Consider the following 72089-nt stretch of genomic DNA (forward strand, 5'->3'; position numbering starts at 1 on the left):
GATTTTAATTTGCGTGAAGAAGCTTTTAAAGAAAGAGTTGAGAAGTTGAAATTTAAGGTGAGTTTTGATAGAAATAGATTCTTCAAAGTGTCCCCCAAATAGGAAGCTTCACAGTTAATGTTTAAAACCTCTTGTAAATAACAATTGGCATTGAAAGAAAGCAAAATATTACTTTGTAATCCAAAGTATATTGTCAGCCAAGTTCAAGGAAGCTTGGTGATTGCTCAATCTTAAATTACTCAATCTTAAACCAGAGAGATGAAATGGTGCATTCGTGAGCACTGGCCTTGAACTGTTAACTCTCCCAGCACTGTTAACTGGAGTTTCTTCATTGTTGGGCTCTTATCCATCCTTCATATTAGTAATTCCAAATTAATAACTGCATATTAATAAACTCCAAAGGTGACATTACACATATCTGATGTCTTGAACAAATATCCTAGAGCAAAGTGGCAGAAACAAGATGAGAAACAGAGCTGGAGGAAATTTTGTTTTATATTGAGTCAATTAAACTCCCTCTCTCCCTGTTTCTCTTTCTCTCTCTCTCTCTCTCTCCACATGCACACACCAGCAGAAGCATTTCTTTCAGATTCAAAGAAGTGGAAATGTGTGCATTCCATTCTATTGTCCTCTCAACTCTAAAGGTAAATAAATCAATTTTAAGGAGTTGAATGCTATATAAAATATGTACTATACCTGCTGTGTTTACATGTTATAAAAACTACTATACCAAAGGCTATCTAATATCATTTCCTTTGGTAACACCCCAAATTTCATTTAATTTAAATATACACTGTACTTTAGTTTATTCATCAGTAAAATGGTAAGGATGCTGATCCCCACCTCATAGGGTTTTTGGTGAAGATTAAATAAGTCAAAACAGCCAGGCGCAGTGGCTCACGCCTGTAATGCCAGCACTTTGGGAGGCCAAGGTGGGCGGATTGCCTGAGGTCAGGAGTTCGAGACCAGCCTGACCAACATGGAGAAACCTCATCTCTACTAAAAATACAAAATTAGCCGTGTGTGGTGGCACATGCCTGTAATCCCAGCTACTTGGGAGGCTGAGGCAGGAAAATCGCTTGAAGCCGGGAGGTGGCGGTTGCGGTGAGCCGAGATTGTGCCATTGCACTCCAGCCTGGGTAACAAGAGTGAAACTTTGTCTCAAAAAAAAAAGAAAAATTAAGTCAAAACATGTAAAGCATCTAGAAGAATGCATGGCATACAGTAAACACTCAACACATGGTAGCTATTATTATATTTATTCTTTCATTAGTGAAAATTTTCCTATGACTGCAGACCCTTTGGATATAGTACTTATGGTGGCATCACACACATTATTTCTAATGTGTATGTTGAGGAAAGTCTTGAAACCTTAATTAATGCACAGTTGTCAGAAAAAGCTTGGAAAGTGGAAAAATGAACGAATATACAATTTTGTATATTTGTGTTACAATTCTGTCCTTAGAAAGGACTCTCTCATGGTTAGTGTCAATGCTGAACTTGTTTGATACATAAACCCAAGTACTGGAGGCAAAATAATGGTCCCATAGATGTCCATGCCCTAATCCTTGAAATTTGTGAATATGCTCCTTAACATGGCTAACATCCTAAACATTTCACAGATGTGATTCAGGGTAGAGACCTTGAGATAGGAGATTATCTTGGATTATCAGCCAGGGCCCAAATTAATCACAAGCCTTTAAAAGCAAAGAAGTTTTCTTGCTGAGGTCAGAGAGATATGATGACAGAAGAAGGGTCAGGGAGATGTGAGGGGAGGACTTGACTAGCTAGTTGGCTTTGAAGATAGAGGAAGTAATCCAAGAACACATATAGCCTCTTGAAGCCAGAAAAGACAAGGAAACAAATTCTGTCCTGGAGCCTCCAGAAAGGAGTACAGCCCACCTGATGCCTTGATTTTAGCCCAGTGAGGCCTGTTGCAAATTTCTGACCTACAGAACTGTAAAATAATACATTTGTTACAGCAGGAATAGAGAATGAATACACCACAGTAGCAATCTTTTGCAAGGACATAAAACTTAAGTCCACTTATTACATGTTTTGTACTAAAAAAATTAAAATGAAACATGCCAAGAAGGAATAAACGGCACCCCATACTACACATTCATCTGAACCGCAGATGAATTAGATGCACAATATTCTAATTTTTATTCTATAAACAATTTGAGATGGCTTAGTCCAGGTCTGAGGCTAAAGAAAACTTTTGAGCTATGGGCAAGAAAATCAAATCACTGCTATCACTCAAGGGCAATGCCAAATCTGTTTCAACTGGGACTTTCACACATAGATGCACACATGCGCTGGGTGGTTTTCTTATTCCTGGTGAAAATGGATCTTTGGAAACTCTTGGCAAGAAATAGTTTAGCCCAAATTTCCAAAATTAAAAATATAGCCTAGGCTGGGCGTGGTGGCTCACAATTGTAATCTCAGTACTTTGGGAGACTGAAGCAGGATGGATCTCCTGAGGTCTGTAGTTCGAGACCAGCCTGACCAACATGGTGAAACCCCATCTCTACTAAAAATACAAAATTAGCTGGGAATGGTGGCATATGCCTGTAATCCCAACTACTAGGGAGGCTGAGGCAGGAGAATCACTTGAACCTGGGAGGTGGAGTTTGCAGTGAGCCAAGATCATGCCATTGCCCTCCAGCCTGGGCAACGAGAGTGAAACTCTGTCTCAAAAAAAAATATATATATATGTATACACACAGACACACACACACACACACACACACACACACACACGGCCTATGGCCTATACTACATTTCTAAAATTGTAGAGTTAAAGAAGTTTCAGACCTTTTTTTTTTTTTTGAGACGGAGTCTTGCTCTTGTCGCCCAGCTGGAGTGCAATGACAGGATCTCGGCTCACTGCAACCTATGTCTCCCAGGTTCAAGCCATTCTCCTGCCTCAGCCTCCTGAGTAGCTGGGATTACAGGTGCCCACCACCACGCCCGGTTAATTTTTGTATTTTTGGTAGAGACGGGGTTTTGCCATGTTGGCCAGGCTGGTCTTGAACTCCTGACCTCGTGATCTGCCTGCCTCGGCCTCCCAAAGTGCTGGGATTACAGGTGTGAGCCACTGTGCCTGGCCATTTTTTTCTGACTTAAAACTTAAATAACATTTTGCAGTTCACTTTTATTAATTAATAATGAGAGTATGAATTAAGAGCTACTAATCCATGTTTCCATGCTGCAGTGCAAGATAGTACTGAAAACATAATATGCCAACCTTAAAATATCAAAACTCTCTACAGAGCTCAGGGGTAGTTAGCCCACATATAAATCCATTTCGAAAGTTTCTATCCATTTTCTGAAGTACTTAAATTTTAGAATGGAGGTGGGTAAATAGCCTTTATTCTAGCTTATTTCAACTACATTGTGGTCGCTATGATACCGATTTTTTGAGACTTACTGAAACTTTATTACCCAGAACATTGTCCATTTTTGTAAGTGTTCCCTCTGTGTTTACTGGGGAATTGGATTATTTGTTAAGTAAAGGTTAGTACATGTGTCAAGTTTTCTACATTCTTACTTAATGTTTGATCTATTACTGAGAGTGGTATGTCAAAAAATCTCTGAATGTGATTGTATATTTGTCTATTTTTCCGTGTAATTCTGTCATGTATATGTGTACATACACACACACATATAGATTAGATAATTGCAGACTTAGAGTTGCTATATATTCCAGGTTAGTTTAAATGTTTAACATTACATATTAATACATTTCTCCTTTATAATGCGTTTTCTCCTTGAAAGTCCATTTAATCAGACAGCAATATAGCAAACTAGCTTTATTTTCATTGTATTTACCTAGTATTTCTTTTTCTATTATTTGATATTCAACCTTTCTGTGCCTTTATATTTTTGATGTGTCTTTCCTAAATGTGGTAGAGTCAGATTTTTTTTCATCCTAAATGAAAATCAACTTTTTCATTGGTGCTTTTAACCTACTGACTTTTGATATATTTGACCTTATTTTCAACAATTCATTTCATGCTTTTTAAAATATGTGCTTTTCCTATGATGTTTTTCCCTCCTTTTCTTCTTTCTTTTGGAGTTCAAGTGATGTATTTGTCAGGATAGACGCTGAACTGCTGTAACAAGGAGACTTTAAAATAAGTATCTTAACTAGGAGAAATGTTTATTCTCTCCCATGTGACAATTCAGAATAGGCTGGGGCTTGGGCACTGTGCCTTCAACAGTGGTGGGCGGCTCTGCTGCATGAGGTCATGCAGGGACCCAGGTTGGTGGATTGGCTCTGCCATCTTGTTTAGCTTTCATTCTTGGATCTCATGTGATCACTCCAGTTGCCATTTTCTAGCCAATGGGAAAGAAAATTTAGAGGAAAACAAGTAGCTTTCTTGTAAAATGGTTATCTGGTTGCATTCATCACTTCTACTTGCATCCCATTAGCAAAAACTTTGTTATAGGAGCATACCTATCTGTAGCAGAAGCTGGGAAAGATGGTCTCTGGCTAGTAAGCCATGTGCTCCACTAAAATTCATGGTATTCCATTATTAAAAGGAGGAAAGGGAGAAAGCATCTTGCCAATAACACTCATTAGCTCTTGTTACTCTGTTCCTGTTCCACATGAATGTTGGTCCAGTAATATAGTTCTATCTTGCTTTTTAAAAAACACCCTATGATGAAATCATAGTTGTTGTCATTGTTGTCCAATTGATCACTGCTTAGATTTACCCACATTGTTGCTAATTTTTTGTATATCATTTTTTCTTGCCTCTTTGTCCCATCCTTTGGGTTCAATTTCACTATTCTTGAAGAATGTTGCATTAGCTATCCATCTATTACTGCCTAACGAATTACTCCAAAACTTGATGAATTGAAACAGCATTTATTATCTCAATTTCTGGAGGTTAGAATCTGGCATAGCTTCTCTGGATCCACTGTTTCAGGGTTTTTCTCATAGGCCACAATCAAGATGTCACCTGGGGATGTGGTCATCTCAAGGCTCAAGTAAGAAAGGATCAGTTTCCTAGCTCACTCCAGTGACTGTTGACAGGATTCGGTTCTTAGACCATTGAAGGGAGGCCTCAGTTCCATTCTGGCTGTTGAGGCCACCCTCAGTTATACCTTTGTTTAGTGAGAGTCTGATGGCAATAAGCTCCATCAATTTTTATTGTTTTAAAAATATAGCCATGTACTGCCTGATGACGTTTTGGTCAACAATGGTCCCATAAGGCTACCATTTTTAGCTCCTCTAATGGAGCTGAAAAATTTCAATCACCTAATGATGTAGCTGTCATCACTGTAGTGCAACACATTACTCTGTAGTACATTACTGTAGTACAACAGCATCGTGCTGTTGTAAATAAACCTACTTCACTGACTTTTTGTCACTATTTTAGAGTAATTATGAAAAAGTCGTTTACTGTAAAACAACCTCAGTCAGGTCCTTCAGAAGGGATTCCAGAAGAAGATATTGTTATCATAGGAGATGACAGCTCCATGCATGTTATTGCACTTGAAGACCTTCCAGTGGGACAAGATGTGGAGGTGGCAAACAGTGATATTGATGATCTTCTCCCTGTACAGGCCTAGGCTCATGTGTGTGTGTCTTAGTTTTTTGTTTGTTTGTTTTTTTTTTTCTGAGACAGACTCTTGCTCTGTCGCCCAGGCTGGAGTGAAGTGGTGCAATCTTGGCTCACTGCAAGCTCCACCTCCTGGGTTCACGCCATTCTCCTGCCTCAGCCTCCTGAGTAGCTGGGACTACAGGTGCCTGCCACCACGCCTGGCTAATTTTTTTAAATTTTTATTTTAGTAAAGACGGGGTTTCACCGTGTTAGCCAGGAAGGCCTTGATCTCCTTAACTCGTGATGTGCCCGCCTCAGCTCCCCGAAGTGCTGGGATTATAGGCATGAGCCACGACACCCGGACCTGTGTCTTAGTTTATAACAAAGCAGTTTAAAAGTAAACCAAAAAAAGTTTTAAAAATAGAAAAAAGCTTATAGAATAAGAATATAGAGAAATAAAATATTTTTATACTACTGTACAATATGTCTGTGTTTTAACCTGAGTGTTATTACAAACAAGTCAAAAAGCTAGAAAAATGAAAAAAGTATAAAGTAAAAATGTCACAGTAAGCTAAGGTTAATTTGTTATCGAAGAAAGAAAAATATTTTTTTATAAATTTGTGTAGCCTAAGTGTACAGTGTTTATAAAGTCTGCCGTAGTGTACCATAATGTGCCAGGCCTTCACATTCACTCGCAACTGACTCACCCAGAACAACTTCTAGCCATGCAGGCTCTATTCATATTAAGTGACCTGGAAGGTGTACCATATTTAACTTTTTATACTGTATTTTTACTGTACCTTTTCTATATTTAGATATGTTTAAATACACAAATGCTAACTATTGTGTTATAATTACCTACAGTATTCAGTATAGTAACATGCTGAACAGGTTTGTAGCCTAGAATCTATATGCTATTCCATATAGCCTCGTGTTCAATAAGCTATATGATCTAGGTTTGTGTAAATACACTCTATGTTTGCACAAGACCAAATAGACTAATGACACATTTCACAGAATGTATTCTCCTCATTAAGTGGCTCAAGACTGTATTTTTATTTCAGCTTTATTCTAGTTCTTTCTTTCTGGGACTCCAAATAGAAGTAGACCATTTGATTTTGTCCCACAAGTCAATGATGCTAGTTTTTTCTTTTTTCAGTCTTTTTGCTCTTTGTCTATCATTTTGAAAGTTTCTACTGCTGTGTTTTCAAGTTTAGTGACCTTTCTTTTCTGTGGTGTTATTGGCTTTCATACATTTTTGTACATTTAGAAATTTAAAAACAATTCCAAGTAACTCACTATCAAAGAATAAACAGAGTGGAAGTTTGAAAATATTTAAACTGAAGTCATAAAGATACTGAAATGTAAAGGAAATACATTTCAAACTCATTTGATGTAGCCAAACACACTATTTAACGGGAATTTAAATTCTTAGAAACATTTAAATATATATTTTTTAAAAGAAAATTAAAAATTGATGAGCTAAGTACCCAGCTCAATAAGTTAGAAAAAAAAGCTGGGTGTAGTGGCACATGCCCGTAGTCCCAGAACACTACAGCCTCAAACTCTTGGGCTTAAGTGATCCTCCCTGCTCAGTTTCCCAAGCAGCTGGGACTACAGGTGTGCACCACAACATTCTGCTAATTTAATTTATTTGTTTTTTTCAGAGAGACAGGGTTTCACTATGTTGCCCAGGCTAGTCTCGAACTCCTAGCCTCATGTGATCCTCCTGTCTCAGCCTCCCAAAGCTCTGGGATTTCAGACCTGAGCCACCATACCCAGACTCAGTTATATCCTTAATTCAAGTTTAGGAAACTCACCAATATCATTAGCTATATTTATAAATAGCCTTGGGGTGGAATGTTAATTTCTTGGGACAAAATCAACTTAGATCTAATCATATACTTAAAAAAAATTTCAGATAATGATATATTCTGACTTTACTCCTAAATTATATAGATCATGTAGAACCTTAAGCATCTACTATTGAATACAGACTTGAAAAAATATATACATAAACAATAATAAAATCATAGTGAGGGGTGAAGCCAGCTGGACTTCTGGGTCAGGTGGGGACTTGGAGAACTTTTCTGTCTAGCTAGAGGATTGTAAATGCACCCATCAGCACTGTGTAAAAACACACCAATCAGCGCTCTGTGTCTAGCTAAAGGATTGTAAATGCACCAATCAGCACTCTGTAAAAACGCACCAATTAGCATTCTGCGTCTAGCTAAAGGATTGTAAATGCACCAATCAGCACTCTGTAAAAGCACACCAATCAGCGCTTTGTGTCTAGCTAAAGGTTTGTTTGTTTGTTTTTTGAGATGGAGTCTCACTCTGTTGCCCAGGCTAGAGTGCAGTGGCGCAATCTCGGCCCACTGCAAGCTCCGCCTTCTGGGTTCATGGCATTCCCCTGCCTCAGCCTCCCGAGTAGGTGGGACTACAGGTGATTGCCACCATGCAAGGCTAGTTTTTTTTGTATTTGAGTGGAGACGGGGTGTCACCATGTTAGCCTGGATGGTCTCACTCTCCTGACCTCGTGATCCACCTGCCTTGGCCTCCCAAAATGCTGGGATTACAAGCGTAAGCCACTGTGCCCAGGTAGTAGCTAAAGGTTTATAAACACACCCATCAGTACTCTGTAAAAACGGACCAATCAGCACTCTGTAAAATGGACAAATCAGTGCTCTGTAAAATGGACCAATCAGCAGGACATGGGCAGGGCCAAATAAGAAATAAAAGCTGGCCACCCGAGTCAGCAGTGGCAACCCGCTCGGGTCTCCTTCCATGTTGCGGAAGCTTTGTTCTTTCACTCTTCACAATAAATCTTGCTGCTGCTCACTCTTTGGGTCTGCACTACCTTTATGAGCTGTAACACTCACTGCGGAGGTCTGCAGCTTCACTCCTGAAGTCAGTAGGACCACGAACCCAGTGGGAGGAACAAACAACTCCGGACGCGCCACCTTTAAGAGCTGTAACACTCACTGCGAAGATCTGTGGCTTCACTCCTGAAATCAGTGAGACCATGAACCCACTGGAAGGAAGAAACTCCAGACACATCTGAACATCTGAAGGAACAAACTCCGGACACACCATCTTTAAGAACTGTAACACTCACTGCGAGGGTCTGCAGCTTTATTCTTGAAGTCAGCAAGACCAAGAACCCACCGGAGGGAACCAATTACAGACACAGTAGCATAGTTACACACTTAATAAATATTTATTGACTAAAGGCATATCCAAAGAGTTGCTGTGATAATTAAATGAGATAAATTATTTTTTAACTTTCATTTTAAATTCAGGGTTACATATGCAGCCTTGTTACATAGGTAAACTTGTGTCATGGGAATTTGTTGTAAATGAGAAAAAAATCATAAAGTTCCTAACATAGTTAATAACAAAGGTATTAAATGGCTGCTCTGTGCAGGGCACTATGCCAGCTGCTGGGGATATGAAGATGACTAAGACAGCATCCCTACTCTTTGAGAGCTTTGGTTTACAGGAGCTACACAAATTACTTGTGATGGAGCAGAAAGTACCATGAAGCTCAGAGTAGATACTCAACAAATATTGAATTTTTATGGCATTGTCTTCTTCACAAAGTACTTTCATGAACATTATCACATTCAACACAGTGGTTACAATACGTTTCATGGGAATAAGCAAAGGTTTTAGGTGTTCAGCAGAGGATAAGATGACCTGTTGGGATACATAGGCATGGCTTCCTGGGAAAGATGGCATTTGAGAAGGATGCTATGGTTCGAATGTTTGTGTCCCCTCCAAAATTCATGTTGAAACTTAATCCCCGATGCAACACTATTAAGAGATAGGGCCTTTAGGAGGTGATTAGGCCACGAAGGCTATACCCTGATAGATGAAATTAATACCTTTGTGAAAGGAAATTAAATCTTGGGTTCCCAAACTCATTAAACCAAAGGGAAAAGTCAAGCTGGGAACTGTGTCACTCAAACCTGCCTCCCCCTTTTGGTTCCTAAATAAGATGGCTACAAGATGAAAAGATACACACCAACCTACACACCTCCCCCATATTTTGTCCACAAGGAAATTCCTAGTGAGCTGCAAGATCTTTAAGGTGTTTCTGTTAAAATTTCACCATGGCAATGTAAATCGATAGCTTACATTTACAAGTGCAGTCACCCCCCTGCCAGTCAGACACAATGCACATTTTCTTTTTTTTTTTTGAGATGGATTCTTGTGCTGTTGCCCAGGCTGGAGTGCAGTGGTGCATTCTTGGCCCACCGCAACCTCCGTCTCCTGGGTTCCAGCGATTCTCCTGCCTCAGCCTCCTGAGTAGCTGGGACTACAGTCACATGCCACCATGCTCACTAATTTTTGTATTTTTTAGTAGTGATGGAGTTTCACCATATTGGTCAGGCTGGTCTTGAACTCCTGACTTCGTGATCCACCTGCCTTGGCCTCCCAAACTGCTGGGATTACAGGCATGAGCCACTGTGCCTGGCCCACAATGCACATCTGATTGTTCCCCTGCCCCATTTCGTCTATGTTATGTTGTGTAAAATGCAGATTGCCTGCATTTTTCCTCTGCCACATTTGTCTATGTCATCTTATGTAAAGAAATGCCGATTCACTGAGCCAAAGGCATGAATGACCATTTTTTCCTACTCCCCTCTTAAATGAGAATTGTGTACTTCTCAATATTCCACACTTTCCCCTTTAAATTAGGAGCCCTCAACATCATCTTCAGAGAAAGGCATAGACCTCTCTTCCAGGCATGCATCCTTAAATTTGGCAAATAAACCTCTTAAAATGATTGAGATTTGTCTCATCATTTTTCTTGATTGACATCTGGTAACCATGAAGGGACCCTGAGTGAAGGTAGCCCGGCCTGCAGCAGCTCTTCTATCTGTGCTTGGTACCAGCTTGGGCATATTATAGCCCAAACCGATAGGATGATTTGCTGAAGTCCAGGACCTCTCTCCTCCAGGGATCCCTGATCTTCCAATGTTTTTCAATTGGGGGTCTGATGTTTATTCGCTGTTTAAAAAAACTCCTTTTTTGTGAGGACTTTCCATTCACTTCCATCAAGGAAGGCGAGCCTGTCTGCTTCTGCATTGGCGGAGAGCAGTCTTCAGCTTGGGCCCCATCATTAGGTAAGAAACTGGTTTGGAATTCTGTCTTGCAAATTATTTTTAAACAAATAAAGTTAGCACTAACAACTAGCTATTGTTAATTTTTGCTTACACTTGGAGCATTCAGAAATCATGTAATTTGTGTGATCATTGCTAGTTTTGCTTAACTGTTTTGTTGTTTGTTTCTGTCTTGTTGGTTTTTGTGTGTGTGTGTTTTGGTCCTTTCCCTTATCGGATTTGACCAACTCCATACCCTCTAGCTCATGAGTGTGGAATCTTCCACTCTAAAGAAATAAAAGCACCTTGCTTCCTTCAGCCCTTTGGGGCATTCTCCGGCAACTGAGAATCACGTGAGGGTGTCTGGGAGGAATGCTCCCTAAGATGTGCAGCAGCTCTAAGTAGGTTTCCCCCTCAGAAGAACATATTTAGGGTCTAATCTCAGCAAACAGGTGCATATAAGGAGCTGACCCCTCCTGCACCTTAAGCCCCTGACATGCTGTGCCAGGTAGCTGTGACACAGGTGGACTGAACCGGTTCTGGGGGTAATGACCCTGAAAAACTAGGTCTGCAAGCAGCACACTTTGGGTCCGACACATGTCCTGAGTTGGCCAAATCTGAAGAGGAAATCTAAATTATTGGGAATGAGTCCTCTAAGTTAGCTAAAACCCCAGCAGCTGTGGAACATAGTTCCACCTTTAGAAACTCTGGCCAGGTATATGCAAAATACTTGTGGTGAATTGTCGTGTAAATATTTAACCAAGTGGACCACTATAACTAAAGCAGATTCTAAGTTACAGTGGCCTAAATGGGGATCTTTTGAGATGCACATATTCGTGTACCTGTGAACCAGGATGGAAAATGCAGGCACAAAAACTAAACAACCAGAATGGGAGAGCTACTTTCAGTGGTACCTGGAGAGTAAAAGGGGAGAAGATTGCCTCATCTCCCTACAGAAGGCCAACAATCAACTTAGAAAAGATAATCAAGAACTCTCTAATTTTTTCTCTCTCTTAAAGAAACCCTGGGAATCCCTTACTTCCCCCTTGGCACCTCTCCCACCTCCACCAACACCCCAACTCTACCCTGATCTCTCTGAACTTCCCCAACCAGAACTGTACCCTCCTTATCCTGCATGTTCCAATCTACCATCTTCTCCTCCTTGTCTACCACTGGCTCAAACAAAGACAGTAGAGAGTCTAACTTCAAAGACCCTTCCTCCTGCTGATTCTCTGGTAGCCCCAGTGGCAGCCACTCATTGGAAGATGTGGAGTAGAGGGACCTTGCAGGGACATCTCTCATGATCACCCTATTTCGGGAACCCTGGTGATTGTCTACCAACCTAGTCAAAAACTGAATTATGAGGCATAAAGAATTTCCTGGCTGGGCATGGTGGCTCACACCTGTAATTCCAGCACTTTGGGAGGTTGAGGTGGGTGGATCACGAGGTCAGGAGATCGAGACCATCCTGGCTAACACAGCAAAACCCTGTCTCTACTAAAAATACAAAAAATTAGCCGTGTGTGGCACGCACCTGTTATCCCAACTACTCAGGAGGCTGAGGCAGGAGAATCACTTGAACCCGGGAGGTGGAGGTTGCAGTGAACTGAGATTGTGCCACTGCACTCCAGCCTGGGTGACAGAGCGAGACTCTGTCTGAAAGAAAAAAAAAAAAAGAATTTCCTGACCCCCATAAAGATCCAAGTGGGGTTGCATGAGAATTTGAGCTAATTATTAGAACTTATGACCCAGGTCATTCAGACCTTTATCAGCTAGTCCACATGTTGGTCTCAGAAGCTAAAGCTAAGGAATGGCTGGAAAAATCACAGTGGTCAGACCCTATAGCAGATTTGACCCCTTAAGGCCCAACAGAGCCACAACAACGAGCCCCCCAAAATCCAGAAGACAGGCACAAAGATGCACGGAAATGAGCCACTGCTCTGTTAAATATCATTCCTTCAGTGTTCCAAAGGGTTATGGATTGGAATAAAATCCAACAATGCTGCCAGAACCCAGTTGAATCAGTTTTAGATTATTTTACACATTTTGATAAAATGTTGAGACAATATTGTGGGATGTCAGCCGATTGTTTTGAAAACAATAGAAATGGTACATTATTAAGCAAATTTCTTTCTTTTTTTTTTTTTTGAAGAACTGAATTGGTCTATTAAATATAAAATTAACTCTTGAATTCTTTCTGGTTTATTTACATGGAATTGACAAATTGAGCACTCGGGGTTCAAATATCTTCATTACAAATTGTACATCTAAGAACTGAATCATCTATGCTATCATAATATCAGATCAGTTTTTTTTTTTAATTTTTTTTTTAATTTTTTTTATTTTTTATTGATCATTCTTGGGTGTTTCTTGCAGAGGGGGATTTGGCAGGGTCACAGGACAATAGTGGAGGGAAGGTCAGCAGATAAACAAGTGAACAAAGTTCTCTGGTTTTCCTAGGCAGAGGACCCTGCGGCCTTCTGCAGTGTTTGTGTCCCTGGGTACTTGAGATTAGGGAGTGGTGATGACTCTTAACAAGCATGCTGCCTTCAAGCATCTGTTTAACAAAGCACATCTTGCACCGCCCTTAATCCATTCAACCCTGAGTGGATACAGCACATGTTTCAGAGAGCACAGGGTTGGGGGTAAGGTCACAGATCAACAGGATCCCAAGGCAGAAGAATTTTTCTTAGTACAGAACAAAATGAAAAGTCTCCCATGTCTACCTCTTTCTACACAGACATGGCAACCATCCGATTTCTCAATCTTTTCCCCACCTTTCCCCCCTTTCTATTCCACAAAACCGCCATTGTCTTCATGGCCCGTTCTCAATGAGCTGTTGGGTACACCTCCCAGATGGGGTGGTGGCCGGGCAGAGGGGCTCCTCACTTCCCAGTAGGGGCGGCCGGGCAGAGGCGCCCCTCACCTCCCGGACGGGGTGGCTGGCCGGGCGGTGGGCTGACCCCCCCACCTCCCTCCCGGACGGGGTGGTGGCCGGGCAGAGGGGCTCCTCACCTCCCAGTAGGGGCGGCCGGGCAGAGGCACCCCTCACCTCCCGGATGGGGTGGCTGGCCAGGCAGGGGGCTGACCCCCCCACCTCCCTCCCGGACGGGGCGGCTGGTCGGGTGGGGGGCTGACCCCCCCCACCTCCCTCCCAGACAGGGCGGCTGGCAGGGCGGGGGGCTGACCCTCCCCACCTCCCTCCCGGACGGAGCGGCTGGCCGGGCAGTGGGGCTCCTCACTTCCTAGTCGGGGCGGCCGGGCAGAGGCGCCCCTCACCTCCTGGATGGGGCGGCTGGCCAGGCGGGGGGCTGAGCCCCCCACCTCCCTCCCAGATGGGGCGGCTGGCCGGGCGGGGGGCTGAGCCCCCCACCTCCCTCCCGGACGAGGTGGCTGCCGGGCAGAGACGCTCCTCACTTCCCAGATGGGGTGGCTGCTGGGCAGAGGGGCTCCTCACTTCTCAGAAGGGGTGGCTGCCGGGCGGAGGGGCTCCTCACTTCTCAGACAGGGCGGTTGCCAGGCAGAGGGTCTCCTCACTTCTCAGACGGGGCGGCCGGGCAGAGACGCTCCTCACATCCTGGATGGGGCGGCAGGGCAGAGGTGCTCCCCACATCTCAGACGATGGGTGGCCGGGCAGAGACGCTCCTCACTTCCCAGATGTGATGGTGGCCGGGAAGAGGCGCTCCTCACTTCCTAGATGGTATGGCGGCCGGGCAGAGACGCTCTTCACTTTCCAGACTGGGCAGCCAGGCAGAGGGGCTCCTCACATCCCAGACGATGGGCGGTCAGGCAGAGACACTCCTCACTTCCCAGACGGGGTGGCGGCCAGGCAGAGGCTGCAATCTCGGCACTTTGGGAGGCCAAGGCAGGCGGCTGGGAGGTGGTTGTAGCAAGCCGAGATCACGCCACTGCACTCCAGCCTGGTCGCCATTGAGCACTGAGTTAACGAGACTCCGTCTGCATTCCCGGCACCTCGGGAGGCCGAGGCTGGCAGATCTCTCGCGGTTAGGAGCTGGAGACCAGCCTGGCCGACACAGCGAAACCCCGTCTCCACCAAAAAAATACGAAAACCAGTCAGGCGTGGCGGCGCGTGCCTGCAATCGCAGGCACTCGGCAGGCTGAGGCAGGAGAATCAGGCAGGGAGGTTGCAGTGAGCTGAGATGGCAGCAGTACCATCCAGCTTCGGCTCGGCATCAGAGGGAGACCGTGGAAAGAGAGGGAGAGGGAGATCGTAGGGAGAGGGAGAGGGAGAGGGAGAGGGAGAGGGAGAGGGAGAGGGAGAGGGAGCAAATTTCTTTCTTTCTTTCTTTTTGGTTTTTTTTTTGAGATGGAGTCTCAGTTTGTTGCCCAAGCTGGAGTGCAGTGGCGCTATCTTGGCTCACTGCAACCTCCGGCTTCTGGGTTCAAGAAATTCTCCTGTCTCTGCCTCCCAAGTAGCTGGAATTACAGGCATGCGCCATCATGCCTGGCTAATTTTTGTATATTTTTTAAGTAGAGACGGGGTTTCACGATGTTGGCCAGGCTGGTCTTGAACTCCTGACCTCAGGTGATCCACCGGCCTCGGCCTCCCAAAGTGCTAGGATTACAGGCATGAACCACCACGCCCGGCCAAGTGCAAATTTCTTAAATGAACTACATAATGATTTAGCCACCCTTGTAAAATGCCACATGACAAATTGGGCCACGGCCAGAACTAATGAACTAGTTAACTTAGCTGACCAATTATCCCGCACTATGCTAAAAAAGGAAAAACAAAAGATTGCCCGAGTTATGCATTCACAGCTAAAGCAATTAACTTCTCAAACCTCTCAGCCCTGGAAAGACTTTAAGATCCCTCAGTTTGAGGACTCTTCCCACCCAGTCTGTTACTACTGTTAAGAGACCAGGACACCTTAAAAGAGACTACCTTACACAGAAAGGAAAGAAAAGGCAGGTAAGTGCAATTCACGAAGACTAGGGGTGCTCCAAGGAAGTTCAGGGGTTTCACCTCTCCAAATAGTCTACCCTGACAAAGAAGTTGGGAGAGATTAATATAATAATAAACCATGAGCTTACAATGGCCTTAATTGATACACGAGCAACTATATCTCTTATAAATCCCACCTTATTTAGAAACCCCATTCCTTGGAGTAATAAAAGAATTAACATGGTGGGTGTGTCTAATAAAACTATCTCATGTTTTAAGTCCAAACCTATACCTTACCATTTTGTTAGGTTCAGCTCCCCTGCCACAGGCTCTAAGTGTGACATACTCAGTCTGTCTCGGGTGTTTCTAATATGCCCTGGGGCCCCTGTCAATCTTTTGGGCCAGGATCTCCTCAACATCCATAATGCCCATATGGCATTATGACATTATCTTTTTCATCAAAAAGTGAACTCTTTTAAGAATTGGAGCCAGGACACCAAAAATACCAAATTCAAAAACGTCCTGACAATGTACCACAATTTAGTACTAGTAATGTTAAAACGTCACCTTGTGACCAGGAAAGTGAAATGCAGACAGAGAAGGAAATATTAGGGGAGAAGAGAGGACATTGGAATAAAGAGCAGGAAACAGTAAAACTCCTTTTGGCTTCCACAGTCTTCCTGTTAACCCCAGAAGCAGAACACTTACTCCAGGATGTCCCCTGCCACTTATGGTCTCAGTCACATACAGATATAGAGAAAATATTCTCAGCCACTCCTATAAAGGTAGAGATAAACCCAAAGAAACCCCTACCCAACCTTAAACAATATCCTCTATGACAACAAACCATAGATTAAATTGCCCCTATCATATGATTATCTGAAAAAGGGGGCTCATTATTCCCTCCACAAGCCCCTGCAACAGCTCTGTGTTTCCTGTAAACAAAACAAAACAAAACAAAACAAAAAACAAGTGGGAGAGGATGGAGATTTGTACAGGACTTGAGGGTAATAAAAATTATCATAATACCCAGAGACCCAGTAGTCTCCAACCCACACACCTATCGGGGGAACCCACCCCCGATAATTCATGTAGGTTCTTTTCTATTTTCCCTAAGTGTCAGCTGGTCTGAGAAATAAAGGGAAAGAGTACAAAAGAGAGAAATTTTAAAGCAGTGTGTCCGGGGGAGACATCACATGTCAGCAGGTTCCGTGATGTCCCCTGAGCCGTAAAACCAGCAAGTTTTTATTTGTGATTTTCAAAAGGGGAGAGGGTGTAAGAATAGGGTGTGGGTCACAGAGATTACATGCTTCACAAGGTAATAAAATATCACAAGGCAAACGGAGGCAGGGCGAGATCACAGGACCGGAGTGAAATTAAAATTGCTAATGAAGTTTCAGGCACACATTGTCATTGATAACATCTTATCAGGAAACAGGGTTTGAGAGCAGACAACCGGTCTGATCCAAATTTATTTGGCGGGAATTTCCTTGTCCTAACAAGCCTGGGAGCACTACGGGAGACTGGGGCTTATTTCATCCCTTATCTACAACTGTAAAAGACAGCTGTCCCCAAAGCGGCCATTTTAGAGGCCTCCCCTTAGGGACACATTCTCTTTCTCAGGGATGTTCCTTGCTGAGAAAAAGAATTCAGTGATATTTCTCCTATTTGCTTTTGAAAGAAGACAAATATGGCTCTGTTCTGCCCGGCCCACAGGCAGCCAGACTTTAAGGTTATCTCCCTTGTTCCCTGAACATTGCTGTTATCCTGTTCTTAAGGTGCCCAGATTTGACATTGTTCAAACACACATGCTCTACAAACAATTTGTGCAGTTAAGGCAATCATCACAGGGTCCTGAGGCGACATACATCCTCCTCAGCTTACAAAGATGACAGGATTAAGAGATTAAAGACAGACATAGGAAATAATAAGAGTATTGATTGGGGAAGTGATAAATGTCCACGAAATCTTCACAGTTTATGTTCAGAGACTGCAGTAAAGACAGGCATAAGAAATTATAAAAGTATTAATTTGGGGAACTAATAAATGTCCATGAAATCTTCACAATTTATGTTCTTCTGCCATGGCTTCAGCTGGTCCCTCTGTTCAGGGTCCCTGACTTCCCGTGACACATACCCTTCTATCAGCTCTACCCACCACCAGTCAGTATTTCTCAGTTGTGGATCTCTGCAGTGCTTTCTTTAGTACTCCTGTATGTCTGGACAGCCAGTATTTGTTTGCCTTTACTTGGAAAAAATGGCAATATATGTGGACTATAATCCCCCAAGAGTATACAGAAAGTCCTGTTTACTGTTCCCAAATATTAAAGGTTGATTTAGAGGATTAATTTTTCCCCAGGGCTCAACACTCATCCAGTATGTGGATGACCTTCTCCTTTGCTCAGACATACTCTCTTCCTCTCTGGAAGATAGTCTATACTTAGTCAGCCACCAAGGGACACAAAGTGTCTAAAGACAAACTGCAGCTATGCTTACTGCAACTTAAGTATTTGGGGCATATTATCTCAGTCAAAGGACTGAATATTAACCCTGATAGAGTGAGAGGAATTTTAGCTTTCCCAATGCCCGCCACCAGGAAACAACTTAGAGGACTTTTGGCCCTGGCAGACTATTGTAGAAACTGGATACCAAATTTCTCCCTTACAGCTCAACCTCTGTATGCGTACCTAAAAATTGAACAACCTGATCCCATCATGTGGACTCCAGAGGGAAAATCAGTTGTACAACAAATAAAGGAAATTCTAATGCCCCAGTCTTAGGGCACCCAAACTACAAATTGCCTTTCTCCCTTTTCATACATGAAATCAGAGGTACTGCATCTAGGGTACTGATCCAGAAACTTGGTGATCAGCAGAGACCTAGAGGCTATCATAGCCAACAGCTGGACCCTGTGGCTCAAGGGCTGCCTCCTTGTGTGAGAGCAATAGCAACCACGGCCCTTCTGTACAAGTCTGTTGAAGAAACAAATATGGGTTCCCCCTTTAACATTTTTGTGCTGCATTCTCTTGAAACCCTTCTAAACTCTCATCATACTCAACATCTCTCTGTCAACTCGTTAGCCTCTTATGAAATTCTTCTTTTATCATCTCTCAATATTACCATTTCCCATTGTAATAATCTTAACCTGGCCACTCTTGCTGGGCCCTTCCAACAAAACCTGTCATGACTGTGTTCTGGTAACTGACCTATTTCTCACACCCAGGACAGCCCTACAAGAGATGCCACTGGATAATGCTGAGATAGAATGGTATACAGATGGGTCTTATTTGAGAGGAAAGAATGGAAATTTTAGACCAGGATGTGCTGTGGTTTCCTTACTAGAGGTAATTGAAGCCAGTCGTCTTCCCCAAGCCAGATTAGCTCAAGTGGCCAAATTGATTGTCCTGATCTGAACTTGTCAATTAGCAAAAGACAAGGCTGCAAACATTTTTACTGACAGTGCTAGGCTTCTGGGGTTGCATATGACTTTGTGAGGCTATGGAAAGAGAGAGGATATTTTAACTTCCTCAGGGCAACTCATAAAAAATGGACAACAAGTATCAGAGCTGTAAGAAGCTATTCTAAAACCAAAACGTTGGCAGTTATAAAAATCCCAGGTCACTGTCAGACACCACAGAAAGTCAGGGTAACCAATTGGCTGATATCACAGTTAAAAGGGCAGCATTTGATCCACCAGCCCCAATTTGGGAAATGGCCATAAAACCTGAAACACTTAAAAACATGTTGAAAGAAACCCAGAACATAGCTCCTACAAAAGAGAAATCTACTTGGAAACAGGCAGGGGGATTTTTGTCTCCCGAAACTGAAATATGGTGTGGACCTAATCATAAACCCATTATTCCAACAGGATGTCAGGTGTCCCTTATGGAATATGTTCACAACCTAACCCACTGGAATCCTGATAAAATTATATCCTGGTATAAACAATATTACTGGAAACCATCCTTCACAGTGGCACAAAAAGCTTACTCTTGATGTGCTATTTGTCCCAAATATAATCCAGGAAAACCCCTCCTTGGGGCCCAGGGTCATTTTCCCCTTCCGGCCAGACCTTTTGAGGTATGGCAGCATGATTTTATCCAGCTGCCATCATCTCAAGGTTATCAGTGTTTTAGTAATGGTCTGCATGTTTTCCCATTGGGTTGAAGCTTTTCCCTGCAGGCAAGCAACAGCCACGGCAGTTGGAAAAATCCTACTAGAAAAAATTACTCCACTGTGGGGAGTCCCCGGTGAACTTCACAGTGACAGGGGAACTCACTTTACTGGCCAGATTTTTCAAAATATTTGTACAATTTGGCCATATTTCAACATTTTCAGGGTGCCTACCATCCCCAGTCCTCAGGCCTGGTGGAGAGGACCAATGGAATAATTAAAACACAATTGGCTAAGTTCACAGAGGCATTTCACCTCCCCTGGCCCAAAGCACTCACCCTAGTGCTGCTTATACTCCAATCCACCCTTCTTGGAAAACATCAACCGTCCCCTTATGAAATTATAACTGGAAGGCCCATATGTATGGGAATGAAAATAACCAATCCAACTTTTCTCAAGGGAGATATATCACAATATTGGGAGGGATTCATTTATCATCTTAAAAAAGCCAAGATTTGGTAAAGAATTCCTTTCACAGTGTGCTCCCTGAAGATAAGGTGCCTGGTCAAGATCTGCAGCCTGGAGACTTCTGTCTATTGAACAAGACATTTAATAAGGGATTCTCTTCAACCTCTATGGAAAGGCCCATACTAGGTACTATTAACTAATCTACGTGCCACAAAATTAGAGGGTATAGCCTCATGGATTCACATCTCTCATCTTAAAACGACACAAACTCCTGAGTGGACTGTAACTCCTATCAAAGACCTTCACCTCCAGTTCACTAAACATTGACCTTCAACCCAGCATAGAAGCAGACGACAGCTGTGTGGACTGTTTAACCCCAAGACACAGGACCAGGCCTGTATACAAAAGAATGCCTATGTTTATTGTATAATAACCATTACAATTATTGTCCCAGAGCTACTGGCAACTGCTGTCTTACAAAGAACAGGACACTTGCCTTGTCTGATTTAATGTCCTTTTAGTAGCTAAATGAATTTTTACAACCTTGCTATTATTGACCCTATATCCCCACACCTTCTTGCCATTTTCACCCACTGACTCCAATGAAATGAACCTGTTTCTACAATGGGCTCAGGATTATGCAGACAGGTTACAAAAGGACACCTGCTGGATATGCAGACTCATGCCTCTTTCCAGTGGCTCCGGCCTGCCATGGTGGGTATCCTCCTTCCAAGGTTAGGACTGAATAGAATACCAAAAATTTATTATATCACAGAAATGGTCTGGTATTCTTAGTGCTGGCATAAGAGAACAAGGAAGATGGAAAAAGTTTTTCAATGGAAAGGACCAGCTCATTAGCTCTCACTTTAGCATCCCCCACAACTAAAAAAAAAAGGTGGTAATTATGCCCCAAACAACAGCCCATTTCAAAATGGAATAATGCAAATTTGGGATGAATTTCTCTGGCCCACCCCTTCATTTGGCCAACTCAGCCAAAATGCTGGGATCAAAGAAACCACATCAAGGATTTATGGCCAGAAAGTATGAGAAATATGGGGTGGATACTGGGAGAATGCTGTGACCACATTATCATATTACAAGACACTGACTGGCATGCCACCGATTGGTTGTAGCAACTAGGTATTTATTGGCTAGCTCCAAATGGGATATATTGGCTGTGTGGTACTAACTTACGGCTGTGGTCACCTCCAGGGTGATTAGGAAAATGTTCTCTAGGTTACACTTGAGTACAGGGGTGAATAATTCAGACCCTGCCAAAACCAGCAAGCCTTTTTCATTTACGATCTCACTGGACATGTTCAGTATTCCAGGGGCATGATCACTTGAAGATTGAAGCTAAGTATTGAAGACGTTATATGGCCTATAGAGGCCCTAATGAATTACACCAAAAAGGCCCTAAATGATAGCCAGATGAGTATCTCGTTGCTAAACAGTGAGGTCATGCTTTTGAGGAAAGCTGTGTTGCAAAACCATATGGCCTCAGATATACTCACAGCAGCACAGTGGGGGGGCCTGCACCATCATAAAAGCTGAATGTTGTGTGTATATTCCACGTGAATTGAAGAACATAACCTGACTTATGACTGATATGAAAACCCAGATAACCAACCTGTCAGATCCAAAACCCTCACTAATCAATTGGTTGAGTGATTGGTTTGCATCCTGGGGAAGTTGGTGGCAGAAGCTGTTGCTTATAATAGGAATAATAATAATAATAATAATAATTTCTGTTCTGTCCTGTTTCTGCTTACAGTGTTGTTATGGTATGTGCTTGCAAATAAGTCCACACACAACTGAAAGGGCTAGGGTAATGATTGCCCAGGGAATTGCTGTAATTGAGGAGGCAGTAATATAACCTGACCCACCTTCCAGGTTTGCTTCCTATTTGTTGCTATACATCTGGCTTAGGTCCATATATATATACATATATATGTGTGTGTGTGTGTCTGTATTTTTTTTCTTTTCCTTCTTTTCTCCCATTATTTTTTTATCTTCATGGGACATAATGTCTTAGGAATGAGCCTTCCTAGCAACGTGGGACCTGAACTTCTAGGAGTTAACCATCCTAGTGAGGAGAAACCAGCTCAAAAGAAAAGGAAGAAAAAGCAACCCTAGGCCAGAAAGCTGTATTCCTTCTAAAATGCTTTCTCCAAAAGATTTTAAAGAAAAAGAAGGGAAAATGTGAAAGGAAATTAAAACTTGAGACCCCAAACTCATTAAGCCAAAGGGAAAAGTTAAGCTAGGAACTGGGTCATGCAAACCTGCTTCCCCCTTTTGGTTTCTAAATAAGATGGCTACAAGATGAAAAGCTACATATCGCCTCCATATTTTGCCCACAAAAAAATTCCTAGTGAGCTGCAAGATCTTTTAAGGTATTTCTGTTAAAATTTCACCATGGCAATGTAAATGGATAGATTATCTTTACAGATGCAGTCACTCTGCTGCCCACCAAACACAAATGAATATCTCATTGTTCCCCTGCCCCATTTTGCCTATGCTATCTTACGTAAAAATGTAGATTTCCTGCATTTTTCCTCTGCTCCATTTGTCTATGTCATCTTATATATAAAAAAAAGCAGATGCACTGAGCTAGACAAGGGTACGAATGACTATTTTTCCTTATCCGCCTCATACACGAAAATTATGTACTTCTCAATATCCCACCTTTTCCCCTTTAAATTTGGAGACTTCAAAATCATCTTCAGAGAAAGGCATAGAACTGTCTCCTGGGCGTGCATCCTTAACTTTGGCAAATCAGTCTCCTAAAATGATTGAGAATTGTCTCATCATCTTTCTCGATTGACACCTTTATAAAAGGGTTGGACGAAATTGGCATGTTTGCCCTTCCTTCTTGCAGCACGTGAGGACACAGCAACAGGACACCATCTTGGAAGCAGAGACTGGGCCTCTCTATCAGACATTAAACCAGCTGGCACCTGGGCGACCCAGTATCCAGAACTGTGAGAAAATAAATTTCTGTTCTTTACACATTACCCAGTCTGTGTGTTATTTTGTTATAGCATCATAAACAGAATAAGACAAAAGTCTTCAAACAATGAATGGATTTTGAAAGGAGTAAAAGATGGGCTGGGCATGGTGGCTTACGCCTGTAGTCCCGGCATTTTGGAAGGCTGATGTGGGCAGATTGCTTGAGCTCAGGAGTTCCAGACTAGCCTGGGCAACATGGCAAAACCCCATCTCTAAGGAAAAAAAGAAAAAAAAAGGGATGGAGGGGTGGGAGTTTTATAGACAAAGAAATACATAAGCAAACAGATAAGCAAAAGCACGTCCTCAGTAATTCCATGTTGCTTTATCTGTATTCATGATCATGTTTACAAATCCATTCTGGAATTCTGCTGACTACTGATATTTGCAATTTTTGGCATTACTTCTCATCCACCTTAGAAAACCTGGAGAACATTTTTTCTATCTTTAATCTTCATATACATGCTTAATGAATTCTGATGATTATTAATGGAAATTTCATAACATCAATTTATTCACCAATATTTATTAGACCGTTGATATGTTCAAGACCCTGTAGCTGGTGCTGTCGGAGTCACTAAGATGAACTATATAAATAACTACTCTATGTGTACGAATAACTACCCTACAAAGCAGAAAGCTATCAAGTGCCTTAAGGGAGTTGAAACTGTATTTGCTACAGGAGGGCTGAGAGAAGAGAGAACATCTACGATTTTTTTTCTTTTCAATTCTCTTCCTACAACTAATTCATCCGACCTTGGAAGTTTGGTCTTACTAAAAAAAAAAGTTAGCTGTTCTTTCACAACCTCCTCTTCAAGATTACTTGTCAGGGTTTGCTGTGCCCTTCGCAGCTTGAAAGACTTTCTCTTCATCCAACGATTTGAGGCAATTAGGAGCCACTGCCTTCTCTCTGCCATTGGGTTCCAGAAAGCACCATACATTGTCCGCAGAGACTTTACTCATGCTTACACTTTCTTGTTCTGAATCTTCAAAGATTAGCGGGGTGTGGTGGCACACGCCTGTAGTCCTAGCTACTCGTGAGGCTGAGGCAGGAGAATCACTTGAACCTGGGAGGCGGAGGTTGCAGTGAGCCGAGATTGCGCCACTGCACTACAGCCTGGGCAGAACAGAGAGACCCCATGTCAGAAAAAGAAAAAAAAAGTATCTGATTGTGTTTAGCATATCTGCAATATCCCCTTGACTTTGGCCTTTAGCCTCTTTATGAGTACCCTGATGGAGGAAGGCCCAGGAAGCGGTAGCCTTCCTGGTTTGTGACGCACGGTGTGCATTGCGTATTAGATTAACATCGGAATGGCCCTGAAGGCTGGAACATCTTATCTGTGTTTGAGAGTTATGGAAACTCTGATCCTCCATGAGAATAATTTTTCCAAGGTCTCAGATCTCTAAAGCAGTAGACCTTGGATCTGAACATTGCTATTTCTGACCTTAAAGCCCATGCATTTCCCACAACATATGAACCATGATAAGGTGTATTTTAAAGTTCATCTTTTCTGGTTTTTGTGAAAGTCTTTTAGAAATCTCAGCTCATCACAAAGTTTCCGGTTCAGTCTCGTGGGTTTCATGTACTCAGCCAGCATTTACTTGCCAGTCAAGGTCTAGGATGGCTACCTGTCCTCTGCAGCAGCCCCAAGCCTATTCATTAATTTCATTTACAATTTTATAGTCATAATTATTTCTTTGTATAATAGCATTCTGAGATTTTCCAAAATTTCCCACTGTCTTTGTTTTACAGTGCGCAGAATTCACTTTTGCTCTAACTTGACTCCAAGATGACACAATTTCCCAGTTTTTTTTTTTAACGGCTGGGGGATGGGGGTATGCGGAACAGAACACAGTGGTCCAGCTAACCGATTTCCGCTAGACGTCCAGCTATCTTTCAAAATATTTTGTTTCTGCATGGCAACTTCAGCCGCTAAAAAAGCATCCAGCTTACGACGGAACCTGGAGGGTTGGTAAAGGCCCCCTGCGCTGGCCCCGCCCCATGGGACCGGGCGGCGTGGGCGTGAGAGGCGGGGTGGGGCCGCGCTCTGCTTGCCAATGTCTTTATAGGTCACCCGGAAGGCACGCGGAACCTCGGCGCGCTGCTCCCAGCAGGATCTCTCCGCCACTCCAGCTCCGCGCCCCTCGCCGCGCCCTTCGGGCGTCTGCGCCGCAGCTGCCGCCCCCGCCTCTTTGGAGTCTCTCGCGGCCTCAAAGCGCGGCCTGCGTCGCTTCCGGCAGTTCCCGACCGCGGGCGATGGCTGCCGCTGGGGGCGCCCGGCTGCTGCGCGCCGCTTCTGCTGTCCTCGGCGGCCCGGGCGGCCGGTGGCTGCACCACGCTGGGTCCCGTGCTGGATCCAGCGGCCTGCTGAGGAGCCGGGGGCCGGGCGGGAGCGCGGAGGCGAGCCGGTCGCTGAGCGTGTCGGCGCGGGCCCGGAGCAGGTAGGGCGCCGTGCGGGCGCGATCGCCGGCGCGGGCCGGGGTCCCCGGTGGGTGGCGCCTGGCTCTCTGGGCCGAGTCTCTGGTTCCAGTGCCTTCTGCGCGCCGGGCCCACACCCCGGAGGCCTGCCTTTCGCCCCCCTCTTCTGGGGTGCTCTCGCGGCTCCGTCTCGCTGCTCGGTGGCGTCGCTGCCTCCCTTCCGTCGCACCGCAGAGTTCCTTTCCGCATCACCCACTCCCGGCGGGAATCGGGGACCCTGGACGCCCAGCTCCCTTTCCCAGCGCCTCCCGTGCCCTGAGGAAAGCCGGGACTTTGCTGCTGCTTGTTCTCCGTGTGATTTGTCTGGGATCTGACCTTTGCTCTGCCCGAAACTGGCAGTGACCTTCGCGACAGGCTCCCCTCCTGCTGTCCTGGCCTGACACACCTGCCAGCTGTTTTTTTCAGGGCCTTGCCCTGCTTTGAGAGGACACCCAGGTCCCAGGTCTTTGTCAGGGGGTGTCCAGGTAGAATACACCCAGCCCATACCCTCTGCTGCCCTGTAGGCCCTTTGCTAGTTGCTCAAGTGTTGAAAGCCCCTGCGTTGAAGTAATCTTCCGGGACTTGAAACTTGGCTTTGGCACTGATTGTCTGACGTGCCTAACTTGGTCAGTCCTTAGGAACCCAGTTTCTCCATTTGCAAGTTGGATATAATAACAGTGTAGACCTCCTATGGTTAATTGAAGAATAAATGAGTTAATACAGCGATACGGGTAGTCTTGTGCCTAGCACGTAGTGAGGGCTCAGTAGATGCCACTTGGTAGCAGCAGCAGCAGCAGCAGCAGCAGCAGCAGCCTCTTAGGTTCACAATGTTAAGAGAGTTTTGTATTAAATATTGAAAGAGATGTGACAATTTATCCCAAATGTGTTGAAGTTTTAGGTTCTTGGGCATATTTGTTTTTCAAAGACACTCTTTAGATATACTAGAAATACAATTTACACATAATTTCTACCAACATGGTGGCGGTTTATATAATGCAGATTTCTCGACAGCTGTTTGACCGCATGATGTAGGGTAGCAGGAATCGAGAACTAGAGGGAGAGTGTGTTGGATTTGTATGCTGCTTTGTCTAGTTTGTTTTTGAGGTCTCTGAGAGCAGGGTCTAAGACTTTCAGTCATCTTTTCACCACTAATCCCGTTATCTGGTGAGTGCTCCATACATTTTTGTTGTGTGAACTTTGGGAGAAATCAGGGAGAAGGCAAGCCAGATTTATTTGTTCCTGTTTCCTCTGCACTTCCCTCCCTGTCTTTGACCAGTGTGGGTACCGTGCTTTCTGTTATACAATGGATGAGTTTTGGACAACTGTATAAATTGGGACAGATATTGAACATGCTTGTGTAACTGGTATAAAGGAACATGAATGTTTTTGTAATAATTGGGAGTTATCTTTCTCAGATTTGTTTTTTGGATTTGGATATGTCAGGTTGTTTTAAAGGGGAGCACGTCTATTTCCTCATAATCCTGCTGCCCTCTTTATTGGCACAATTTCTATTCATGGTCTTATCATTCCTCTTACAGACTTTGGAGCTACAACTGGATTTTCCAGTTCTTACTGTGTTAATGAGACTTGTGCTGTAACTACCGTAACTACTAATCACATGTGGCTATTGAAGTTTAACATAATTAAAGGTAAATAAAATTAAAGATTCAATCTCGTAGTTACACTAGCCACATTTCGAGTTCTCAGTAGCCACATGTGGCTAGTGGCTACTGTATTGGACATTGCAGGTATGTGTAGAACATCTTTGTTATGGCACAAAGTTCTTACAGACAGAGCAGTTCTAGAAACTGTAGTTCTGTCTTTGAAGTTTAACAACTCGATAAGCTATCAGTAATTGAGAGTCAGAAAAACTCCTTTTACTCTAAAATACCGTGACACAAGGGGGTTTGCAGTGATTCAGGTAGCAAAGATCTTTCACGTGTATTATTTCGTATGACTCTTAAGACAATTCTATGAGGTAGGGAGGGTAGATAAATGGGAATAAAAATTTCATATTAAGTAGCTGACAAAACTAGGACTAGAACTCAAGAAGTTTTTGTGGATTTTAAAAAATTTTTAAATTTCTATTTATTTTTAAAATTTCAGTAGTTTTGGGGGCACAGGTGGTGTTTGGTTAATGGGTTAGTTCTTTAGTGGTGATTTTGGAGGTGTTGGTGTACTCTTCACCTGAGTGCAGTGGTGCCATCATGGCTCACTGCAACCTACACCTCCCAGGTTCAAGCGATTCTCGTGCCTCAGCCACCCGAATATCTGGGATTACAGGCACGTGCCACCACACTCGGCTAAGTTTTGTAGTTTTAGTAGAGATGAGATTTCACTATGTTGACCAGCCTGGTCTCGAACCCCTGGCCTCAAGTAATCTGCCTGCTTCAGCCTCCCAAAGTATTGGGATTACAGGCGTGAGTGACCACTCCCAGCATAGGGTCTACATCTTCTGACTCTTAGGTTCCATACTCTTTCAACTTAAGAATTACCTTTTCCTTTCATTTCCGCCTCCTCTCCTCTTCTTTGGTAAACCTGTTAATACTCTTGGCAGTTTTTTGTAGGGCTGTTTACCTTTAATACAAACCAACAGGTTGGGCTTCTTAGCAAAAGGGCTTGGTCTTTAAATAACAGTTATTAATCAGTGTGTGTTGAATTCTACTATGTGTTACGTATTTTGCGTACATTGTCAGAACTATAAGATTAATGTTGTCCAATTTTATAGAAGAGGAGGCTGATGTAAAAGAGATTTCGAATTCCTTTGCTGTAAGCTTAGCTCTAGAGTGCTTCAGAAGAACAGCAACGCTGAAACCTCTGGCTTTCAGTAGTGTGTATAAATGATGGAATTCTTTCTAATGTGCTTCCTGTAGCTTTAGCTACCAGGCATTCGTTGATGTCAAATCTCTAGACTTCTCTGCTGGGCTCAGACCCATACCCATATTTCCATCTGGCGTTTGGACATTCTCATCTGGCTTTTTCATTATTAAATTCAGCAGGTCTAAGCTTCTACTTATTTCTGTCTTCCCCAAAGTTCCTTTGGTTCCTGTCTTAAACCTAGGTTAAATGGTACCACCTAATTGCGTGAGCTGGAAATCCCAATGTTTTTCTTTCCACTTTTCAGTTTATCTTATGTAGATGGTCACGAAAACCTTTTGGTCTGCCTCCTGGATGTCTGTTAAGTCACTGCATTCTCTGTCCCTGATTAGTTTATGCTGTTTTGATAACCTCCAAAGTGGCCTCCCTGCCTCTAGGTTATTTTCATTCTCAGCCGTTGTACTTTGAAAAAAATGGCAGTTATTCATGTTGAAAATCATGAATAATATGTCGGAATACTAGCTTTAAAGCATGTTTTGGCTGTGAAAAGAAGTTGGAGAGTGCAGGCCCTTTTGAGGAACATTACGGTACACACACACACCCTTTCGATGAGTTTTAATGAATAGAATCCTGTTTTTTTTCCCAGTGTTATAATATTAGGGAGGGCATTATCCAGTGGGGCTTCAGTTGCCTCATTTGTGAAATGGGATCACTGGACTTGATAACTTTCAAGATAGTTATGGCTCTGAAATTATTTAATTCTGAGTTTTACTTAAAGATTTGTTTGATGGGCTATTGCCATCTATTGGTAGTAATGAGAATAACAACTCATTATTTTAAGTTGAAGAGAATCTTTTCAAGTGTGAGGTAAAAATTAAAATGACCAATGGTGGAGGAATAAGGATCTAGTTGCTAGTATAATGGCTTCTCAAATTTTGGAGGGATGTTTGTGAGAAGTGAAGGAAATTTAAGTCAGCTAGCTGATAGCTAACATACTATCTTAAAAAACATGTAAGGAGGTATTTATCTTACAGATTCAAACAAATAAACTTTTTCTAGTCCCTTTGATTTGTAAGTGTGCAGTGTGGACTGAAATGAGATGTCAAATACGCAGAAAACTATTAAACAACATCTCTCAGCAGTAGTATTCTATGTAGCACTGGAAAAGCAATCACCCCATTGAGAGCAGAATGATTTGCTTTTTTTTTTTTTTTTTTGGAGACAGAGTTTCACTCTGCCACCCAGGCTGGAGTGCAGTGGTATGATCTCGGCTCACTGCAACCTCTGCCTTCTGGGTTCAAGCAATTCTCTTGCCTCAGCCTCCCGAGTAGCTGGGATTACAGGCATGTACCACCATGCCTAATTTTTGTATTTTTAGTAGAGACGGGGTTTCACCATGTTGGCCAGGCTGGTCTTGAACTTCTGACCTCAGGTGATCCGCCCGCCTTGGCCTCCCAAAGTGCTGGGATTACAGGCGTGAGTCACCATGCTCGGCCATGATTTGCTTTTTAGAAGCTCACTACAACCCTGGTCTAGTCTTTTATGGACACATTCATGTTTTTCAGAGAGCTGTGTGATGACGTTTTTTTGTTTTTTTGTTTTTTTTTGAGACAGGGCCTTGAGCTGTTGCCCAGGTTAGAGTGCAATGGTGTAATCACGGCTCACTGCAGCCCTGAACTTCTGGGATCGGGTGATCCACCTCAGCCTCATGAGTAGCTGGTACTATGGGCAAATACCACCATGCCTTTTAATTTTCACACACCTACAACCATCTCATTTTTATTTTTATTTTTTGTAGCAATAGGATCTCTCTGTGTTGCTCAGGCTGGTCTCAAACTCCTGGGCTCAAGCAGTCCCCTGCCTCGGTCTCTCAAAGTGCTAGGAGTACAGGTATGAGCCACCACACTTGGCCTTTTCTTTTTTAAATGACAGGGTCTTGCTGTGTTGCCCAGGCTGGAGTGCAGTGGTGCAATCATATCCCATTGCAGCCTCTTCCTCCTCCTGGGCTTAAGGGATCCTCCCGTTTCAGCCTCCCAATTAGCTGGGACTACAGATCACATCACCACACCTGGCTAATTATTTTATTTTTTGTAAAGATGGGATCTTCCCATGTTGCCCAGGCTGGTCTCAAACTTCTGGCGTCAAACAATCTTCCCACTTCAGCTTCTTGAAGTACTGGGGTTATAGGTGCAAGCTACTGCACTGACTTGTATGAGAGTAAAATAGAGTTCATGAGTGATAATAATTGCCAAATGTTTTATAACTGTGACTATTAGGGAGACATATACTGAGGCCACCAGGTGGCGTTGACCAGGTAGTCATTGCCATTTCCTGTAAGGTAGTAGAGCTTATTACCTGGTAGGTGGGTAGATATATATGCCTTTGATTTCCAAATAAGCTTTGGAAAGAAAAGAAAATACTTTTGGCTAGGCATGGTGGCTCAGGCCTGTAATCTCAGAGTTTTAGGAGGCCAAGTTGAGAAGATGGCTTGAGGCCAGGAATTTGAGACCAGCTTGAGCAACATGGTGGCACCCCGTCACTACAAAAAATAAAAATAAAAAAAATTAGCCAGGCGTGGTGCTGGGCACCTGTATTCCCATCTACTCTGGAGGCCTTATAGGCTTTTAAACCAATTATTTTGAATTATATTTTGAAATTACTAAAAATACTAAAGGACTGTTTTCTTTTCCAGCTCAGAAGATAAAATAACAGTCCACTTTATAAACCGTGATGGTGAAACATTAACAACCAAAGGAAAAGTTGGTGATTCTCTGCTAGATGTTGTGGTTGAAAATAATCTAGATATTGATGGCTTTGGTGAGTATGAAACATTTCTTAAAATGCATGAGTGAAACTGTTAGGTTTCAAATTTTTATTTTGTGGTTTTTTTTTTTTTTTTTTGAAGAAGTTTAACCTATAGCATGCTATGTAAAATATTAACATTCAGGATGTGTTAGTGTTATATTCTTGTTTATAAAGAATAATAGAGTGACACCGTTGTTCTGTTCTTTGTACATTTAAATAAGTCATGGCCAGAAATCTGCTGTGGCCTCATTACCTTACTGTTTATGTGTGTGATACAAAGCCGACGGTAAGGAGTAGAGTTAAAAGATACCAGGTTAGAGAGAATAAATGTCATAGCACAGAGGGGTACTTAAATATCTTGAATGTCAGCTCACCTTCTTAGGAAAGGTAACTTATCCTAGAAAGTGATTTATTTAGAAAGTTTTCATTTTTAGACTTTTGACCATATGCCTTAACTACACATGCAAAGCCTGTGTTCCTGCAACTGCCCTTTTACACTTCCTCAGGCGTACCCTGTATATCACCTGTCAGTTTTGTTCAAGCAATGTGTGTTTAGATTAGCAGTTCTCAGAGGGTTTCCTTGACCATTAGCATTAGTGTCACCTGGGAAATGCAGATTCTCAGACACTCCTCCCCCACCCACCGCCCCCGCCCCCACCCCAGACTTACTGAGTCACAAAGTCTGGGGTAGGTCCAGCATTGCGTGTTGTAACAGCTGTCTGTGTGATTTTGATGCATGTTTAAGTTTGAGAACCACTGGTCTGGAATAAGTTTCAAGGAGCGTATCTGACTCTGCTTCTTTCAAGGCGCTGTTCACATTACCCTTTAAAGAACCATTTCTCGATCAGAATTAATTTATCTTTCTTCTGTTTTCCCATGATATATTAAATCTACCTCTCTTTGTTAATGCTTATAACAGTTTTCCTTTTTAGAGAGAATGGCTATCTTTCTTATTAGATTATTAGTTTTTGAAAGACTGTACTCCATGAGGTTACCTGAGTCACCTCATGGAGTAGGCTTTGTCCAGAGTTGGCACTCAATAATATTTGCTGAATATCTTTTAAAAAATTTTTTGAGACAGGATCTTGCTCTGTCACCCAGGCTGGAGTGCAGTCGTGCAATCACAGTTCACTGCAGCCTCGACCTCCTGGACTCAAGTGATCCTCCTGACTCCGCCTCCTGAGTAGCTGGGACTGCAGGTGCACCATCACACCTGGCTGAATTTTGTATTTTTTGCAGAGACAGTGTTTTGCCACATTGCCCAGCCTGGTCTTGAACTCCTGGGCTCAAGAGATCTTCCTGCCTTGGCCTCCCAAAGTGCTGGCATTACAGGCGTGAGCCACCATGCCCAGCCTTGAATACTAAATCTAAGTTTTTTTTGCTAGTTTTAAAATAATTATAACAACTAGAATTTGAGTGTATACTATATTCTAGCATATGTTAAATGAAGTAGATTTTTTTTTAACTCTCCATTTGATAGTTGAAGAAACTTGAGTCTCATGGAAATTAAGTTTCTGTGGTTATACATGCAGCAAGTGAGAGGGCTAAGACTCAAACCTGTCTTGAAGTCAAGATGGTGTATCTCATTGTGGTTTTGATTTGTATTTCTCTGGTGATTAGTGATGTTGAACATTTTTCTGTATGTTTGTTGGCCGCTTTTAGGTCTGTGTCTTCTTTTGCGAGGTGTCTGTTCATGTCTTTTTATTTTCCAACTTTTATTTAGATTCAGGGAGTACATGTGCAGGTTTGTTAAATGGATGTATCATGTGATGCTGAAGTCTGGAGTATGAGTGATCCTGTCACCTAGGCAGTAGGCTTAGAAACCAATAGGTAGTTTTCCTCCTTGCCCCTCTCCCTTCCCCCTCTGGTAGTGCCCAGTATCTACTGTTCCCAACTTTTATGTCCATGGGACCCAGTATTTAGCTTGTACTTATAAGTGAGAACACTTTGCTTTTCTGGTTCTGTGTTAATTTACTCAGGATAATGGCCTTGAGCTGTATCCATGTTGCTGGAAAGGACATAGTTTTATTCTTTTTATGGCTGCGTATTCCGCGGTATAGGTGTATTACATTTTCTTTATCCAATCCACCATTGACAGGCACCCAGACTGATTCCATATCTTTGCTATTATGAATAGTGCTGAGGTAAAGATACGAGAGCATGTGTCTTTTGGTAGAATTATTTGTTTTCTCTTGGGTATGTACCCAGTACTGGGATTGCTTGATTGAATGGTAGTTCCATTTTTAGTTCTTTGAGAAATCTCCAAACTGCTTTCCACAGCAGCTTAACTAATTTACATGCCCACCAGCACTGTCTTAAGTGTTTTCTCCGCAGCCTTGCCAACATCTGTAATTTTTTGACTTTTTAATGATATTCTTTATGACTGGTGCAAGATGGTATCTCATTGTGGTTTTGATTTGCAGAGTGGAGTATTTTTTCATGTTTCATGTTTGTTGACCACTTGTATGTCTTCTTTTTTAAATATTTATTTATTTATTTTTGAGAGAAAGTCTCACTGTCACCCAGGCTGGAGTGCAGTGGCGCAGTCTGGGCTCACTGCAACCTTCGCCTCCCAAGTTCAAGCGATTCTCCTGCCTCAGTCTCCGGAGTAGCTGGAATTATAAAGGTGTGCCACCATGACCAGCAAATTTTTATATTTTTAGTAGTTTTATATTTTTATAATTTTATAATTATTTTAAAATTTTATATTTTTAGTTTTGCCGCATTGACCAGGCTGGTCTTGAATTCCTGACCTCAAGTAATCCGCCTACTTCGGCCTCCCAAAGTGCTGGGATTACAGGCGTGAGCCACCATGCCTGACTTCTGCCCGCTTTTTAATGAAGTTATTTGTTTTTTGCTTGTTGATCTGTTTAAGTTCCCTATTGATTCTGGATATTAGACCTTTGTTGGATTCATAGTTTGTGAATATTTTCTCTCATTCTGTAGGGTGTTTACTTTGTTTTTTTGTTTGTTTTTTGAGACGGAGTCTTGTTCTGTCGCCCAGGCTAGAGTGCAATAATGTGATCTCGGCTCGCTGAAACCTCCACCTCCTGGGTTCAAGTGATTCTCCTGCCTCAGCCTCTTGAGTAGCTGGGATTACAGGCACTCACTACCATGCCCAGCTAATTTTTGTATTTTTAGTAGAGATAGGGTTTCACCATGTTGGCCAGGCTGGTCTGGAACTCCTGATCTCAAATGATCTGCCCACCTTGGCCTCCCAAGTGCTGGGATTACAGGTGTCAGCCACCATGCCTGCTCTGCCCACTTCCCCCCCACCGTGAGACGGAGTCTCACTCTGTTGTCCAGGTTGGAGTGCAGTGCTACTATCTTGGCTCACTGCACCCTTCACCTCCTGGGTTAAAGCAATTCTCCTACCTTAGCTTCCCGAGTACCTGGGATTACAGGTGCACGCTACCATGCCTGGCTAATTTTTTTGTATTTTTAGTAGAGATGGGGTTTCCCATGTTGGCCAGGCTGGTCTCGAACTCCTGACCTCATGATCCGCCCGACTTGGCCTCCCAAAGTGCTGGGATTACAGGTGTGAGTCACCACACCCGGCCCTCTGCCCACTTTTTAATGAGGTTATTTGTTTTTTGCTTGTTGATCTGTTTAAGTTCCCTATAGATTCTGGATATTAGACCTTTGTTGGATGCATAGTTTGTGAATATTTTTTCTCATTTTCTAGGGTGTTTACTTTGTTGATAGTTTCTTTAATGTGTCGAAGCTCTTTAATCAGGTCCCATTTGTCAATTTTTGTTTTTGTTGCAATTGATTTTGAGGACTTAGTCATAAAAATTCTTTGCCGAGGCCAATTTCCAGGAGAGCATTTCTGAGGTTTTCTTCTAGGACTTTTGTAGCTTTAGATCTTACATTTAAGTCTTTAATCTATTTTGAGTTAAATTTTGTATACAGTGATAGGTAGGGGTCTAGTTTCATTCTTCTGCATATAATAGCCAGCAATCCCAGCACTGTTTACTGAATAGGGAGTTCTTTCCTCATTGCTTATTTTTGTTGACTTTGTCAAAGATCAGATTTTCTAGATGTATGGCTTTATTTTTCGGGTCTCTGTTCTGTTCCTTTGGTCTGTGTGTCTAGGTTTTCTAGGTTGTGTGCACAGGGGTGCTGATAATAGTCTCTAGGATCTTTGTATCTTTATGGGATTGGTTGTAATGCCATCTTTGTCATTTCTAATTATGCTTATTTGGATCATCTCTTTTTTTTCTTTGTTAATCTAGCTAGCAGTCTATCCATTTTGTTTATTCTTTCAGAAAAGCAACTTTTGGTTTTGTTGATCCTTTGTATAGATTTTTGGGTCTTGATTTTGTTCAGTTCTGCTTTGAGTTTGTTATTTCTTCTGCTAGCTTTGGGTTTTTTGTTTTTCAAGTTCTTCTAGGTTAATTTTAGATTGTTAATTTGAGATCTTTCTAACTCCTCAATATAGGCGTTCAGTGCTCTAAACTTCATCTTAACACTACTTTTGCTGCATCCCAGAGATTTTGGTATCTGTGTCTCTGCTTTTATTTATTTCAAAGAATTTTTTGATTTCTGCCATATGGTGGAGCCACTTTAGCTGGTAGAAATATTTTCTGATCTTTGACAGAAGTGGGTAAACCATGCTGTTGTTTGTGTGCATTGGAAGTTGTGGCTGTTGTGCTGTTGAAAAAATTTAAATCTTAATATCTCATAACAGTGTTAACTAAACTTTCATTTAGTGATGGTGTGGTACTGAAATATGTCCCAAATCAATAACGTTGGAATGGATGCTAAACATGATCTAACACAAAAAAAGGCTAAACAATCAGTCTGACGTTTGGTGCTGTTAATTTAGGTGTAGATACTGTAAAGACAAAAGTACTTAGAAAATAGGATTTTAAAAAGACATTACAGTAGGAATATTTTTAAGCTCACAAAAAAATCACTTGGCGAAGGGTAATGGAAAACAATACTGGTGGTCTGGCTGTGTCCACACCCAAATCTCATCTTGAATTCCCACCTGTTATAGGAGGGACCCAGTGGGAGGTAATTGAATCCTGGGGGCAGGTCTTTCTTATGCTGTTCTTGTGATAGTGAATAAGTCTCACAAGATCTGACAATTTTATAAGAGGGAGTTTCCCTGCACAAGCTCTCTGCATGCCTGCTGCCATCCATGTAAGATATGACTTGCTTCTCCTTGCCTCCTGCCAGTATTGTGAGGCTTCCTCAGCCACATGGAACTGTAAGTCCATTAAACACTTTTTCCTGTATAAATTACCCAGTTTCGGATATGTCTTTGTCAGCAGTGTGAAAATGGACTAATAAAGCAAATTGGTACGAGGAGTAGGGTGCTGCTGAAAAGATACCCCAAATGTGGAAGCAACTTTGGAACCAGGTAACAGGCAGACATTGGAACAGTTTGGAGGGCTCAGGAGAAGATAGGAAAATATGGGAAAGTTTGGAACTCCCTAGAGACTTGTGGAATGGCTTTGGCCAAAATGCTGATAATGATATGGACAATGAAATTCAGGCTGAGGTGGTCTCAGATGGAGATGAGGAACTTGTTGGGAATTGGAGTAAAGGTGACTCTTGCTTTGTTTTAGCAAAGAGACTAGTGCATTTTGCCCCTGCCCTAGAGATTTGTGGAACTTTGAACTTAAGAGATGATACTTAGGGTATCTGGCAGAAGAAATTTCTAAGCAGCAAATCATTCAAGAGGTGACTTGGGTGCTGTTAAAGGCATTCAGTTTTAAAAGGAAACAGCATTAAAAAGTTTGGAAAATTTGAAGCCTGACAACGCGATAGAAAAGAAAACCCCATTTTCTGGGGAGAAATTCAAGTTGGCTGCAGAAATTTGGATAAGGAATGAGGAGCTGAAAGTTAATCCCTGAGATACTGGGGAAAATGTCTCCAGGGCATGTCAGAGATCTTCATGGCAGCCCCTCCCATCACAGGCCTGGAAGCCTAGGAGGAAAAAGTGGTTTTGTGGGCTGGGCCCAGGGCCCCCTTGCTGTGTACAGCCTAGGGACTTGGTGCCCTGTGTCCCAGCTGTCCCAGCTGTGGCTGAAAGGGGCCAATATAGAGCTAGGGCCATGGCTTCAGAGTGTGCAAACCTCAAGCCTTGGCAGCTTCCATGTGGTATTGAGCCTGCTAGTGTATAGAAGTCAAGAATTGGGGCTTGGGAACCTCCGCCTAGATTTCAGAGGATGTATGGAAATGCCTAGATGTTCCAGGCAGTAGTGTTTTGCAGGGCAGGGCTCTCATGGAGAACTTTTGCTAGGGCAGTGCAGAAGGGAAATGTGGGGTTGGAGCCCCCACACAGAGTCCCTATTGGGGCACCGCCTAGTGGAGCTGTGAGAAGAGGGCTACTGCCCTCCAAACCTCAGAATGGTAGATCTACTGACAGCTTGCATGGTATGCCTGGAAAAGCCACAGACACTCAATGCCAGCCCATGAAAGCAGCCAGGAGGGAGGATGTATCCTGCAAAGCCACAGGGGTGGAGCTGCCCAAGACCATGGGAACCCAGCTCTTGCATCAGTGTGACCTGGATGTGAGACATGTAGTCAAAGGAGATCATTTTGGAGCTTTAAGATTTGACTGCCCCACTGGATTTTGGACTTGCCTGGGGTCTGTAGCTCCTTTGTTTTGGCCGATTTCTCCCATTTGGAATGGCTATATTTACCCAATGCCTGTACCCCCATTGTATCTAGGAAGTAACTAACCTGCTTTTGATTTTACAGGCTCATAGGCAGAAGGGACTTGCCTTGTCTTGGATGAGACTTTGGACTGTGGACTTTTGAATTAATGCTGAAAAGAGTTAAGACTGTTGGAAAGGCATGATTGGTTTTGAAATGTGAGGACATGAGATTTGGGAGGGACCAGGGGCAGAATGATATGGTCTAGCCATGTCCCCTCCTATCCAGACCTCATCTTGAATTCCCACGAGTTGTGGGAGGGACCCAGTGGTAGGTAATTGAATCTTGGGGGCAGGTCTTTCCCATGCTGTTCTCCTGACAGTGAATAAGACTCACAATATCTGACAGTTTTATAAGGGGAGGGGGGTTCCCTGCACAAGCTCTCTGCCTGCTGCCATCCATGTAAGATGTGACTTGTTCCTCCTTGCCTTCCGCCAGGATTGTGAGGCGTCCCCAGCCATTGTGGAACTGTAAGTTCATTAAACCCTTTTTCCTGTATAAATTACCCAGTTTCAGGTATGTCTTTATCAGCAGCATGAAAATGGACTAATACAATTGGTTACATAGTTGAAGGCACAAAACTGTGGCAGTGTACCTCAGTCTGCAATGGCTGATGTTTATGGGTGCTGAAAATTCATCTTTACCCCTGCCCTGCCCCGCTACCTTTTTTTTTTCTGTAGGAAAATTATCTCAACTTAAGTTTTAAATTATGTGAAGCTTTCAGCACTAGCATCTTTTGTATAAAAAAAGATGATTGGATTTAGATTATCTTCCCTCCCCACCACATCATTTAACATGCCATCTGTTGTTGTTTTCTGACTTAATAATATCCTTTTTTTTTGAGACGTAGTTTTGCTCTTTTTGCCCAGGCTGGAATGCAGTGGCACGATCTCAGCTCATTGCAACCTCTGCCTCCCTAGTTCAAGTGATTCTCCTGCCTCAGCCTCCTGAGTAGCTGGGATTACAGGTGTCTACCACCACGCCCACCTAATTTTTAAAATATTTTTAGCAGAGACGGGGTTTCACCATGTTGGGCAGGCTGGTTTCGAACTCCTGACCTCAAGTGATCCGCCTGCCTTGGCCTCCCAAAGTGCTAGAATTACAGGTGTGAGCCACTACGCCTGGCCAACAGCTAATGCCCTTTCTGATTGGTGTGAGATGGTATCTCACTGTGGTTTTGATTTGCGTTTCTCTGATGATTAGTGATGTGGAGCATTTTTTTCATGTTTGTTGGCTGCTTGTATGGCTTTTTTTGAGAAGTGTCTGTTCATGTCGTTTGCCTATTTTTTTAATGAGGTTGTTTTTGCTTGTTGATTTAAGTTCCCTATAGATTCTGGATATTAGACCTTTGTTAGATGCATAGTTGGTGAATATTTTCTCCCACTCTGTAGGTTGTCTGTTTACTTTGTTGGTAGTTTTTTTTGCTGTCTAGAAGCTCTTTGTTTAATTAGATCCCACTTACCAATTTTTGCTTTTGTTGCAATTGCTTTTGGAGACTTAGCCAAAAATCCTTTGCCAATCCAATGTCTAGAAGAGTATTTCCTTGATTGTCTTTTTTATAGTTTGAGGTCTTACATTTAAATCTTTGATCCATTTTGGGTTAATTTTTGTATATGGTGAAAGGTAGGGAGTCCAAGTTCAGACTTCTGCCTATGGCTAGCCAGGCATCCCAGCACCATTATTGAATATGGAGTCTCTTAAAAAGAGTAAGTGCTGTCCGGGCGCGTTGGCTCATGCCTGTAATCCTGGCACTTTGGGAGGCCAAGGCAGGCAGATCACTTGAGGTCAGGAGTTTGAGACTAGCCTGGCCAACATGGTGAAACCCCATCTCTACTAAAAATACAAAAATTAGCCAGGTGTGGTGGCATACACCTGTAGTCCCAGCTACTTGGGAGGCTGAGGCACCAGAATCACTTGAATCTGGGAGGCGGAGGTTGCAGTGAGCTGAGATTGTGCCTCTGTACTCCACCCTGGGTAACTGAGCAAGACTGTCTCAAAAAAAAAAAGAGAAAATATATGTATGTATATATATATATATATATATATATATATATATATATATATATTTTTGCAGAACAACCTCTGAGGTGCTACTCTGGGCACACTGCCTATGGGATAGCCGTGCTCCACAAGGAGTCCTACTTCTGCTGCTGCTGTATGCTGCTGCTTCAATGAAAGTTGCTATTTAACACGACCGACCCGCCCTGAATTGTTTCCTGGGCACAGCTAACAACCTTCCTGGGCTAGGCCCCAATTTTGGGGCTTGTCTACCCTGCATCAATTCTATATGAATTTTAGAATAGTTTTTTTATAATTCTGTGAAAAATGATGTTGGTAGTTTGATAGGAATAGTGTTGAATCTGTAAATTGCTCTGGGCAGTATTATTTGCTTATTTTTCTGATGAGGTATTGTTTATTTTTATAGGTTAGCAAAAGCTCTTTAAATGTCCTATTTGATAAAAATTGTGAAGATGAAAATTTTAAACATTTATTTAAATGGCTTCCAACTGCTATTTTACATGAAGTTACATATTCTCAAAATAGTGTAAAATGCTTTTTGTGTAAATAATTTGTGTGGATTGCTTTATATTAATTTCTTCTAAATTAAAACATAAGTATTATGATCTTAATACTTGAAAGTATTCTTTTAAGTTTTTAAAAGTATTTTTTTCTTCATCACTTGTGACTATATATTACGGTACAGTTTTTTTTTTAAACCGCAGGTGACAACTATTACAGGGTCATGAAATCAATTTAGTCACTCCCAACTAGCATTTTAAAGAAATCAAAAAGAACAGAACATATAAAAACATACCATCTTTTGCAAGGGTATTATCTTAGGAAATGTTTATTTAGCTATTTTACAAGTATATATGTACTGGCTCATGATGTAAAATGAAATTCCTACTGTGTGTCACAGTTAAATAAAGTTTTTTCTGAAAGTCATTGGTTGGAATGGAAGAATGTCCTGCCTGGGCTTCTTTCCCAGCTGTATCCCTTTTTCAGCTTTGTGACCTTGGGTTGGGTATCTAACCTACTCATAACTCATCTTTTCATCTGTAAAGCGGGGATAATATTAATATCTACCTCATAAAGTTGCTGTAAAGATCAAATGAGTAAATCCAAGCAGGTCCTAAATAAATCTTAGCTAATATTGTTAACATAGGTATTAATACAGATTGATTGTTCATTATAGCAAATTTTAAAAATACATTTAAAAAGAATTTAACACTTCATATCATCGCACAGAGATAAGCACTGAAATAATCGTTTTTCTGAATACCCAAGAAATATAGAAAATTTAATGTAAATTTAAAAATTCTGCTGGTATCGTAGAAATTCGCATATTCAGACTCAGAAGAAAAGCTTTAAAGATCAAGTATCCTGACATGTCCACAAATCTTTGTATTTAAAGATAAGCTTGAGATAAGTAAGCTAAACTAGATTCACCAAAGACAGAGTTAAGCCTAAGCTTCTTTCTAGAATAAAGATGAGAGAAATGAAATCAGGAAGGGTGCAATGTTATCATTATAAAGAAGAGCTTATTACCACAACATTATGGGGGCAGCTGTTTCATTAATTCCTAAGGCTGAATGCAGGAGCCCATCTAAACACTGCATTTGTCATAAGTCATACAGATGAACACCGTACTCCAAACATGGCTGACCGAAGTACTTAGTTTCTTTGCAGTTTCTCCCTGGGTGATCTCATCCGTTCTGTGACCTTAAATCCTTTCTAGATATTGATAAACTCTTAAATTTACATCCTTAGCTCAGACCTCTCTTCTGAGCCCTGATTTACAGATCTAACTTCTTGCTTTACATCGCTTCTTGGAAATCTAACATATTTAAAACAGCTTTTGGCTTTTTTCCTCCTGATGAAACCTGTCCTTCCTCGAGTTTTTCCTATGTCAGTAATGAGCACCACCTGGCTGCTCGAACCTGAAACCACAGAGCACCATTCCTTCCTCTTTCTTCCCAACCTGACATCCAGTCCATCGGCACCTCCTGCCAGTTGTGCCCCCAAGATTCGCCTCCAGCGTGTCCTGTTGGCTCCATCCCTACAGTCGGCACGAGGGGCTGGCCAGCCACTGGGCGCCTGGAGCTGTGCTAACCTGCTTCTGCTCTGGAGTTTAACAGCCAGGTAATTTGTCCTAACAGAAATCAGACATGTCAGTCCCCTAATTAAAAGCCATGAGTGGGCCAGGCACAGTGGCTGACGCCTGTAATCCCAGCACTTTGGGAGGCCTAGGTGGGCGGATCACAAGGTCACGAGTTTGAGACCAGCCTGGGCAACATGGTGAAAACCCATCTCTACTAAAAATACAAAAATTAGCCAGGTGTGGTGGCACGCACCTGTAATTTCAGCTACTTGGGGAGGCCAAGGCAGGAGAATTGCTTTAACCCAGGAGTCAGAGGTTGCAGTGAGCCGAGATTGCACCATTGCACTCCAGCCTGGGTTACAGAGTAAGACTCCATCTTGAAAAAAAAAAAAAACCGAGATGGGCGGATCACGAGGTCAAGAGATCGAGACCATCCTGGCCAACATAATGAAACCCCGTCTCTACTAAAAATACAAAATACAAAAAAAAAAAAAAGAAAAAAAAAACCCAGCTGGGCATGGTGGTGCATGCCTGTAATCCCAGCTACTTGGGAGGCTGAGGCAGGAGAATTCCTCGAACCAGGGAGTCGGAGGTTGCAGTGAGCCGAGATCGCACCACTGTACTCCAGTCTGGCAGCAAAGTGAGACTCCTTCAAACAAACAAACAAAAAACCATGAGTGTCTTCCTTTGCACATAGGATAAAATCTGTATTCCCAGCCGTAAAAGGCTCTGCATTATCTGGCCCCATCTGCCACTCTTCCTCTTTTTTGTTTTTTTCTCATTGTTCTTTGTCTCACTTTGGTGATACTGGCCTTTTCTCAAGAGCTTGAACTCACCCAAAATTCCTGCCTTTGAGATTTTGTATATACTTTACCCTCTCCCTGAGACACATCCCTCTCTCTCCCATCCCCAAAATTTAGCTTTTCATCTATCAAATCTCAATTTATGTACTTCCTTAGCGAGGCTTTGCCCAGCCACCCAGTCCAAAGTAGTGGTTCTCTTGTTACCCTGAACCCGTTATTCTCCTTCTCAGCATCTTGTTCACTTGTTTTATAGTATTTGTCACAGTTTAGTAATTATGTATTTCTTGTGTATCTTTCCCAATAGACTGCGATGAGAGATAAAGTCATTCCTGTTTAATTCCTCATTGTATATGAAATGAAGTAATAAGTGAACACATGAATAAAAAGGGACAGTCATAAATTTTGGAAACAGTTCAAACTTATAAACATTCTCATTGCCAACTTTTATATTAATATAGATCTTTTGGATGATGCAGTTACCTGTTTTCAGAGTGTATCATAGTATTCTGTCACTAGGGGGCAGTTACACACCTGAGATTCAACTTACCTAGTTTACTCTCAAGACATTTTTTTTCTTCAATATTACCTATTTTCTTCATGTGTCTATTTTGAAGGAAATTATATAAATTGGAAGATCCTGATTGTGTTTGTATAAGTTTATATTTATTCCCCTCATGCTTGAGTCCCTATTGATATAATGTATTTCTGACTACGCTAGATCAATCTTTAATCTAGAAAATTAGATTTTATGTTTACACATAATTTCCATTTCTAATATATAATATTCCCACACAGCCATCCTCTAGATTTTTGTTTGGGAAAGGGGTTAGGTGTCGGGGCAGGCAATTGTATTGTCAGTATCGTAGTAGATAATACAAAATGATCTTAATATGAGATGTACACACACAAAAATGTCTTTTCCCGTTGGCAAACACTCAAGTTACATGAAAGGAAAGGAGCAGCAGTCTGCAGAGATCTGACTTTCTCTAGAAATTAATTTCACAGCTACAACTTCTGAGGATTTGCCCAAGTACTTACTATCATTATTCCTGTTTTAAAAAAACAAAACTTGGTTCATGAGTTCACCAACCTTGAAATTAGTAAGCATGCTTTACTATTCTTCATGTCATTTTATATGCATATATTTGAAATTGTGCAGATTAACAGTATTGAGATTCTTACTCTAGCAAAATCAGAAGCATTGCAAAAACCAAAACTGTTGTCAGGAATCCTATAATTTTAAGCTGGCAGGCTGTGTGAGTTGTAAATTTTTCGTTTGTTACTGCAGCTAAAGATGGACCATTTTAGCTAATAAACAAATCCCTGCCATCCTTTGTCAGCACCATGTGAACCATGCTGTTTATAGACATCTGAATATCTGTATGATTTTCTTGACTATGGTGATGATATTTTAAACTGTGGTTATAATTTAAAATCATTTTTAAAGCCTGTATCAGTTTCAGCCAAGCATTAAGTGCTAATACTGAAAAATGTATCTGAAAATGAGTTATTTTGGAATAGAGGTTAGATACAACAAAATGTTAGGAAGAAAGCCAAAAACCTGTCATGATACATACTACTGTTAATTTAGGAGAAAGCACTCTGAATTGTTAGCCAGTATGTAAACAAAATCAAAGCAGTGCTAAAATGTATATACTTTTAAGTTCATGAAAATTGTTGTATAACCAAGCCAGGATGGTGGCTAAAATGCTAGCACCAGGGGCTAATATCAGTGTTGCTGTAAGGTGTTCCTAAATCAGGTTATTATCTGTGCTAAGGCATGAAGTATGTTATTATTATTAATTTTAATTGACAGATCGTAATTGTATTTATGGGGTAGGTACAGTGTGATGTTTTGAAACATGTATACAATATGGAATGATTAACTTAAGCTAATAAACATATCCTTCACCTCACTTATTTTTTGTGATGAGACATCTGAAATTTACTGTTAGTGACTTTTGAAATACACAATACATTATTATTAATTGCAGTCACCATGCTGTTGCTATAGATTTTTTAAAATTAATTTTTTATAATATTTTGAGACAGAGTCTCACTCTGTCACTCAGGCTGGAGTGCAGTGGCATGATGTTGGCTCACTGCAGCCTACACCTCCTGGGTTGAAGTGATTCTTGTGCCTCAGCCTTCCTAATAGCTGGGATTATAGGTGAGCACCACCACACCCGGCTAATTTTTGTATTTTTAGTAAAGATGGGGTTTCACCATGTTGGCCAGGCTGGTCTCGAATACCTGACCTCAAACAGTTTGCCTGCCTCGGCCTCCCAAAGTACTGGGATTACAGGCATGAGCTACTGTGCTCGGCCTGTGCTAGAGATCTTAAACACAAATTCCTCCTAACTGAAACTTTGTAGCCTTCGAACAGCACATGCTCATTTCATTTCCTTACCCCCACTCCCATCTGCTGGTAACTACCGTTGTATTTTCTAAGGCAGTGGCCCCCAACCTTTTTGGCACTAGGGACTGGTTTTGTGGAAGACAAATTTTCCATGGGCAAGGTTGGGGCGGGGATGGATTTGGGATGATTCAAGTGCATTACATTTATTGTGCACTTTATTTCTATTATTATTACACTGTATCATATAATGAAATAATTATACAACTCATCATAAGGTAGAATCAGTGGGAGCCCTGAGTTTGTTTTCCTGCAACTAGATCTAGGTCCCATCTGGAGGTGATGGGAGACAGTAACAGATCATCAGGCATTAGATTCTCATAAGGAGGGTGCACCCTAGATCCCCCACATGCACAGTTCACAGTAGGGTTCTCATCCTATGAGAATCTAATGCAGCTGCTGATCTGACAGAGGTGGAGCTCAGATGGTAATGTGAGCAATGGGGAGCAGTTGTAAATACAGATGAAGCTTCCCTCGCTTGCCCTCTGCTCACCTGCTGTGTGGCCTGTGGCCCGGGACTGCTGTAAGACATGATGTATTTTTGGTTATTTGAAAGGTGGACATAGTAATGAAAAGAATTTTACTTCAAACGTTTGTTCTACTTAAGTATATTTTAAAACAAAAATGTTTGAGGATTTTAGATTTTTAAACTTTAGGAATCCACTTTTCTATTTTGTTTCTTTGAGAAAATAATTCTTGAAATATGAGACTTGTACAATTTTCAAAATCTTTGAGAATGCATTTCTCATAAAACATGATCACTTTGTGTTTACATATATGTGTATATCCATGTATATATACACATGTACATACATGTATACACATAGACACACACATTTTCCCTATTCATTTACTTTTATATAGCCAACCACTTATAAAGACACTAAAAGCTGACAGCCACCAATATTACTCTGGGGCTGTGTATATAATAAGTTATATAACTTTTGCACCTCATTCCTTCATATACATCATATATTAGTATACCCATATTGTGATCAGCTGCAAGTTTTAGCCTTGTAGTTGTTGTTTGTTACTTTTATATCCTTTATTCTTTTATAGTTTTATAGGTTATCTTCCACTGTTTATTTTGTAGGGTTCTCTGTGTATATGAAAAGCCAAAAAAAAAAAAAGCTCCCCATTTTGTGAATAGCTTTTGTTTCCATAATCTATTTTCAGGTCAGCTGCTTGTTATTTGGAATTTGTTTTCCCATAAAAAATAATGTTGGCTAAATTTTTGAGCCAACACGCAGAACCTATTTCTTCACAACTGACTTAATCACCATTTGTAGCTTGTTTTTTGGGATAAAATGCATTGCACCTTCTAACTCTTGTAATTGTAGCTGCTGCTGCTTTTCTTCTACTTTTTTAAAGAGACAGGGTCTCATGCCAGTCAGAATGGTGATTATTAAAAAGTCAAGAAACAACAGATGTGGTGAGGTTACAGAGAAATATGAACACTTTTACACTGTTGGTGGGAATGTAAATTAGTTCAACCATTGTGGAAAACAGTGTGGTGATTCCTCCAAGATTTAGAACTGGAAATACAATTTGACCCAGCAATCTCATTACTGGGTATATACCCAAAGGAATATAAATCATTCTGTTATAAAGATACATGCACATATATGTTCACTGTAGCACTATTCACAATAGCAAAGACATAGAATCAACCCAAATGCCAATCAATGATAGGCTGGATAAAGAAAATGTACATATATACCATGGAATACTATGCAGCCATAGAAGGAACAAGATCATGTCCTTTGCAGGGACATGGATGGAGCTGGAAGCCATTATCCTCAGCAAACTAAGGCAGAAACAGAAAACCAAATACCACATGTTCTCACTTACGTATACCACATTTTCTTTATCTCTTTATCACTTGAGAGATATTTGGGTTGTTTCCACCTCTTGGCAATGGCCAACTGGTTTTTGACAAAGGTGCAAAGCAATTAGTGAAGAAAGGGTATTCTTTTCAACAAATGATGTTGAATCAATTGGATATTCGTGTGGGAAAAAAAGGTGTGTCAACCTAAACCTCACGTCTTATAAAAACATTAATGCAAAATTGACTTAGATCTAAATGTAGAACTTAGAACTGTAAAGTCCTAAAAGAAAGAACAAGAAAAAATCTTTAGGACCTGTGGGTAGGTAGGCAGAGAATTCTTAGACATGACTGGAAAAGAATTTATATATAAATTCTTATATATAAGAAAAATAAATTAGAGTTCATCAAAATTAAAAACTTTTGTTCTTCCAAAGACACTGTTAAGGGACTGAAAAGCCAAACTACAGACTGGGAGAAAATACTTGTAAATCACATATCCAGTGAAAGGACTTGTATCCCGACTATGTAAAAAGCTCTCCAAACTTAACAGTAAGAAAACAACACAATTAAAAAATGGGCAAAATACATGAACAGACACTTCACCAAGGAGAATTTAGAGATGGCAGATAAGCTCATAAAAAGATTGAGGGGCATCTGCACCTGAACTTGTATGTGTGAACGACTTTGTGTTGTTTAGAGTTTCTCCTAGAGGCACAAGAGACTAATGGTGATGTCATACTCCCAAGTGGCTTTGGGAAAAAAATGAGGCAAAGTTAAAAAAAAAAAAAAGATATTTTACACCTTTAATTTCTTGGAGAAAATGTGAATGAAAGTCACAATGTGACACCACCAGATACCTACTAGAAACAAACCATGGGACATTCAAACAGTGGAATGCTTCTTAGCAATGAAAGGGAGCAAACTATAGATACATGCAACACATTGGATGAATCTCAAAGGCATTGTGTTGAGTGAAAGAAGCCAGTTTCAGTCAAACACTGTATGATTCTATTTATATCAACATTCTGGAAAAGACTAAACCACAGTGATAGAGAACAGATCAGTGGTTACCAGGGGTTAGGGATGAGGTAGACTGTGACAACAAAGCAACAGCAAAAGGGAATTAAAAGTTTTAGGCTGAGGAAGCTGCTCTGTACCCTCAGTGTGGTGGTGGTTACACAAGTCTATACATACATTAAAACTCATATAACTGGCCAGGTGCGGTGGCTCACGCCTGTAACCTCAGCACTTTGGGAGGCTGAGGCAGGCAGATCACCTGAGGTCAGAAGTTTGAGACCAGCCTGGACAACATGGTGAAACCCCGTCTCTGCTAAAAATACAAAAATTAGCCAGGCATGGTGGCTCATGCCTGTAATCTCAGCTACTCCAGGAGGCTGAGGCAGGAGAATCACTTGAACCTGGGAGGCGGAGGTTGCCGTGAGCCGAGATCGCACCATTACACTCCAGTCTAGGCAACAAGAGTAAGACTCTGTCTGAGAAAACAAACAAACAAAACAAAAAACCTCATAGAACTGAACACTGAAAGAGACAACTAGTAATTGGAGGACATAGCTATCATGAAATTGGCAATATTTTATGAGATAAAGAAAACAGAAAAGGAGTAACTTTTTTTTTTTTTTCCTTAAATAGCCTCTTGTTCTTCTTACAGTTTTAGGCTCTTTTTTATACCCAAATATTTACCTTATTTTTGCAGGTTTTTTTTTTCCTCCTAAATACCCTTTTTGGTTAGGTGTCTCCAATATTCTCTAAAATTCTTTAATTTTTAATAAACCGTATAGGTTAAATCTCAAAACAAACTCTAGAAAACTACTCATCTGTCTTCTTATGGATTTTTCAAGATTGAAAGTTTCTTTTTACTTTTTTATTTTTTAATTTTTCTTTGAGCCCTGACCATGGCAAGGACAGAATAGTTCATAAGTGCTATCCATGGGGTCTTGGAAACCCTTGCTACAGATCGTTTCTGTAGTGATAGTTGTTCTAACACAGTCTGACCGTTAGCTTTCTCTGGTTTAGTGTTAGCTCTCTCACATAGGCTGGTTTCATTCTGAGTCTTATAGTTTCTATTATATTTGAACTTCTTTCTAGTACAAAGAATAACAAAGGATAAATTGTTGGCAAGTTTTTATGGCAGAAAAGGTTCGAAAAGGACCATAAAATAGTGAGGGATCATGAATGTGATGTGTTCATTTAAAGAATAAATACGGGACTAGAATGTATAATGGGAACTTAGTGTGTAGGCACCAAAAGTTAATCTGAAAATATTCAGCATTTTTCAAATTCTTATTAGAATAGTCTCTTCAGTGCTGAGCTTAGCAACTTAAGCAAGATGTGGAAATAATTGCCAAGGTTCCTGAGAAGAGCCATGAGAATTTAAATAAGAGAATAGAATAATACCTTTAAGAGAAGGTTAAAAGAACTGAAGCTTCCTAGGGAAGAGGGGGAGAATTTGAAGCCTATGAACAGCTAGAACAGGTTGGTAACTCTTCATTTCGACTGGCTACTGGTACAAAAAGCAATGTCCTTTGTTTTTCAGGAGGGATTTGTTGGCATATGAGCCTTTTCTCTCCATTTAACGTATAAGTAAGGCAACTTACATTATTGTATGGCGGTACGATAATTATTAGTTGCCTACAGCATTGGGAAACTTAAGTCGAAGTCATAACTCATCTCTAACTAGTGGTATGACCTTAGTCCATTTCTTTAACTTCTGGGGCTTAATTCTTAATTCCTCTTATGTTTACAAATAAAGTTGAATTATTCTAAGAGTTTCTGTAACTTCGGATAATAATAATAATGTTTACCAACACTTACATAGTACATACTATCTGCCAGTCATGGTTGCCAGTATATATATTCATATATATTAAGTATACAGTCATGTGTAATTCTTGAAACTACTATGTGAGGTTAGTATAGTTACTCTTGAGGAAACTGAGACATGGAAGGTAAAGTAGCCCAAGGTGACAGGGTTAGTAAAAAGGAAAGCTGTGGTTGAAGGGAGGAAGTCTGGCTAACAGCCCATGCCCCTGTGAACTTCACTATATGGTCTCCCTCTCCCATAATTCTATTATTGCTTTGAATTGGATTTAATAAAAATCAAGATTTAGAGAAACTTCACAATGGTGTTTTTTTTGTTTTTTTTTTTGAGATGGAGTCTCACTCTGTCGCCCAGGCTGGAGTGCAGTGGGGCAATCTCGGCTCACTGCATCCTCAGAGGCTTCCCAGGTTCAAGTGATTCTTCTGCCCCAGTCTCCCGAGTAGCTGGGATTACAGGTGTGCACCACTACACCCAGCTAGTTTTTGTATTTTTAGTAGAGACAGGGTTTCACTACATTAGCCAGGCTGATCTCGGACCTCACGTGATCCATCTGCCTCGGCCTCCCGAAGTGCTGGGATTACAGGTGTGAGCCACCGTGCCTGGCCTGTTTTTTTTTTTCCTTACGGTAAAATATAAATAATAAATGCTTAAATTATAAGGAAGGAACAACTCTAGTTAAAATGATCCATTCAGAGGAAAATTAAGAAGGTTACTAGTTGTTAACAGTGGTTGTGTATATTTCATATAATATTTAGTGACCAAAAGAGAATATAAATCAAACTGAAGTTACTCTGAGGACTCTATATTCTTTGAAATTGTACAGTGGCTTTAAAAAAACTGTAAAAACAAACCTGAATCACTGTTTTTAAAGTCAGATTTAAGCAGACTGTGATTCTGCACGCCTCTGTTGTCAGGTCCTCCCCTGGGATACTAATGTGTTCTGGATGCCATATTTTAAGAAAAGCCCAACTGGCCTGAGGGATGGGATTTAGAACTGTGTTATGTAAGAAACAGTGGAAGGACCTAGTGGAAGGACCTGGGGATGCTCAGCTGGGAGAAGGAAGAATGATCTCAAATAAATGAAAAGCTATCCTTTAGAAGGATTAAACTCCATGGGATAGCGTTGGACCAGTAGGTGCTAGTTACAGAGTGGCAGACTTTAGCTTGGTGGAAGCCAGCCGAATGCAAAACTGGCTGACTTATGTGGTGTCGGTTTCTTTGTCAGGAGATTTTCAAGCGAAGGCTGAGTAATACCAGGAAAGGGATGTTACAGAGCAGATTCGTCCTGGTTTAGTTGGACAAGGTGGTGTTTTAGTTCTCTCATCACAGTGTCTGGCATACGATATGTACTCAGTAAACCACTGTTAAATTAATGACTTAAAAAATGGAACAGGATATTCTGATTATTTAAGACCATAATGACTTATTTTAAAATGACTTGATTCTGTCCAAATTACAAGGAGAGATTGAGAGGCAAGAACATTTAACTTAATTTAGCTATAGGTTTGATTGCTTTCTAGTTCCTCTTATATACCATAACTTTCATCGCTATTATGTCAGTAATTACTATGTAAGTTTAAAATTGCACACATTTTTGTATGTATGCATGTCTCAGCTTATTAACTTGTAAGCTCTCTATTAGGACTATATTTTCATAGGTATTCCTTCACAGCACCAAGCCAGAACCTTTGTGAAATAATATAACGTGAGGGATTTCAAACTCATGCGTGTGTGCGCATGTGGCAGGAGATGGAGGCTTGTTGCCCCTATTCTCTTCATTTTCACCTTTCATTTATGTATTCTTTTTTTTTTTTTTTTTTTGAGACAGAGTCTTACTCTGTCACCCCGGCTAGAGTGTAACCTCAGCTCACTGTAACCTCCGCCTCCCGGGTTCAAGTATTTCTTCTGCCTCAGCTTCCCTAGTAGCTGGGACTACAAGTGTGTGCCACCATGCCTGGCTAATTTTGTCTTAATTTTAGTAAAGACGGAATTTCACCATATTGGCCATGCTGGTCACGAACTCTGACCTCAAGTGATCTGCCTGCTTTGGCCTCCTAAAGTGCTGGGATTACAGGTGTGAGCCACTGTGCCTGGCTTCACTTATGTATTCTAATGCTGATTCTAACATTTAGAAGCCTTTACTGAACCAGGTATGAAACGTCTGATGTAGAAGGGACTATGTTCAGTGTTTGTTGCTTTTGTCAGGTGCATGTGAGGGAACCCTGGCTTGTTCAACCTGTCACCTCATCTTTGAAGATCACATATATGAGAAGTTAGATGCGATCACTGATGAGGAGAATGACATGCTCGATCTGGCATATGGACTAACAGACAGGTAAGATTTTTGGACTACTTCAATTGTAATAATAATCTGGGAACATAGATGTTTTATTATGTTGTCTATGTAAGACCAGACCCATAAATGTAATAGTGTTCTACCAGGTTAAATAACAGTCACAGATTTTGAGTATCAGATATGTGGCATTTCTCTTTGTTTTCACTGTTCTACAGTTTAGACCTTATGAAATTTTACAAAAGTAAAAAAAATTAATTGGAAGTATAAGTTCTAGATCCTAACACCTCTTCTTTAGTCTCTTTTTACTGCAGGAACTAATACGTATCACAACTGAATGGAGGGGTTAAATCTAATGCTTTTATATTTGATAATTGAACACAATTATAATGGAAAGTTTCACCTATTAGAGAGAACAGAATTTTTAAAGAAACTTAATATATAATAGTAATTATGTTAAAATGAATAGCTCTTTTTCTAAGTGTACCTTAAAGTAATCAGAGCTTATTCTTGTTATTAATTAATAGAGTTACTCTTAAAAGTGGGGAGATTTACAGTAGCAAGTGACATCAAGTGATATCTTATTTTTTTAAAAAATTATCTAGTCTTTCGATTGGAGTCAATGAAGGTAGCTAGCTGATATACTGTTTCAAGGGGTAAGATAATGAGGGCATATTACTTAATTAAGGTTGGCTTTGTTTAACTCTAGTTTGGTGACCTTAATGACAAATAATTTTTTAAAAATTAAAGATAATAGTAATAATAGTTTTATTTCATGTGTATTATATAGCTACAATTTTGTTATACACTTTTAATATAAACTACCTCATTTAATCCTCACAAACATTTTCAGGTCATTTGTATTTATTTAGAGAAGAAGAATCATTTTATTCCTTTTATAGTTCATTTCCCTCTTGGTGGATGTGAGACTGATAACCCTGGGAAGAGAAACTGGTGAAATAGTATCTCTTTGGACACCAAAGCAGAGTGGATTGTGGCTACTGTCTGCCTGTCATTTCACATCTTCAGTGCCGTGTTCTCTATGAGCACCTCCTTTTTTCCCCTTAACACAGAAACTAAATCCAATGACTGTATTAGTTTGGTTCTGAGAATTGTGTCTCTTAATAAGAGAGTTAAATCATAGCTAACTGCTTGCCCTTTTATACAGTTACAATTTGTAGATGCCTGTAATAGATAATATTCTAATTGAAAAGAAAGGGAAAAGGGAGAGCTACAGTTAGATACAAAAGGTCTATAATAAATGTAAGCTAGCAAGAGTATTGATGATAAAACTTCCAAGTTTTACAGCTACACAATAGAGAGCAAAGAATAGCTTTTATGGTGTTTTATAGCTGGTATTCTTAAGTACACAGCATTTTAGTAGAAATACTTTGTGGGAAAGAGTATAATGGGTTTCACAGGTAGCATTTACAAAACACACTGACATATTTGGAATGGAAAGAATTTTGCTCTAAGCTAGCAACCACATGTAAACTTATTTTTAGGTATCAGAAAGTTTCAGAAAAAGAAATAAGGAAATTCAGCCTTTTAGTTCATATACTTACTTTAAATACTATGTAAATGTTTTTAATTTTTAAGCAAAAACACCATCGTTTCTTTTTTTTTTTTGAGACAGAGTCTTGCTTTGTCACCCTTGCTGGAGTGCAGTGACATGATCTTGGCTCACTGCAACCTCTGCCTCCTGGGTTCAAGCAATTCTCCTGCCTCAGCCTCCCGAGTAGCTGGGATTACAGGTGCCTGCCGCCATGCCCCGCTAATTTTTGTATTTTTAGTAGAGACGGGGTTTCACCATGTTGGCCAGGCTGTCTCGAACTCCTGAACTCATGATCTGCCCACCTTGGCCTCCCAAAGTGCTGGGATTACAGGCGTGAGCCACCATGCCTGGCTTCAATGTTTTATTGGTTGTCCTTAACCTTGATTGTTGATGGATGGATGGATGATACGTGGACAGCCTCATTGTTTTTTTCATACTGGTTACCTATCTCCCTTTTCCCATTAAAGGAGCAGCCATGTCTTATTTTACCATTGTATCTCCAATGCCAGATTCACAATAGAGGTCACCAACTGCTTGCGGAATTAATAGTTGATGGAAAGGGAGATTCAGGAATTACCTGTGAGTTTACATTGGATGATTGTCATTGCTCCCTGCCACCAGTTTGCATGGGTAATCTACACAGAGGCCTCAGATTCCTTATATGTAAGATGAGGATAATAATAGTACCTACCTCACAGTATTGCTCTGTGGAGTTAATGAGGAAATATATGTGAAGCTCTCAGAACGGTGCTTGGTGGAGAAAGCATTCATTAAATGGTAGTTGTTAGCATTGTAACTACCATCATATCGACTTATCTATTGGGAACTTACTGTAATGCCTAGGCACTTAAGTATTATTTCTAACCTTCAGGGTTAGGCAGTACTATCACCATGTTGTAGGTGGGGAAACAAGGTTTAGTTATCGCGGATTTGCTTAAGGCTGCACAGGTAGTGGGTAACACCCCTGATTTAAATCCAGCTGTGTTGAGCCCCAAAGCCTTTAGTCTTTTACTATTTCAAGCTGCTTCTCTGAGTTAAAAACCAAACCCTAGAACTAAAGTAAACCTACTACCCAGTATATTTTCACCATCAGGGATATGTGGCAAGAGTGACTGGAGAAAATACCTTCCACGTTTGCAGAAATGTCAAAATGTTGTGGGACTCAAAGTGTGAAATCAGGGGAGCCTTGTTGTCTGTCTCCTTCTCTAGAAGTATGAGACACTGTCTGTACTGGTGGATCTTGGAGCCAGAGATCTTTAAGGAGGTAGAAGAAGTAGGAGAGCGAGAAACTAGCCACAGAGCACCACTACCTTATTCTCTAGACTGAGCAGGAGCTTTTTGTTCCGTCTCTTTCTGTGTTCCCATAACAGATTTATTGTTCTTCTGTCACCACACTTGTGGTACCCTGCCATGTTTCACTGATAACTGTTTCCATCTCTGTTTCCCTTACTAAAGTAACCGTTCCTTGAAGACCAGCATCATCTTGCTATCTGTATATGAATACCAAGAGTAACCAACAGACTCTCTAGAGCTCACTGCTGTCTTACTGAATTTGTCCAAATTGGCTTGCCACTTTTTCTCTCTTGCAGACAGAGCTTAATGCATAATTGAGTATTGTGAAGGCTGTTTCCAATTCTACAAATAAAGAACTCTTGGTAGAGGGGATTTTTTTCCATTAGTAATCAGTATTTCTCATGGTTAAGCATACTCCTTTACTCCAAAACTTCCTGGTGGTTCCTCCTTGCTCACCAGCGAAACACAGGCCCCTTAACTGATATTCACAGCTGCCTGTGGCTCTGGCCACTTTTCTGGCCCATCATTCCCCTTGTCCTTGTTTACGCTGTGCAGCAACCAAGCTAAAACACCCATCTTGCCTTAAATGTGACTTGAGCTTCTTTGCATTGTGTTGCCTTTGCCTCACATACTTTTCTCCTTTATCTTGTACTAAATAGTAAATCCTACCTATCCTCCAAAGCCTGTTGTGGACAACACCTTCTGTGGCCAGAAGTAAGGGCTTTCTTCTTAGACCTCTCAGAGCCATTTGGCTTTCTCCCTTGGTGGCATTTGCCACAGTCTCAACATGTTAACTATCTGAATATGTCTCATCTCATCCCTTTGATTGAAAGTTTACTCATTAATACTGGCATTAGCAACCAATCCTCACAGCAGTCCTGTGAGGAATTCTCCTGCTCATCTTGAAGATTAGGTTAGGAAACTACCATTTGGTGAGGTTAAGCAAGTTGCCTGTGAACATGGTATATTAAGTGCTGGATTCTGCACTGCTGGTCTCTTTGGCTGTAACTCTGATGCTGTCTCTTTAGTGCATCCCAATGCCCAGAAAATAAGAGGTGTTCAATAAGAAAGTGTGGAGTTGATTTGCTCTTCCTCATTGACATTTAGTATTGTGCCTTTAGGTGCTCAATAAATGCTTGATGAATACATTAATAAAACCAAGACCTGAATATCACATTTCACCAAATCGAAGACATGTCAATTGTAAGATTAACATTTCTTTTTATATGCCACTAAGGAAGATAAAAACCCTGCTAATTCAAATATGGCACAGTGTTATCACGTAACATATTTTCTGCATATTGAGTTATTTAGATTTATCTAGACATAGATTTGAATTATATATCACTGCTAAGAAAAGAAAATGGCTGAGTGTGGTGGCTCATGCCTGTTATCCCAACACTTTGGGAGGCTGAGGCGGATAGATCACTTGAGCCCAGGAGGTTGAGACCAGCCTAAGCAACATGGTGAAACCTTGTCTCTACAAAAAATACAAAAATTATTCAAGCATGGTGGTGCATGCCTGTAGTCCCAGCTACTTAGGAGGCTGAGGTGGGAGGATCACCAGGGCCTGGGAGGTAGAGGTTACAGTGAGCTGAAATCATGCCAGTGCACTCTAGCCTGTGACAGAGCCAGACCCTGTCTAAAAAAAAAAAAAAAAAAAAAAGAAGGAAAATAAACACAAAATAAAATTAGTAGTAATTCTGCAAAAAAAAAAAAAAGGAAATTATAGTCATTCTTAAAATGACAAATATTTATTAATTCCAAATTTACACCCTGCTTTCTTTCTGTATTATTCTTCATTTTCATTTTGTAGTCTTTTTAGACTATTTTGAAAAGTAGGTAAATTCGACATGTGGTACTTACATACTTTGCATAACTAAGTTGAAGAGACCCCTGTATGAATATTGTCACCAAATCTGTAGCTGTGACATGACCATTACCTGACAGTGTAGCAGTGATTGTAAGATTCCATTGATTTTAAGATGCTTCTTGATTTTCAGAGATGGTAAAAATTTGAGAAAAAATATGCTCTTATAATTGATGACTTAAGTCTATGTATTTATTCCAGATTTCTTCTTTTAAAGGCTTTAAAAAGTGTAGCTTTCTTTTATAGTCTGTGTGGTTTTAATTATCTAGGAATTGATTAATCATTTTCTTGGCCTTGCTAATAACCTCAGTTCTCCACCATTGTGCCTTCTGATTGTTTCCTTGCTTGTCAGCTCTTTGACCAAAAAGTAGTGGTCTGGTGAAACAGTTAATAGATAATAGGAACCAAAGGGTAAAATGAAGCTTTGGTACACCAAGTTTATTGTATTCATATTTACCTTTTGTTACTCTCTAGTTGATAGGGTTGGTTATATCTGTTTTGACATAAAGGAAATTTAAAAGGTTAATAAGTTCCCTGACTGCTTTGGGTAAGAAAACATAAAGACTATCTTAAACAACTGCATTGCCTTGTGAATATATATACGTAATACTAAACCATACCTTCCCCCTTTTCCATACAGATCACGGTTGGGCTGCCAAATCTGTTTGACAAAATCTATGGACAATATGACTGTTCGAGTGCCTGAAACAGTGGCCGATGCCAGACAATCCATTGATGTGGGCAAGACCTCCTGAACTAGAACAAATAGGAATATTTTCATGAAATTTTACCTATTTTTATAATTATTATTTCTTAAAGTGATTAAATGAGAACATGGATGAGTGGACTTCGTATTATGACTAGCTTTACTATTTTAATTCACCTTGCATAACTACTGAATTTTGTCATTCTTGAAAGTATGCAATTTTTATTTTGGTTATATTACAAAAATGTCAATCAAAGATTAAAAAATAGTTAATGTGATAGAAAAACCTTACATATTTTTTTCTTATGTTTGTTTAGCGACTTTAGCAAAATGTTTTCATATAATCTCATCTGTTTACCTAGAAGATAGGTTAAGGAAATACATTATTATTCCTGTTTGATGTGGGTGAAGGCAGAGATCTAACCTGGCTTGTTTAGGGCCATACCACTAATTAGAAAATCTGTACTAGAACCTGTGTCTTATTACTATAAGGTATGTGTTCAGACTGAAACTGGAGAAATTATGACTATTTTATTTATAGTAGTAGTTAAATCTGAATGTGTATGGACAAAAATATTTAATTGCTCAGTAAACTGCTTAACTTCAAAGATAGTTATTAACCTTATAAATAAATATTTCAAAATTTTGATTCTGAAGTCTAAGTCTGAGCGTAGACATTATAATGCTATCAAAGAAGTTTGATCTCTGTTTTGACTAAACTAGAGGAAAAATGATTGGATGTGTTTATTCTTTTCTAAGCAGAATGGTTTAACTTTGTACTCTTTGAAAAATAATGCTGATTTATAAATCTCTGCCTATAACAGAGTGGAAACCTTATGAATGAATTTTTTGTGTTTCTCTGTCCTGAGCTGAAGAAGGGAATGAGCAGACTGACACGTCGCAAAGCCCCAGGTGGCGCCATTCTCTCACACAAGGATGGGGCTGCAGGGTGAGCAGCGTGGGCTGCAGTGTGTCAGTCCCAGGAGGGAGGGAGTGGTGAGCACCACAGATTACCACGTATGTGTGGAAGACATTCGTATCCTTATCTTTACTATAAATAAATTCGTAAAAGTTAACAAAGGGGTACACAGTATGGTCTTTGGAAATATAATAAAACATCAACTAACTTGGACAAATTGTGAGGAAGAGCAGAACAAATTAGTAGAAAGAGATTATAAGACGATTGAGTTAGCTTCATGTGTATTATTGCAGCTTGATCATTTATATAAATATTTGTCTAGTACAATGCTTGACATACAGCATTGTGTTATGCCCATTGGGGACACAGGGGTGAACAAGACAAGGAATGCCATCAGGGAATTCACCTTTTATTAGGAAAACGTAAAATATGTATGTATATGCAGATAATTTGCTTGAACTAAACTGACTAGTTCTGCAAAATAAGATTTTAAACTAATTCATATGTTAAAAGTGACTAGGAAGAACTCGAAGTATCATTTGATGCTTAATAACTATTGAGTAGGTTTTTTTTTGGGGGGGGGGAGGGCGGGACAGGGTCTTACTCTGTCACTCAGGCCAGAGTGCAATAGTATGATCTGGGCTCACTGCAACTTCTGCCTCCCAGTTTCAAGGGATTCTCGTGCCTCAGCCTCCCAAGTAGCTGGTACTACAGGCACGGACCACCACGCCTGGCTAATTTTTGTATTTTTTCTAGAGACAAGGTTTTACCATGTTGCCCAGGCTGGTCTTGAACTTTTGAGCTCAAGTGATCCACCCACCTCAGCCTCCCAAAATGCTGGGATTACAGATGTGAGCCACCGTGCTTGGCCATAACTATTGAATGCTTTCTATGTGGAGAGTGCTTGTCTTAATTTTCTGTTGCTATAATAGAATACCACAAACTGGGTAATTTATAAAGAAAAGAGATTTATTTGGATCATGGTTCTGGAGGCTGGGAGGTCCAAGAGCATGGTACCAGCATCTGCTTGGCATCTGGTGACGGCTTTCTTGCTGCATCATTACATGGTGGAAGGGCAAGAGAATGCGAGTGAGAGCAAGAGGGCAAAATGATTATCCTTTTATCAGGAGCCCACTTCTGACATAACTAACCCACACCTGAGATAACGGCATTAATCCATTCATGAGGTCTCTGCTCTTAAAGGAGATCACCTCTTAAAGGACCCACCTTTCAATGCCATTTTACTGGCAATTTAATTTCAACATGAGTTTTGGAGGGGACATTCAAACCATAGCAGTGCTATAATTTTAAAGTACTTCAAAGCCAATTTATTCTCTTAATTAGCTTCATTATTCTTGTCTTTGTGTGTGGATTACCTAAACTCTCCTTCCAGAGCTACTTTAATGATTATATTCAACCAAAGCACTCTAAAATTTAGAGTATAAATTGTCTTATATTTGAAATTAGAAAAGTTCAAATGAAGTTTAATTGTGTTATTTTATAAAACCTTCTAAAATTATTAAATGGAGGATATAATCTATAATTGGTTTGTATAAAGGTGATTTTTCAGTTTGAAAAAATCCTTCTGTATTTGATATATGTGTGTTGTAGGTAAATGTGTTGGTTTATCTATTGCTGCAAAACAAATTACCCCAAAACTTAGTAGCTTAAAACAAGAATCTTGTATTATTTCAGACAGTTCCTGTGAGTCAAGAATTCAGAGTACGGAGCTTGTCTCTGCTCCACAATGTATAGGTCTTAAGCTAGATGACTCAAAGGCCAGGTTCTGGAATCACCTTCAGGCATATTCTTCATATGACTGGTGTCTGCTGTTGGCATCAGCTGGGGGGTCTAGGAGAAGATACTGGCTGTAACACCCACACATGGCTTCTCTGTGTGGCCTGGACTTCCTCACAACCTGGCGCCTGGGTTCCAAGGGCAGGCATCCTCAGAAGAGCATGCATGCCAGGCAGAACTGGATCCTCTTTATGAGCTAGTTGTGGAAGTGACACAGTATCACTCCCAACTATTCTTTTCATTAGAAGTGAAGCACTAAGCCTGGCCCATCATCAGAAGGGAAGGGTTTCCAAGTATTTGGAGATATCAGAGTAACTGTTAACTTATTGGCCCCTTATCTCCTGTGAATATTGGCCTTTTAACTAACAGTGTTCTAAACTTAAGAGGAGCTAGCTTTTTCTCTTACATTTGAAAGATTCTTGTATCTGCTTTATTATGATGGCTCACTTGTTTTATTCTATAACTCCCAACATTTTGCTTCTTGACTATTGATTTAAATGAAAGGAAAAAATAGCGGGCTCTCTTTCAATGCTGTGTAATTTTTTTTTTTTTTTTTACCTTTTGTAGTCATTTTTCCACCAAGAAAGGCATCTTCCTTTGGTATAGAGTTCTATGTAATTATTGGTTATGTGCTAATACTTAATATTGTATTTGGCTTTCACAGATAAAACCAACCTATAATTAAGTAATTCAGAACCACTGAATTTCTTAAGTGAGCCGTTCTAAGGAATTCTAAACCTTTTGCCTTTAACTGTGAAAATACTGTCTAATTTTTCTGTCTCAAAGGACAGCTTTCCAATTTTCTTACTAGCTATTTAAGTATCATATGATGATCCATGTGGTCACTGTAGTGGTCATTGAACAGTTACTAGAATGATTATATTTACTGGAAAAGTTGTTTTCTAGGAGAGACTTCGACTATTCATATGTTTCCCCATCTTTTCTTTTTCTTCTTTTTTACAAATCTTTTAACTGTTTTTCCTTCCTTAAACTACCTGAAATTTTGTGGTAAGCCACATTTTGGATCAGAATTTGTTAGATGGCTTTATTTATAGCACAATTTATTGTTCTATTACCCAAAAAAATAGGAATAATGTATTTTACATTACTAAAACTTTATAAAGTAAATAAACCATAGTAAGACATTCAAACATTACATATAAACTTTGTTTTCTATTAGAGAAATATTGAAGAGTAGAAATATGATCTTGGTTAGGCAATGACAGGATTCTTTTAATGTGTCAGTATGTCACATGATATCAAGTTATTTTTATCAGACTTTTTTCTGTTTATAATTTCTAGAATCTGAAAAATTAGAAAACCAGCTGGCAGGAGGAAGGCATGATCAGTAGCAGGCACAAATACATGTGGCTATAATAGAACAGAAATGGGGAGTTAAAGGATAATTTAAATCTACCAGTAGCAGCTTCCAAAGGGAGTTGATAGAAAGGATCTCACGGTGAGGGGCATCACTGCGTCAGTGACTGTTAGTAGTAAACTATCTAATAGAGGTCTCTTTCCTTTTTCCTTTGACTCCCGTTTGCTTATTATCTAAGATATTATTTGTCATTTAATTTTTAGACTTGATTTGATAGTAATACAAAATTAAGCAGAGCCTTTTGCCTTTCTGGCTCCCTTGCTTACTAGTCATTTCTGAAATCATCAGCACTCAGCTTGGTTTACCTCAGTGGCCTTTATCACTCTCTTGTCTGTTCCATTACTCTGCTTCAGGCCGCCCTTTAGAGCATTTACTACATATGGCATATGTAGCATGTACTCCATGTAGCAGTTAGCACATCAGCAGTTTTCATCATCAGTTTTTCCCTGATAGAATAGCACCTACTTTTTTTTTTTTTTTTTTTTTTTTGAGACAGAGTCTTGCTCTCTTGCCCAGGCTAGAGTGCAGTGGTGTGATCTGTGGTCACTGCAACCTCTGCCCCACTTGTTTCAAGCAATTCTCGGGCCTCAGCCTCCCGAGTAGCTGGGACTACAGGCGAATACCACCAAGCCTGGGTAATTTCTTGTATTTTTAGTAGAGACGGGGTTTCACCATGTTGGCCAGGCTGGTCTCGAACTCCTGACCTCAAGTGATCCACCCGCCTCAGCCTCCCAGAGTGCTGGGATTATAGGCCTAAGCCACCGTGCCTGGCCAGTGCTTACTCTTTTTATGAATAAGGACTCGGTTGGTGTTCAATTTTATAACTGCAATGTCTATCATAGTATTTAGCCCACAGTAGGTATATAGTAAGTGTTTGAATTAATCAAATCCTGATCTTACAAGGAATCTGCTTCTAGCATTTGGCTCTGTGGCAGTCACTTGTTATGGATGGGACTACGTAAGCTCAATACAGAACAGTATACTGAGCTTGCATCCTAAACAGGAGTCAGGTATTACATAGGAATGTTTTTTTAAAAAATGAGGTAATTTCCACTGCATTGAAAAGGACAATGTTCAATTCATCAACTTTTTTTTTTTTTTTTAAACATATCTTGGAGGAAACCGCCTTCAAATGAGCTGAATACAGGTCCCTGTGCTAGTTTTGATCTTGTAGGTCAGTGGTTCTGAGGCATGAGTGCTAAAGGTCCTATAGGTGGCACATGGACTCCACCTTCCTGCATCACGTGTTTCCGTTATGATCATTCCTCCAGATGAGTGCTCCTCCATCACTTGGAAGCACCTGGCCTCATGCATTTCTGATAGGCCTTGGTGATGTCTTACTAGTCTTAGGCTTCCCATGGATTCTAATGAGGATTCCTCAAGGTATGGGAAAGGGATAGGTGGTCCACAGAATATTCTCCCCAAGCAAGCAAGCCAAAGACTGAGAATTACAGAAAAACACTTTTCTTTTAGTATTTTTAAATTTTAATCTTTTTCTTTCATACAGCTTTATTTGTTTCTTATCTGAACTCTAAGGACTGAATGAGCCTCAGAGAGATAGCAAAGTCAGCTCTCTTACGTAGTAGGGGAAAAGCATCAAATTTATCATTTAAAGACCTGGATACTGTTTAAAAATTATCTGAAAATTGGAAATGAAGAACTGCATGTCTCTTCAAAGTTGTATATAGAGGATTGTCTAACTGGGTCACTGAAGGATGACTTGATGTTTTACTAGGATGGGGGTTAACAAACTGTGTCGTAATACAGTTCTATGGGAACACAACCATGCTCATTCATTCCTTACTGTGAATAGTTGCTTTCATACTACAGCGGCAATGTTGAAGAGTTGTGACAATGACCACATGGCCTATAAGGCCTAGAATATTTGCTGTCTGGCTCTACGCAGTTTAAGTTTGCTGACCCCTGTGCAAACTTTGTCAAAGGTAACTTTGACTTACTGCGTACTCTTGATTAGTACCCAAACTCTCTAAAGTTAGATATTAACTTAGAAAAAATTGATAAGTTTCAAAAAAAATTTCTCTTTGGTAGGGAAGGTAACTCCAAGAGTTAACGGTTTTCTTGCCTTGAAGGGCGTTATCCAGTTTTGTATCTATCTCTGCAGTCTTATTTCCCATTGACATTCTTTTTTCCATTGACTGCATGTGTCAGTTTCTCATGTCCTGCTTTGAGCCACCCATTGTCATTCTGCAGGTCCCTTCATTAATGAATTAAATAAATCTTAGACACATGCTCACTATATATTCCTATGAGAGTCTTTATTGTATGGAGAATTATATGTTGTCTCCTTGAGGCTTGGCAGTGCCTCTTGAATGTAGTCATTTAACCCTCTTGGGCCTCAGGTAACTTCTCTGTTAAGTGGAAATAATTATCCCCAGTACTTTAGCCAAATTACTGTCTCACCCAAATAATAATTGGACATAGTTTTGTAATTTAAGTTAAAAGATGTTATGTTTATGAAAGAGTTTTGTTAGCTGCAAAGCGCTATTTGTTGGATATTGCTTCTTGAAAGAATATAGATCTTAGGTATTAAAGAATAGGTAGAAACCTGTTAGGTATGAATTATGAACAGATATTTGATTCTTTGACTTCTCCATTCAGAATAGTTATTTTTAAAAAGCAAATATGTAAAGATCTTTCTGCTCTTAAGCCTAACCACTCATCTGATGAGTGTACTGAAAATAGAAGTGGTTTATTGCAATATGTCAGAGAAGTATTCTACTGATAACCACCCATACATGAAATCTTAAAGAAGTAGTTATGAGTTGGAAATTTCTAGGTTGTAATCAGAAGAGGGAGCAAATGACGGAATACAGCTGTGCATTTTTTGGAAGTGGGCTGGAAAGAATTCATTGCCTCTTTAATTGAAGAAAAGCAAAGAGTGATACTAATCAAAGTAAAAGAAGGGAAGTACTCATAGCTGAAAATGGAACTATAAATTGTTTGCTTTTTAGAGCAACATCAGTTCTTTGAAACCCATACAGTTCCTTATAATATTCCAAAGCAAACTGCCATATGGAAACCTGTTTAGAAAGGAATAATAGCACTCTACCCTCCTCCCCAGCCACTAAATTGAAACATACGTGAAAATTTAATGTAGTTTTTTAATCAAGCTCAGAAAATTTTTTTTTTTTTTTTGAGACAGAGCCTCGCTCTGTCGCCCAGGCTGGAGTGCAGTGGCGCGATCTCAGCTCACTGCAAGCTCCGCCTCCCGGTTTCATGCCATTCTCTTGCCTCAGCCTCCCGAGTAGCTGGGACTACAGCTTGGCTAGTTTTTTTGTATTTTTGGTAAAGACAGGGTTCCACCGTGTTAGCCAGGATGGTCTCAATCTCTCCTGACCTCGTGATCCACCCACCTTGGCCTCCCAAAGTGCTGGGATTACCAGCGTGAGCCACCGCGCCCAGCCCAGAAAAAAAATTTTTACACACTTTTTGACAGTCTGATCTAATTTTTTGAAGTATGAACATTGGGTAGATCTTGCCCAGTAGATAAACCATTCTTTTTTATTTTATTTTGTTTTATTATTTTTGAGATGGAGTCTTGCTCTGTCACCCAGGCTGGAGTGCGTGGCACAATCTTGGCTCACTGCAACCTCCAACTCCTGGGTTCAAGCAATTCTCCTGCCTCAGCCTCCTGAGTAGCTGGGATTACAGGTGCACACCACCACACCCAGCTAATTTTATTTTTAGTAGAGACGAGGTTTCACCATGTTAGCCAGGCTGGTCTTGCACTCCTGACCTCAGGTGATCCATCCGCCTTGGCCTCCCAGCTCATGCTGATATTACAGGCATGAGCCACCACACCCAGCCAAGAAACCATTCTTTGAACACAAGCAAATATACTTTGGAGAAAAATTTAATAATCCTGGCAGGGCTACATTCAACATAATTCTGTTATGGGGGAAGGCAGCATGCTTTGGCTGCTCAGTGAGCTATGTTCTGTACAACCAAGTGAAACTGCTAAAAAAAGGTTCTCCTGTATACAGTAACTTAAAGTGATGCAGTCTACTTAAGATCAGATCTGAGTTACAAAATCAAAAGTGACAGCTCCTATGTTCTTTTAAAGTCCAATCTCTTTTATTCATTGTTGTGCTCCAAATGCCTTGAGTACCTGATGTAGAGTAGGTGGCTAATAAATATTGGTTGAATTTCTTGAACGAATCTGTTATGAACAGATCTACTTTGCTCATCTCTGTGCCCCAGTAGCAGGAGCTTGAGGAGAAGGAGAAAATATTGGGTCAGAGCTTTTGATTAATATGTATGATTCTATTAAACGGGTTCACTAAACCAAAAAAGGCAAAGGAAAACAGTTAAACCAGGAGTTCTTGAGGTTAAAGTCTTGTGATGATTAAAATCATCATCCTAAGATGATGATGACATAAACTTTCAAGTATTTTCCTGTCTTTATTGCTTTTGTAAGTTAGTCAAACTCTTCAGTTCTTTTAAGAAGACTGCCAGAATTTACAAAACTGTTGATGTACACAGTGGAATGGACATACTTTGACCCAGCACCCACCTCTACCAGCCTCTCCTTGCATGTCCTGAGGTGCACTGCAAAGTGGCTATACTTGTGGGATATAGAGGTTTCTTTTATTGTAGAGGACAAAAGAGAGGGTCACCCTGGGAAGCTGACTTTCCTGGCTTTTCTTTCCTGCACCAGGGACTAAAACCTCCGTCCAACCATTGTGCCAGCTCTCAGTCAGCCAGCCTGTTACTTTTGGGCAGTACTCATTGCACAGTCTTGGAGCTCTTCTGCAACCCCGGTGAAACCCCATCATTTGGAGGCCATGGCCTCATCTTGATGTAGTTGAAGTACACACCTCATAATGCCCATTATCAGGCTCAGAATCCATGCTGAGTGGCAGGATAACAGCTGATCACAAGGTATTAGATTATGAAACAACCTGTTGGCACTCTTCTGTCTCCATTATTACCCAACTTTTTAATGCTGTAAGTCCAATTTTGTGGATCAACTACAGCCTTCTAAGACAAAAGTTGTTTGGAGAGAGAGCAAAGGAAAAACTGAGCAGGAAATAAGTAAGCCAACAGCCATCACCTAATGCAACTGCACAGAAAGGCTGAAAAATATTTTAAGTCATTTCAAAATGTTTGTAGATATCAAAGAGCCAAACCATCTGGGTGAAATATTCCATTACTCTTCTTTCTTTTGTAGGGGCATTAATTTTGAACTGGAAAAATCTCACCCCTGCCGAAGTTAACATACGTTATACTTAACACCTCATTCAAAACTCTCAAGCAAGTTAAGTTATAATTAGTAATAAAACTTAGAAGTGCATAGCCATTAATGTTTTTCTTTCAAACATTTGCCCATGAGGCTTGAAAAGGAGAGGAATCCCTCCCTGTCCCACTCATACTTCCTGCCAAAATATTAATTCCATTCTAGCTCCTCCCTTATGCCAGAAAAGTCATGCCCTCCTCATTCATGTCTTTTTAATATATTCTATCCAGGTGCTTTACCTTCTGCACTAATTCTCTGGGGTGCTCTGCCTACCCTCTCTCCTTACCTGAGTCTGCGCTTTTCTCTGTCCTCTCCTTCGGGTAGTGCCTACGCTGCCCTCCTTTTCCAAGGTGTCTTCCATGCCTAGCCAAATACTGGCCCTGGATAGTTAGCAGGGGAGAGCTTATTGGTAGGACTCCTTAATCTCGAAAGAAATGATCAGTTTGGTCACCTGAAAAACCCAGACTGGAGATTGGGGACTATGATTTGATTGAGGAGGAGACATCCAAGAATGTTTAGGGTCAGTCTCTGAAGATCAGGTCACCTGTAAAGGCCATGAGGGACTGGCAAATGAGATTATGTCCCCTTGAGAGGAAGGAGGACTGGAGGGGACTGGAGCTGCTGTTTCACTCTAGCTTGCTATTTCCAAATAGCAGGGCAGGACACTATTTTCAGAATTTTAGAAAGAGAAGGCAGAATCTAAATTTTTTTTTTTTTTTTTGATATGGAGTCTCGCTCTGTTGCCCAGGCTGGAGTGCAGTGGCGCAATCTCAGCTCACTGCAAACTCCGCCTCCATGGTTCACACCATTCTCCTGCCTCAGCCTCCTGAGTAGCTGGGACTACAGGCGCCCACCACCACGCCCGGCTAATTTTTTGTATTTTTAGTAGAGCCGGGGTTTCACCATGTTAGCCAGGATGGTCTCAATCTCCTGACTTCGTGATCCACCCACCTCGGCCTCCCTAAGTGCTGGGATTACAGGTGTGAGCCACCGCTCCCGGCCACTGGAACCTAAATTTTGATGTGAAATCTGATTTTTATATGTTTGCAAGGATTTTAAGTAGTTTTAGTTTGTTTTTAATATTACATGGGAGGAATAAAACATCCATGACAGATACAATGGGCTGCAACCTCTGGTCTAGAGGATCCCTTGGGAGGGGGTTAGTTGAGTCCTAATTTTTAAAATTTTTATTTGTTTTATTTTTTTTAATTAGCGACAAAGTCTTGCTGAGTGTCCCAGGCTGGAATGCAGTGATGCAATCATGGCTCACTGCAGCCTTGACCTCCTGGGCTCAAATGATCCTCCTACCTCAGCCTCCTGAGTAGGTGGGGCTACAGACATGTGCCACCATGCCCAGCTAATTTTTGTATTTCTTGTGGAGATGGGGTCTCACTGTGTTGCTCAGGCTGGTCTCAAACTCCTGGGCTCAATTGACTTTCCGGCCTCAGCCTTGCATAGCATTGGGATTACAGGTGTGAGCCACTGTGCCCAGTCTTGATTCCTAATTATTAGGACTTTGGTTGTACTCAGTGGGCTCTGAAATGTCAACAGGGGTCTTGGGTGAGTTTGAATTTCAAGGAACCTCAAAATTGATTATTTACCTCCTAAGGGATTCTCTGGTCTTAGGAGGCTGGCCAGAACTGGAGTGAACCCTGTAGGTTGACCATGGACTGGAACAGACCACCTAGTCTCTCTCTAGGTTATATGCCTGATTCTAAGGGGGCCTCTAGGCTACACAGGTTTCTGAAGGGTCTATGTCCCCTCCTGTCATCATGTGGAAAGGGCCAGGTGTGCCATCTAAGCTTAAGTCGTTAGGGAATTCTCTCTCCCTCAAAAACATTTTAAATAATCTCCCTGAGTCTTGCTTTAATTGGCCTTCTAAATCTTTAATAAGCCTGGATTAAAACCATCCTCCATTAGGATGATCAATCTGAAAACAAATTAGATCGATTCCACAAGTCCAAGCCCCTTCGTATAACATATTGAGAGATGCCAAGCCCTATAGCTTACGTTCTGATAACACAAACCTCCTTGTGTTCCCTGAATACGTCATGCTGTTTCATAACTCTGCATTTGCTTAGGCTGAGCGCTGACTGGAGCTCCCTCCTGCTCTGTCTTGGCCCAGCTCACTCAGTTATCTTTCAAGATGTCTCTGGGAAGTGTTCTCTGAACTTTCAGCTGGGATTAAATGTCTCCCCGCTTTTTGGGACCTCCCCCCCTGCCCACAGGATATAGTTCCATCTTAGCCTTTGCCATGTTATAGTATATTGAGCCTGGTGGTGGGTGATTGTCTCTGCCAGTAAGCTGTAAGCACATCCTGTGTACCATCCAGCACAGAGCATGGAGTCTGACACCCAGTAGTCAGTCTATAATACCAAAATATTGGAAAGCAAAGAAGGTGCCTTCATGCTGCAGGGACAAGCCACGTGAACACTTTAAAAAAAAGGAAACATAGAGTCTAGACACCTCAAACTCAGGAAGGAGTTATAGTGTGGGTAAAGAGGCCTAGGCAACATTATTTGTCCCTGGTTTGGACATGCCCTTTGTCTTGAAGCCCGTTAACTGTGTTTTGTATTTACTGACAGTTCAAGTTTTTCTCTTTTTTTTTTTTTCATACTTTGGAAGGGCAGAGACATCTGATCTAATACCATCTGTGACCAAGGGAGGGAAGGTGGGAGAAAGGAAGAGAATATCCATTTATTCACTTAACATTTCTGGAGCATCTGCTAGGTGCTGAGGATTCAGCAAGGACAAAACAAATGAATTCCTGCCTTTGCAGCTTCCTCTCCAGTGTGTGGGGGAATAGAAAATGAATAACAATAGACAGTGCCTTAGGTAGTGATAAGCGCTATGGAGAATGTAAAGCAGAGAAAAAGGATACAGGTGTTGAGGGTGGGGAGCAAGGAGCTGCAGATTTTGAATGGGGTGGTTTCTGAGGTGGATGCCACAGGAAGGCATGCTCCAGGAGATGGCCTGGGAGGGCAGGGGAGCAGCAGGAAGGGTGGTCAGGAAGGCGAATGAGCAGGCAAGGGGAGTTTGCAGATGGTGCAGGCCCTGTAGGCCAGGGCAAGGGCTCAGCTTTTACTTCCATGGGATAGAAGCTACTGGAAGGTTTTGATAAAAGCAGTTCAGTGCTCTGACTTACCATATGTCCAGCACTGTGCTAGGTATTCACACAAATGACCTCATTTAATTTTGTAAAGTACCCTGCAAGATACATGGTTTTATCTTCATTTTGCAAGTGAGGACTTAACACAGACCTTCTCCAAGATCAAATATGTAGAAACATGGGGAGCCAGTAAGACTTAACCTCTCTAAGGCCTAGCTTTGACCTCTGTAAAATAGGAATGATGCCTATAAACCCTATGCGATTCTGAAAATCAAATGATAATGTAAATAAAGAGAGTAGCAAAGTACTTGAGGAACTCAATAAACATCAGTTTCCTTCTTTGTTCCAAGGCCACACACACAATAGCAAAGTGAACACTGGTTAGAAGATCTGCTCCATCTTCAGTGAACTCAGAGTAGGCACATCCATTGCACTTAATAGATTTTAGTTTCTTCCCTCCTTTCCCCTCCTCCTGTCTCTGGGTCCAGTTTCCTTATCTATATATTGAGACTATTGGTCTGCTCTCCAAGGCAATTTCCAGTTATAAAGTTCTTTATTGCTTCGACATTGTCTTAGCTGTTTGGTACACACCTTTCCTAATAGCTAGCAGAGGGTGATGCACACCGTGGGAACTTCGTCAATCCCCAGTGATGATCTGAGAGGTGTTATGACAGAACAGGTTACATGCCAGTGTCCTCTTCAGGTTTGATTGGGTCAGTGATCTTGTCAAAGGGGCATGATGAAGTGCCCCAAGGAGGTTCCTAGAGTTTCCAAAAATGGATGCAAAGTATGAAATGTCAATGCTTCTCCAGTGATGCTGGAGCACTTCTGCCTCTCGGATGTCATTCTTATTACTTTATAATTACCTTCTGACCTTTACTGACTCTGACAGTTGTGAGTCTTTAAAAAAAGGATTCAAGAATATTATCATTATGCAGTTGCCTAGAAACAGGGCCTAAAATACATCTGGCTTTAATAGAAGAGCTAAAATGAGTTTTCATTTTTTGGCATTGTCTCTCTTTCTCCTTTCTCTTTTCTCTCCTCCCTCCCCCAACTTTTTCTTTGTATTAACCAAGAATTGCAATAGAATTTTTCACTAATCCTTTCTGAACTGTCCAGAGCCAAGGTACCCAAAATAGAGAGCATTTTTCCATCATAGGAAGCTTTAGCAACACTAACTGGGCATTATGAAATCTAATCCCTAGCCCACTTACACAGCAGGTATAGAATCTGTATTGTCAAATCACTCATCGCAATCTCTGTAAGGAAGCTTTGCCAGTACTCATAAAGATGCTAGAAGAAGGAGATTCTATTGAGATTCTATTTATCTCTTCATCAAGGCATGTTCTAGAACACTATGCCAAATGGCTACAACTGTGATTTTCTGACCCATAAACATTTCCGTTCACCACTTTAATGTCTCCTCCCAGATGTACCCTCTTGCTTTCCTCTGTCCTTTTTATCATTGCAATGTTCAGTCAGTCTGTAGCTAGCGCACCTTGCAAACACAGCCCTTATCATCTGATAAAAAGAAAAGAGAAAACAGTAAAAAAGAGCAATAGAATATATTCCATTTTTTTCTATGTCTGTTATTAGATTTCTACTTGTGGAAATACACTGATGTGCAAAAATGCTTCTGGTGGCAAAGGTTACATCAGCCTTACTAGGTCAAGAGGCCTAGAAGTCTGCTGGCCAGGTCAGCACAGCACCCTCTACTCACCATGCAGGTGCTTATGGAAGTTTAGAGACGTGGAGTTCTGTAAGGGGAGGGGGCCTCCAGGGATCAAGGCACTCACCGTTCAGAACTGCTCCAGAATTAATTTCCATGGCCGGCATCACTCCCAGGCTGTTTCCAAACTTGCCTGATCATAAGAACCATCTGAGGGCTTGTTAAAAGTACTGATTCAAAGCCCCTTTTCTGAAGATTCTGATTCCGTAGATGTGGTATAGAACTTGGGGAACAGCTTTTAACAAGTACCCTGGTGGTTCATGTCAGGCAAGTTTAGGAAACAGACCAACA

General features: G+C 41.0%; 1 protein-coding gene across 1 annotated transcript; it reads left to right on the forward strand.

Annotated features, from left to right (window-relative positions):
• Nucleotides 1-24855: 24855 nt before the first annotated feature.
• FDX1 (ferredoxin 1) lies at nucleotides 24856-58446 on the forward strand. Its single transcript, XM_031016437.3, has 4 exons — nucleotides 24856-25597; nucleotides 31123-31247; nucleotides 52098-52227; nucleotides 57544-58446. Exons 1-4 carry the CDS (start codon nucleotides 25158-25160, stop codon nucleotides 57656-57658), a joined length of 810 nt encoding a protein of 269 aa, XP_030872297.2. The 5' UTR covers nucleotides 24856-25157; the 3' UTR covers nucleotides 57659-58446.
• The last annotated feature ends 13643 nt before the right edge of the window (nucleotides 58447-72089 follow it).

This window comes from Gorilla gorilla, chromosome 9 (genome assembly GCF_029281585.2).
Source record: "Gorilla gorilla gorilla isolate KB3781 chromosome 9, NHGRI_mGorGor1-v2.1_pri, whole genome shotgun sequence".
NCBI classification, from domain to species: domain Eukaryota; kingdom Metazoa; phylum Chordata; class Mammalia; order Primates; family Hominidae; genus Gorilla; species Gorilla gorilla.

Coding starts and splice junctions, on each gene's coding strand:
- FDX1 (XM_031016437.3), top strand. CDS start 25,158: ATGGGACCGGGCGGCGTGGGCGTGAGAGGCGGGGTGGGGCCGCGCTCT. Junction 25,598..31,122: donor TCGGCGCGGGCCCGGAGCAG/GTAGGGCGCCGT, acceptor TTTCTTTTCCAG/CTCAGAAGATAAAATAACAG. Junction 52,228..57,543: donor GCATATGGACTAACAGACAG/GTAAGATTTTTG, acceptor TTTTCCATACAG/ATCACGGTTGGGCTGCCAAA.